Source organism: Hyperolius riggenbachi, chromosome 4, assembly GCF_040937935.1.
Source record: "Hyperolius riggenbachi isolate aHypRig1 chromosome 4, aHypRig1.pri, whole genome shotgun sequence".
NCBI lineage: Eukaryota > Metazoa > Chordata > Amphibia > Anura > Hyperoliidae > Hyperolius > Hyperolius riggenbachi.
The window spans coordinates 75428867-75500955 of NC_090649.1; the positions used below are offsets into that span (position 1 = coordinate 75428867).

The 72089-nt window shown below is 43.3% G+C and overlaps 1 protein-coding gene across 1 annotated transcript; it reads left to right on the forward strand.

The window, feature by feature from the left end:
* Window positions 1–20351: 20351 nt before the first annotated feature.
* On the forward strand, window positions 20352–53843 carry TDRD15 (tudor domain containing 15). Its single transcript, XM_068280219.1, has 4 exons — window positions 20352–20436; window positions 25402–25457; window positions 33541–39244; window positions 52649–53843. Exon 3 carries the CDS (start codon window positions 33546–33548, stop codon window positions 39219–39221), a length of 5676 nt encoding a protein of 1891 aa, XP_068136320.1. The 5' UTR covers window positions 20352–20436; window positions 25402–25457; window positions 33541–33545; the 3' UTR covers window positions 39222–39244; window positions 52649–53843.
* The last annotated feature ends 18246 nt before the right edge of the window (window positions 53844–72089 follow it).

The following is a 72089-nucleotide window of genomic DNA, read 5'->3' on the forward strand; positions in this document are numbered from 1 at the left end:
AACACCAGAAACAAGTATGCAGGAAATCTTTCCAGATCTGACAATAATGTCAGAAACACTGACTCTATGCTTGTTCAGGGTCTATGGTAAATGTATTACAGGCAGAGGATCAGCAGGACAGCCAGGCAACTGGCATTGTTTAAAAGGAAATAAATATGGCAGCCTTCATATCCGTCTCATTACAGTTGCCCTTTAACCTCCCTGGTGTTCTGGGTAATGCGTACATAAGTACGCATTACCCTTTTTGTTAAATATGTTTTTTTCCGCTTGCTGTAGCTAGCGTATTGCTAGCTATAGCAGTACGCCACACCGTCCGCATCCACCCTCCCAATCCCCGCCGGCCATACTTACGCGTCCGAAATCCCGCGAGAAGCGTGACTTCCTATCGTTGCTTCTCTCGTCGCCATGGTGATGATAGGACATGACGTCATCAACGTCATGACATCATGGGGAGCTCTGATCCTTCCCATTGCGCAGCCTGGCGGTGATTCGCCAGGCTGCGCTAGGTGTTTTGGGGGGGACAGCCCCTTTAGCGATGCATCGCGGCAGATTGGCGGGTAGCGGCGGCGATCGGACAGAACATGTAGCTAGCAAAGTGCTAGCTACATGTTCTAAAAAAAAAAAGTAAGTAAAAAGACCCTCCAGGGGCTGAGCAATCCTCCTTGGCATACATGGACGAGCTGAGCTCGTCCATACCGCCAAGGAGGTTAAACACCAAAGCTGTGGTCATGGCTACTTGCGCAGGCTATGCCCGCCTTTGTCGATCACATGCCCATGGATGGGAGCATTCTGTTTCTACACAGATCACAAAGGTTTAAAGAGAACCCGAGGTGGGTTTGAAGAATGTGATCTGCATACAGAGGCTGGATCTGCCTATACAGCCCAGCCTCTGTTGCTATCCCAAACCCCCCTAAGGTCCCCCTGTACTCTGCAACCCCTCATAAATCACAGCCATGCTGCTGACAAACAGCTTGTCAGAGCTGGCTGTGTTTATCTCTATAGTGTCAGTCTGCTGCTCTCCCCGCCTCCTGCAGAACTCCAGTCCCCGCCTGCATCCCTTCCCTCCCTGCTGATTGGAGGGAAGGGACGGGGGCAGGGACCGGAGCTATGCAGGAGGCGGGGGAGCAGCTGAGACTGACACTACAGATGTAAACACAGCCTCACAGCACAGCTGTGATTTATGAGGGATTGCAGAGTGCAGGGGGACCTTAGTGGGGTTTGGGATAGCAACAGAGGCTGGGCTGTATAGGCAGATCCAGCCTCTGTATGCAGATAACATTCTTTAAACACACCTCGGGTTCTCTTTAAACTGCCCAAGTAAAATGTGCCACTGTCACGAAGATACCTCATACATAGGCAATGTGCTGCTTCAGGCTACAAAATGGCCGCTGTAACGCCAAGCTAATGCACCGTCTCCAAAGAAAACTGCAGCAGAAAACAATTTATTCCCGTTTGTGGTTTTAGGCCGACGTCAGATTTATGATATTCTATCCAGGTCACAAATGCGCAGGAGCAGAGTTTGCAAATTTATGCTGAAACCTTTACATTGTGACACCGCAATTACTCACTGACTCTTTCCACCAAAGCAGGTGCCAAATTATTTATTGTTATTCAACAATAAATAGAAAAGCTCTCACAGAATTTGCTTTTCTAGAATAATTCCCCAAAACGTCAAGCCATTTACTGCGGACGGTAAATTATGTGCACTTCGCATCCGCAGTGAAGGTGGCTGTTGTTTGTATAAATGCCACATATATGCTTCTCTCACAGCATGAGTAAATAGATCCGGTTATATCCCTGATACGCACATTTACATATCTGACAGACATGTTTCCTCAAGGCTGTATTTAGTGTTGCCCAAAATGCATGTGAGCATGGTTATTTCTCCCATAGGGCAAGAGAAAAATACTGCTTCATGATGAGAGAACATTCAGTGGCCAGCAATTATGAGGCTTTCAACCCCTAGCACAAAATATTCAAATATTTAGCTCCATAAAGTGTACCTGTAGGAAAAAAAGTGCCTCTCAAGCAGGAGGAGCCTCTGGGTCCTGAAGAGGCTTCCCTCGTCCTCCCCTGGCCCATTCCAAAGCTGACACGCCCAAAGAATTGGTTGTCAATAGCTTATACATGAGCAGTAGCACAGACCCACTCTGGCTCCAGCAGAATAAGCCAAGCCTGATCTAGACCGTGCCGTTACGCAGGTGTAATGCGGCTGCGCTTCGTGGGTCTCATCGCTGGATTGGCCTGGCTGAGGAGAATGGGGGAAGCCATTCCAGGATCCAGAGACTTTGCCCTCCCGAGATAATTATCCAAAATAGCCCACAATACAAACACCAGCTAACAGGTCACTTTCAGTATTGAGCGCCCATGGGCGTAGCAATCACCCCTGCAACCCCTGCCATTGCAGGGGGACCCATAGGCTTTTGGCCCCTCCTCCCTCTCTCCAACCGCAAGTGCAACTAATTAGCTAAAAAAACATCCCCGTTTTCTCACTAAACCCTTGTGCAGAACCGTGTGTCATATTTTACTGCTCCCAGGCACTGCTTCACAGTAGATCACTCTCTGCTGGCATTTGCCGGCTCCCGATCACATGACCAGCATGGGGACCAAGGGGGCCTCATGCTATCATTTTTTAAGGGGAGCCCTGTTAAGTCTAGTTACTCCCCTGTGAGCATCTCTGATAGTACTTTTTCATATTTTTGGATAGGATGAGTGGGAGAGAGGAAAATAAGTAATGTTTACAGGCAATCATTTCCTCCACTTAATCCCATCTCTGCCATGCTCTACGTTGCAAATAGTGCAATTTTACTATTGTGCACAGTCATCCGTCTCATACCTCCCAATTTTTTGAGATGAGAAAGAGGAACACTTAAGCCACACCCCTCCCACATCCCCGCCACGCCCCTAGTCACGCCTACCATAAAGATTTCATAAGAAAAACATGTTGTTTTATAATTCAAACCACATTGGTCCTTTCTATCCTGGTTAATTTTCCTTCATGTTAACATTTTAAAATTAGTAATATATCAATTTAAAGGATGGGAATGAACTTTGGAGTAAATCAAACACATTTTTCAGTAGAGAAATATATATATTTACATAGAACGAGGGACGAAGTCCTGAAAGAGGGACAAATGAGGAGGAAAGAGGGAAAGAGGTACAGGGCTCCCAAAGAGGGACTGTCCCTCCAAAAGAGGGACAGTTGGGAGCTATGCCGTCTCTGTTTCATGGGGGCTGCCATCTTGCTTTTGGAAAATTCTGGAAATCAACTTACCTGCAGAACGAATACTTCTGAGTTTAGTCTGGGAACAGCACCAGGAGCAAAAGAGTAATCTCTCAGGCCAAAGTTTGTTTACACAAGAGAATGAGCTCAAGATGTCCTGTAAGCTCTTCACAGACAATCACAGATGGCCTGGACAGCCAAAGAGGGCAATATCTTCTGGAAAGCAATTTAGAAGTGCAAACAAGAGGTATGGGTGGACCGTCTTTATGAGGGTCACTCACGCGTAACTTTTGTTTGCGAATGAGTTCTCGAGTGAATTCAGGTATAAGTTAAATGACTCTGATGTGGTTATATATCATGTTGGTATCTGTGTCTCATATCATATCCCTCAGCAGGCCCAATGTCCACATTTTGAAGGACAATGAACTGAACGTGACCTGTTACCTGGTGTTTGTATTGTGCTGGATACTGAGAAATGGCCAGAGAACCTTTGCTGGTCTCTTGCTTTGTTTATAAACACAGACATCTTGTTAAAAATTGATGAGCTACTCCAAATGATTAACTTTTTTTCTCTTAGAATTTCAACAGTTCAAAGATCAGAAATGCGAATAAGTGCTACCGAGATTCTAAACAGCTCAGGATTTGGTGAATTTCAAATGACATTTTTCAATCACTGACTGCCTATCAAAATATTAAAGCACCTAGAAATAAATATCAATAAAGCCTTTACAGTCAGACGGGGCCGACTCTTCTACGGTATGAGGCTTATACAGGCTTTGCGATACTTGGTAATACAGAGCACTATAAAGTTTCACAATGGAACAACATTAAAGTGGATCCGAGCTGAACTTTTACTCATTGCATAATTGTGTTCCTTTCCTATTGTTTATAGGGCATTCCTCAAGCCAAATACTTTTTTTTTGTTTTTGTTTTAATACTCTAATTCCATATAAACGAAATAAGCCAAGCCCACAGGTTTTCAGAGAGCCTTGGCAGTAGTAAGGGCTCATGGGAGCTCAGTCTGGGCAGGAGAAGGAGGAGTTACTAGCCATTGATTTCAGAGGCAGAGGGAAGGAGTGAGGAAGAGGGGGGATTAGTTTTCTTTGCTCAAGATACAGATAAGCTTACCTGTGTGTAATGTTTACAAACAACATGGCTGCTGTCATTGTATCACAGGAAGACATAATCATATTCTATTAAAGCTGTTTGCAGCTAGATTTTCTGTGTAAACTATCTAAACTTTAGATAAGATATATAGACAAGTTACTTGTTATAGTTAGTTTTTCATCTCGGATCCGCTGCACTTCCAGTCGAGTCTTTCAAAATAAGGCTAAAGGTGGCCACTAATGGTCCAATTTCTAGCAAAAAAAATCGTTCAAGCAATCGGAAATTCTGATCAGAAGAAAAATTGTTCACAACACCATCAATAAACTAATCTTTGCTTCCTATCTATCACAACCAATCAAGAAAATCCAAATATTGGTTTGACAAAAAAACAGTCGGACATTTTTTTTTTATAATCATTCATAAATCGATTGTGCCCATCAAATGAGATTATTTCCAACCAATCCGATCAGAATTTCTGATCGCTCTAACGATTTTTCGCTAGAAATTGGACCGTTAGTGGCCACCTTAATTCTTTCTGTTGTGCATTCAGTTGAGCTTAAATCAAAGCTGAAGTGAAAATAAACTTATTTATTATTTATTTATTTATTGTATTTATAAAGCGCCAACATATTACGCAGCGCTGAAAATTAATTTAGGTTACAGACAATATTTAGGGGTGACATACAGCAATATGACAATACAGGAATACAAGAAAACCAGATCACACCCCATAGTATGAGTACCAGGTAATGCTTAGTCATTGGATTGAGCATTGTAGATTAGGCAAGTTAGGTTCACTCAGATGCATAGCATGGGTTCACAGTAATGGAGGTGCATGATCAGGTAGGACACAAAAGGAGGAGGACCCTGCCCAAAGGCTTACAATCTAGAGGGAGAGGTAAGGACACGAACGGTAGGGGACCAGAGTTCAGCTGTAGGTTTAGAGCACTTGTGAGGGGTAGTAGGCCAGAGTGAAAAGGTGAGTTTTGAGGGCTTTCTTGAAGATGTTGAAGGAGGGGGCTGCCCTAATGGGTGGAGGTAGGGAGTTCCATAGTGTTGGAGCAGCTCTTGAGAAGTCCTGGAGGCATGCAACTTATGATATAATGAATTGTATGTGTAGTACGGATAATGAATTTAACATTGGTAGCAAAGAAAAGAGTCTCATATTTTTATATTCAGTTATATAGCCTTCATTTATAACATTGCATCCCACTGCTCTCCCTACTGCTCCTGTGCAGAACACTCCAGCCCACATGCAAGTGATTGATAGAGGCGCTCACGCAGGCGCAGTAGAGGACAACCTTGCGAGGTCGGCCTCTGCCGGGCCCCTAGCCCGACAGCTGGGAGCAGAGCTGCGACTAAGGACAGGACATGTCTGCTGCAAGGGGCTGCAGGAAGCCCCGAGTAAGTAGATCTGGGGGTTGCATAGATTGTCCGACGCTTCCTTTAAACTATAACACAGCAGAAATAATGACCCTTTGAACTTTCCTGCAGTAAAACCTTATCTAAAGCTGTCTCTCAGTTTTTTGGCTGTTAAAATGTTTCAGAAACCAGGACTGTATTTGACCCAGTGGGTCAGAGAGCTCAGAGAAGCTCTTTTGCATAGATAACAACTGAAGTTTAACTCTTCCTGTACTGAAAAACAACATGAGACTCTTTTTTTTTTGCTACTAATGTTCTATTTCTTAGCTGTACTTCAGTGCAATTCAGTATCTCATAAGTTTATTTTCACTTCAGGTTTGCTTTAAATGGATATTCTAATTCTAATAGTGTTCCTTTAAAAAAATAATAATATGCAGACAAAAAATCCTGTTGGTTTGTTAAGCGCTAATACATTCTTATTCTATTTTGACAGTGGAAGAATGGTCAGAAGAAAAAACTGACAAACTTTTGTTTCAGCTCTCTTCATGTTTGCTTAAAGGAAAACTTAAGTGTCCTAAAAAAAATGACTTGTACTCACCCTGGGCTCTCCTCAGCCCCCTGCAGCTGAACGGTGCCCTCGCTGTGTCTCTCCGATGCAGCTGGACTCGCCGGCGGCCACTTCCGGTTTGGCCGTCACCGGCCGACAGGCTGGGAACGCGGCTGATTAGCCGCGTTCCCGGCCGCAATAGCATTAAAGAAGGCGCTATTGCTATTAGCCGCGTTCCCAGCCTGTCGGCCGGTGACGGCGAAACCGGATGTGCCTGCCGGCGAGTCCAGCTGCATCGGAGAGACACGGCGAGGGCACCGTTCAGCTGCAGGGGGCTGAGGGGAGCCCCGGGTGAGTACAAGTCATTTTTTTTAGGACACTTAAGTATTCCTTTAAAGTGAACCTTAACCAAGTAAATGTATTTAAAATAAACACATGATGTACCTGCAAATGAGTATTACATACTGACTTACTTACTCGCCCTCAGTTTCTCTCAGAAGCTCGCCCTTTTCTTCTTACAACGATTCCTTCCAGTTCTGACAAGATTTTGTCAGAACTGAAATATATACGTTGCTGTCAGTTATATATCAGTTGCTGTCAGTTATAACTGAAAGGACAACTGATGAGCAAGTTAATGTCTATGCTCACCTATGACTCAAGTGGGCAATATTACAGGTTAATAGTGTGCTGACCAGGAAGCTGTTACGGGGTCATCACCATTTTCAAAATGGAGGACAAAGAATTGATTAGTAGACTACATGGGAGGTAAGTATGACCTGTGTACAGGGGCGTAGCAATAGGGGGTGCAGAGGTAGCAACCGCATCGGGGTCCTCCTTCAACTACAGTATTAGCTCTCAATTGGTTGTGTGCTCATAACAATAACTTCTATAGATACTTTGAATAGTGGTAATCATTAACAAACTGTTTCCCATCCCTTCCTTGCACCTCTGACACTGTAGTTGCCATTGGCAGATTTTGGTGCGCTGTGTCAGTTGTTATGTAAAGAGAGTGCTTGGGGGGTCCCATTATAAAACTTGCATCGGGGCCCACAGTTCCTTAGCTACGCCACTGCCTGTGTATGTTTATTTTGACTTTTAATGTTCAGTTCAGGTTAAGTATCTGCATGGAATATGTATACCTTTGAATATTCTAACAGTCCAGCGTGTCATCATCCTGGCTCTACAGTTTGTGTGCGCCCCATTCAATTCAGCTTTGAGTAACTTCCTCTTACTAAGCAAGAAGTTTTAAATCAGGATGATACCATTTATGATACCAATAAATGGTATCATCCTTTAAAACGTCTTGCTTTTACTGATGGCTAACACGGTACAATACCCTACTGCTTCCTCTCACTAAGGTTCACTAGTTTTCACCATTCGCCCGAGTGTCTGTCAGTCACAGAAGTATCCTATTGGGATGGCTGTCAATTACTAGTAACAGGAAGCTACTCATAGCTGAAACAGGAAGTTACTCATAGCTGAAAACATGGGCCAAAGAGCAAGAAGAGTACAGCAAGAATGGTGTGTATTACCGTACTAACTCCTACATTTAGTAATATTGTAGCTGCCAGGTTCTCTTTAAGACATATTGCAGCGACACATGAGAGAAGTTCTCGATTTTTTTATTTGCTTTCCCGCTTCCAGTAACCTCGTTACTATTAAATAATTGATACTAGAACTATTTTTAACATCAAATAAGTCTTCCTTAGTCACAGCACCAGGGAAATTCTCCGGAGAGGCAAGCGAAGGCAGCCTGGCTCGTTGTGATATGCTTCAAACCAGCAGACCTGTGATGCCTGTATTAAAATGACAGCGGCCATCGAGGGGAACCGCAATTCCGAGCTAACAGCTGCCAGGGAATCAAAGCTGTAACTTACTACATAACAGCTGCTAATAAAATTCACCACCATGATTTAAAAAAAAAAATCTGAATTTTGTTGGAAAAGAACACATTTAAAGTACAGGGATAAAAAAGTTTTCAGATGAGATAGAATAGTGAGTACATACAAGTCCAGATTAACATTAGGCCACTCTAGCATTTTTGCGCGCAATTGCAAATTTTCTCACTCAATCATGTATTTTGGAGCGCAATCACGGGTGAAAATTTGCGTTTGCGCATGAAAATTTGCGATGAGACGTGAAAACGTTGGCGCAGCCATGCTATGAGTTATCACGGTTTAGTGAATCAAGCCCCAGATATGGTGTAGAGAAACCGAGAGCCCAATATAGTGTAGTATGTTAAGCATAAATGAAATAAAGGTTATCGTGAGAAAATTATACTCACAAACATGGGTTACCACAAAGGCAACCACTGTATAGGCAGGTGAGGAGATTAGACCTGTCCTCACTCAGGGATAAGAAGTCGCTCTCTGTAGATGCGAAAGGGGGTAGATCACCCCTCCACCAGGGGTGGACACGGTATAGCTGTAGGAGAACAGAGGCGCCAGCAGGATAAAAGCAGATAAAAACTTTAAAATTTGCTGGGAGTGAGTGGTGGACTTACCTCCAAAAAGCAGACACGAAAGACTGTCTGAATAGTAGCAATCACATTTATTAAATAGTACCCCAAAAAAGTGCAACGCGTTTCGCAGGCCCAGCCCGCTTCATCAGGCAATAAACGTGGGGACAAAACAGAATTTCGGCATTAGCAGGTGTAGCGCCTCAGAGGCGCTACACCTGCTAATGCCGAAATTCTGTTTTGTCCCCACGTTTATTGCCTGATGAAGCGGGCTGGGCCTGCGAAACGCGTTGCACTTTTTTGGGGTACTATTTAATAAATGTGATTGCTACTATTCAGACAGTCTTTCGTGTCTGCTTTTTGGAGGTAAGTCCACCACTTCCTCCCAGCAAATTTTAAAGTTTTTATCTGCTTTTACCAAGCCCCAGATATGGTTCTGAGCAGAAGAAACTAATGGCTTATTAGATTTTACAACCAACCACTGGTTACACTAGAGATGCCCATAAATGATACAATCTTGATTGTACAATTTTACCTATTCTATGTAGAAGAAAGGTAAACTGTGTGAAAATACTTTGGATACTTCCATGAGTACAACCACAGTTTTTTTTTCTTTTTTCTGTTAAATACAGGTAATAATATTGTAATGCTGGGGAGGCATACTTTGAGTCAGCGTGTGTGCTCCAGACTATGTAGCTGGGTAATGGAAGAGGCTACACAGATGGACACAGGAGTCATGAACAAGGGAGCAAGATTGCCCAGAGCAACTGCAGCTCTGGGCTTCCGATATCACCTATCAGGCTAGATGCTATGTGATACAATACACAACAGACGTAGTCGGTAACAGGCTTGGGTCATACACGATAGATCAGATGGCAGTAATACAGAAGGGCTAGGCAAATTCGTAGTCAAGAGGCAGGCAAAGGTCAGAACACAAAACAATATACAATAATACAAAACTGACTGACTATATATATATATATATATATATATATATATATATATATATATATATATATATCGTGCTGATGCACAATATATGAAATCTAGCTCTCAAATAATTTCCTAGCTAAAGCAAAAGTAATGACAATTAACAAGACAGACAACAGACAGACAGACGGAATGCTCAGCCAATCTAGTCGCTGTTACAGCGACGGCAACATTGACACTGAGATAGACAAAACAGGTAGGAGCATAACTAATGGCAACCGCTGCTATAGTTCGTCCTCAAGAACAAGGCAAGAACAAGTCTAGAAGGAATACTACCAGTCACCAACGTGGTGCTGGCAGAATCCAAACTATCAGGATCAGAAGGACTTTACTGACCCCAGAATTATTCATTTTTACAAAAACAACTTTCACAGCATAGACCCAACGACAACTCAGAGAGCTGAACGCTATGACGGGCACGGCCTGAAATGAGAGGCAGACTTTTATGTCAGCATCAGCCAATGGATGCAGGCATGCTAATTCCCACACAACTGAATGGTAATTACGCAATCCTGAGCCAGCTTGATCAGAAGCTGCCAGCTGAAAGACTCTCATAACAAATACATGCAATACTATGCAACGACATGCATGCAGGAAATCCAGGGATATCTGGCTGCAGATCAACTGCAGCAAACAAATGGAAGAGTTATGACAGCATCCTGAGCTGCTCTGAACTGCAGAGTGACTGCAAATGACAATGAGACTCACTGCCAATGCGCAACTGAATGCAAGCAGATAAGTCAGATTTGCCCGGTTGCAGAACATGCTACAGGAGAGATCGTGACAAATATTATGCCAGTGGTGGGCCAAAATTTTGCATCAAAATTCGCATTTATGCAACGTAATCGTAACACAAAATTTCAGTGAAAATCGTAATTAATTTCATATGTAGTAGTACTATTTCATAATTTTGCGTAATTTGTGCGCAATTACGCAAAATTTTGTGCCGAGTTTAGCGGTTAATAGCAAAGCCAGCATGCATACTATAGCTACCAAAATTGCAATGTATGTTAAGGAGAATATTTGGTACAAGTCCAAAAAAAGAATTTTTCAAAAAGACATTGTAGTTTTTGAGAAAATCGATTTTAAATATGCAAAGAAAAATGTCAAGTTTCCTGTCAAGTGACAGGCAGCCTATTGGGCCAATCAAAGTGCGGGGATAATGCCCTTTAAAGTGATTGGACCCGCAGGGGCTCAGGGCAGGACGAGTGGAGCTTTCGTCATTGCCAATTAGTAGGCATAAGTTCTTAGTGCTCGCTATGCTACTCTGATAAGGTGCGTTAACTTGGATAAGGCGTGCTAACTCTGATAAGGCATATCAACTCTGATAAGGCATGCTATTTGTCTTAGTGAATGAAGCCCTTGGTATTTTACACTTTTTTCTAAGTTCACTGAGATTTCCTGCATGCGGTAGAAGTTCGGTAATTTACAGAACAAACATACTTCAATTCAGTAAGCCCTGCTCGGTAAGTGTTAATTTCCAGCTGTGGAGCAGGCCAGCAGTGAGGCATGAAGCTGTGTGTCTGATGGTTTTCTGTCCAGTGCATCCCCAGCATCCTTTTATATGTGCTGCAGCCAGCAGAGGGAGCTCTTCTGTATACCAGTATACAGATATTCACTTCCAAAAGGATACAGAAAAGCCTTATAAAATGTCTCTTTCCCCTGTTCTGCAGTCCTAAAGTCTCACCCTCCAGAGTATTGGATCAAATGAGGTGAGAAGCAGGGCTGTTTAGCTCTTCCTATTGGCTTCCTGTATCTCCCTTTAAATGTCTCCTTCCCCTGTTCCTACAGTCCTGAAATTCCACCCTCCAGAGCATCAGACCAAATGAGGTGAGAAGCACCTCCCTATTGGCTGCCTGGCTCTCCCTACTGGCTGTCTACTACATCTGTCAATGTTACCACATGGAGAGTAGGAGTTATCGGCTGGTCAGAGCTGGAGGTAAATACTGAATACTTGTACGTAATTTACCTCACTAGTCGGTAATTTTACTTTTTCAGTGTGGTAATAGGTTTAGTGAATTTCCATTTGGCAAGATGATTGGTAAAATCAGCTGTTTTCTGCAATGCGGTAATGCTCAGTGAAATGTAGCTGCATTCTTGTTTCTGGTGTACTTCAGACATTACTGCAGCCAAATATATCAGCAGGGCTGCAAGGCAACTGGTATTGTGTGAAAGGAAATAAATATGGCAGCCTACATATATCTCTCACCTCGGGCGGGTTCTCTTAAAAATGACACACAGTCAGTAAAAATGGCCATAGCGACAGCCCACTGTTTCAAGCTTGACACCCTTCTTCAAGCCATAAGCCATATGCATTAAACCTGGGGGACAATTCCATAGACATCAAAAAGGTCAACTAACCAGTCGGTTCAAACGACAGTATGTCTGACAAATGATAGTGCCAGAAAGTAGAGCGAGCCAGATGTGGAACTAGTAACACATAACCATTATAATATAACTCACTGCTGTATGCACAATGACAACAATGCAGTCTCCTTCGGCATTCGGCAAAACACCGCCCAACTACGGAAACCAAGTTCTGCATTGAAGAGCATAGGCTGCCAGTCATATCATTAAAGGTGGCCACACACCATACAATGTTTTAAATATCTGTTCAATTTAAGAATTGCAATCAATTTTTCTGACTAATTGTAACATTTCAAAAATATGACCAATGTGCCACACACCTAAGTTAAATTTTTCCCCAATTATGATAAAAATGATTGGAAACGTTGAGAAAATTGCTTGGGCGTGTGTATTAATAAATTGACAATCTAACACACACCATACAATCTTTAGAGAAATTGAAGAAAAACATCTGGCATTCCAGGTAGATAAAAATAAAAAAATAAAAAAAACGGGAAATCCGATCAGATTTTTCAGTCGAATAAAAAAAAGCTTTCGATTTTTTTCGGGAGATCGTTTTTATCGAATTGCCATAAAATCGGATCATTTTATTGTATCGTGTGTGGCCACCTTAAGGCAGGGAGCATACTTTGCTGAACCGCATGTGTTTTGCACATAGGGGAAAAATAATCCAAAATCACACATAAGGTTAGTCTGTGGCCGCACAAAAATCGGATGCGTTTTCCAAAACGATTTTATGTGTATTATAACGTGTTTTAGTTCCTGGACGTAGTTTCTACGTTCATGAACCATGCGCGCTCCCGCGGCCGATCGCGCGCGTGCACGCACGCTCCCGACCCGCGGTTCGTTAGCCAGGCAATCAGTGAATCGGGCTATGGTGCCCGATCACTGATTCCTCTCCCCCGCTGAAAAAGCGACAGCTTCTCTCGGAAGCTTCGCTTTTTCTGGCTGTAGCGTCCCCCATCCGTCTCACTAAGCGTATGTTTGACTTAGAGTGACGACATGTAAACAAACTCATGGGCGCCATCTTGTGGCCAAAAAGTAAAACTACAACTAAAAGTAAAAAAAATAAAATTCAAACACACATTTACATTATAAATCTCTTGTTTACATCCCACCCTCCCAAAACTACCCAAATAAAATGTTTAATATAAAAAAAAAACATTACAATGTAAAGATAAAATACTTCTATATTTTTTTTTATTTTAAACTTGTAAATGGTGATAGATGCAAAACGGAAAAAATGCACCTTTATTTCTAAATAAAATATTGTCGCCATACATTGTGATAGGGACATAATTTTAATGGTGTAATAACCGGGACATATGGGTAAATACAATACGTGAGTTTTAATTATGGAGGCATGTATTATTTTAAAACTATAATGGCTGGAAACTGAGAAATAATGAATTGTTTCAGTTTTTTTCTTATTCTTCCTGTTAAAATGCATTTACAGTAAAGTGGCTCTTAGCAAAATGTACCCCCAAAGAAAGCCTAATTGGTGGCGGAAAAAACAAGATATAGATCAGTTCATTGTTATAAGTAGTGATAAAGTTATAGGCTAATGAATGGGAGGTGAACATTTCTCAAGTGAAAACGACGGAACGCGAATGGGTTAAAGAGACTCTGAAGCCAGATTAAAAATGGCTTTTTACCTTATATTTAGCAGGGGCATGTTTGCCCCTGCTAAAACGCCGCTATCCCGCGGCATAACGAGGGGTCGCGATTCCATTCGTAACTTTACTGCACTTCCGTTTGGAAAATTGCAAGCCTTCTCAAAAACCAAATGGAACACAGCCGTTGTGAAAGGTCCCTGAAGCAGATCCAAGTATGTAAATCTACTACTATATTCTGAACAAAAATGTTTTAAGGGCCCTTTCACACGGCTGTGTTCCATTTTTGAAAAGGCTTGCGATTTTTCAAACGCAAGTACAGTAAAGTTACAATGGGAATCAAGGGAATGCATTCATACTGGGAGCTTTTTTGATTTTCTATAAAGGCAATTGTAGTTCTGCTGCCTTTTTTCCTACGTTTTGATTGAGGTCAACATGGAAAAAATTGCAAAACGCATTTGCAATTTGTAGTGTGAAAGATGGTTTTACACACTGCACGAATAACTTGCAGCACCACTTTCCCGCTGCTGCATTCCTCCTGTTATAGGGACCGCATCTCCCACTATGAACGTAGCCTTAGGCCACATTCACAGTTGGACATTGCGTTCCCTATATAACAGGAAGGCAAAGCAATGGAAAAGTCATATTGCATTGACCTGCATAGTACAGTCAAAGGAAAGTATACGTCACTGTACCTATTAACTTGCAAATTTTGTGGTAATGCACTGCATGTACCAACACACCCGCCACACTGTAAACGTTGCTATAGGCCATGCATGTCAAACTCCGGCCCATGGGACAAATCTGGCCCTCTGAGTCATCAAATTTGTCCCTCAAGTGGTTTCCCCACTTTGCATTGTTTGGCCCACACTAGACCACCAGGCAAGCTAAACTGGGGGTAAAGCCCTAGATCGCCAGCGAAACCATATGGGGAGGATAAAGCACTAGACACCAAGGAACTGTTTAGGGGTGTGAGGGGGGACCACTAGACACTGGGGGAACTGTGTGAGGGAGGGAGTGGGGTCACTAGACATTTAGGGAGCTGTATATGTGAGAAAGGAGCGTTAGACACCAGAGAGCATTGGGGGGGGGGGGGGGGGGGGTAGACCCTAGGGAACTGTATAGAAGGAGTGAGTGAGGTTCACATGGCCAGAAACCCACTAGGAGCGATTTTCTGAGCGCTTTGCGATTTGAAAACTCTGGCTAATGTAATGATATAGGAGTGATCCCACTTGAGCGATGTGATTTTATAAAAATCCCCCATCAGCATTGCATTAGCAAGAGCTTTTTAAAATCACTAGCGATTAGAAACCGCTTCTAGTGGGTATCTGGCCTTAGGCCTCTTTTCCACAGACTGTTAAACTGTGTGCTTAGCAAGCAGTTACCAGGCAACAGTGAGCAGTTACCAAGCAGCAGTGAGCAGTTGTGAGAGGCATTTCACTGCTTATCAACAGTCCGTGGATAAGAGGCTTAGGCCCCGTTTACAGTGCCGGAGGCAGAAACACGTGACACCAGAAGTGCATAGAGTGCAGTGTCTGATGTTTACACTGCATGCGTTCCGGACCAGTGCGGTCCGCGAACGCATGCTGTGCGCATTTTTTACCACAACGCGTGGCTGACCCATTCAGTATAGTGAATGGGATCAGCCACGCAACGCATGCAAACGCAGATGACGTGCGTTCGTACGCGTTGCATTCTGATCACACGGCCATCCGCATTTGATAATGTGAACGTGGCATAAGGGAGGGAGGTGGCCTCTAGACGTTGAGGTTGGCCCACGACTTGGTCCCTGTGTTCAATTTTGGCCCACTGGTATTGGAGTTTGACACCCCTGGCTTTGCATTGCCATGCGGTAAACAGCACCGCAACACACTGTGAATGAGGCCTTAGGCTTGAACCACACTATTCCCTCACGTCAGCATACACATTTTTGCTTGTAGATTTTCATTGCACGTTATATACATAGAAATGGGCACATCTGGACACTTTACCTTATCCAATAACACACACACACTGTAATGAGAAGTGTGGAGAGCTGCCACCAAGTGTTCAGAAAATATATTAGATGGGAACAAAATGACTTAAAGGAGAACTGTAGAGAGAGGTATATGGAGGCAGCCATGTTTATTTCCTTTTAAGCAATACCAGTTGCCTGGCAGCCCTGCTAATCTATTTGGCTGAATAAGTGTCTGAATCACAACAGAAACAATCATGCAGCTAATCTTGTCATATCTGTCAAAATTGTCAGAAAAACCTGATCTGCTGCATGCTTGTTCGGGGTCTATGGCTGAAAGTATTAGAGGCAGAGGATCAGCAAGATAGCCAGGTAACTGGTATTGCTTAAATGCAGGGGTCTAGTCCTAGAAAAAGAAGTGAGTGGACTCACCCTAAAAACCTCTGCGGTTAAGCATAGCGTGGGCGTGGTCATGGGTGGGGCCAAATATACATGGCCTTAGCAGTGGTATAAAAGGTCTGCCAGGGGAAGTTTAAGCTCTGTCGTAGTGTATCCCCAAAAAGTATATGTAATCTGCCAGCATTTCACCAAAAATACACATAATCTGGCAGAAGTTCCTCCAAAATACAGATAATATGGCAGTGGTTCCCCCAAACTAGACAATCTGGCAGCAGCAGTTCCTCCAACATACACATAATCTGGAAGCAGTTCCCAGAAATACGTGAAACCTGGTAGTGGATCACCCAAAATACACGTAACACCCAAAATACATGTAATCTGGCAGCAGTGGTCCCCCAACATACACAATCTGGCAGCGGTTCCCCAAAATACACGTAATCTGGCATCAGCAGTTCCCCAAAACTACAGATCTGACAGCAGTTCTCCCAAAATAGGTACCCCCAGTATAGCTAGCCAGGTCTATAGGTGTCCCCAGTATAAGTAGCCATGTGTATAGTTGTCCCCAGAATAGGTGGCCAGATGTATAGATATTCCCAGAATACGTGGCCAAGTGTATACCGTATATACTCGCATACAAGCCGAATTTTTGACCCCCAAAAAGGGGGTCAAAAGTTGGGGGGTCGGCTTGCATGCGAGTCTTCCCTGGTGGTATAGTGGTGGGTGGTGGGTGTTCCGCGCCCCGCTCCCCCCGCGGCCGCCGCTGCTATTACCTGCAGGCAGCGGCCGCTTCCTAATCCGCGTTCCTCTTCTTAAACTTTTCAGCGTGTATCACAGCAGCGCGCCCGGCGCTGCTGCTGTGACAATGCAGGGGCAGGAAAGAGCGGTTCCCTTGGTAACGGCGATACAGATCGCCGTTATAGGGAGCCGCGCTCTTTCCTGCACTCTGCATCGTCACAGCAGCAGCGCCGGGCGCGCTGCTGTGATACACGCTGAAAAGTTTAAGAAGAGGAACGCGGATTAGGAAGCGGCCGCTGCCTGCAGGTAATAGCAGCGGCGGGGAGGGAGCCGGGAGTACTACCTACCTATGCTGGGCACTATACTGGCTAAACTGGGCACTATACTGGCTAAACTGGGCACTATACTGGCTAAACTGGGCACTATATTGGCTAAACTGGGCACTATACTAGCTAAACTGGGCACTATATTGGCTAAACTGGGCACTGTATTGGCTAAACTGGGCACTATACTAGCTAAACTGGGGCACTATACTGGCTAAACTGGGCACTATACTAGCTAAACTGGGCACTATACTAGCTAAACTGGGCACTATACTAGCTAAACTGGGCACTATACTAGCTAAACTGGGGCACTATACTGGCTAAACTGGGCACTATACTAGCTAAACTGGGCACTATACTAGCTAAACTGGGCACTATACTGGCTAAACTGGGCACTATACTGGCTAAACTGGGCACTATACTAGCTAAACTGGGCACTATACTGGCTAAACTGGGCACTATACTGGCTAAACTGGGCACTATACTAGCTAAACTGGGCACTATAATGGCTAAACTGGGCACTATACTGGCTAAACTGGGCACTATACTAGCTAAACTGGGCACTATACTAGCTAAACTGGGCACTAAACTGGGCACTATACTGGCTAAACTGGGCACTATACTAACTAAACTGGGCACTATACTGGCTAAACTGGGCACTTTACTAGCCATACTGGGGCACTATACTAGCTAAACTGGGCACTATACTAGCTAAACTGAGGCACTACCTACCCATACTGGGCGCTATACTGGGCACTATACTGGCTATACTGGGCACTTTACTAGCTATACTGGGCACTATACTAGCTATACTGGACACTACCTACCTATACTGGGCACTATACTAGCTATACTGGGACACACTGGGGGGCTGCACCAATCCAGCATTTCCTACCCCCGGCTTATATGGGGGTCAATCATTTTTCCCAGTTTTTTCAGGGAAAAGTTGGGGGGTCGGCTTATATGCGGGTCGGCTTATATGCGAGTATATACGGTAGATGTCCCCAGAATAGGTTGCCAGGTCTATAGGTGTCCCCAGTATAGCTAGGTGTCCCCAGTATAGCCAGGTGTATAGGTGCCCCCAGTATAGCCAGGTGTATAGGTGTCCCCAGTATATGTAGCCAGGTGTATAGGTGTCCCCAGTATAGCCAGGTGTATAGGTGTCCGCAGTATATGTAGCCAGGTGTATATGTCCCCAGTATATGTAGCCAGGTGTATAGGTGTCCCCAGTATATGTAGCCAGGTGTATATGTGCCCAGTATATGTAGCCAGGTAAATAGTGGCCCCAGTATATGTAGCCAGGTGTATATGTGCCCAGTATATATAGCCAGGGGTATATGTGCCCAGTATATGTAGCCAGGGGTATATGTGCCCAGTATATGTAGCCAGGTGTATATGTGCCCAGTATATGTAGCCAGGGGTATATGTGCCCAGTATATGTAGCCAGGTGTATATGTGCCCAGTATATGTAGCCAGGTGTATATGTGCACAGTATATATAGCCAGGGGTATATGTAGCCAGGGGTTTATGTGCCCAGTATATGTAGCCAGGGGTATATGTGCCCAGTATATGTAGGCAGGTGTATAGTGGCCCCAGTAAATGTAGGCAGGTGTATAGTGGCCCCAGTATATGTAGGCAGGTGTATAGTGGCCCCAGTATATGTAGGCAGGTGTATACTGGCCCCAGTATATGTAGCCAGGTGTCCCCCCAGCTGGAGGGGCGCAGCGCAGCAGAGAAGAGCATTGTGCGCAGCGTAGGGAAGGGCGGACGTTTCCCCCCCCCCCTTCCCTCACCTTGAGGCTCCTCTCCCTGGCTCTCCCCTCCATAAAGATTGCGGCGGTGGTGGCTGGCAGCGGCATCAGTGGGCGGGACTTACCTCCTCCAGTGTTCCGGCATGTGGACGCTGTTCCTGCAGCTAGTCTGGTCTAGTGAAGACCAGAGCAGCGGCACGCACAGCGTCAACCCGGAACACTGGAGGAAGTAAGTCCCGCCCACTGATGCCGCTGCCAGGGGAGAGCCAGGGAGAGGAGCCCCAAGGTGAGGGAAGGGGGGGGGGGGAAACGTCCGCCCTTTCCCACGCTGCGCACAATGCTCCTCTCTGCTGCGCTGCTCCCCTCCAGGGTGCTAGGGGGGACAGCATCCACTGTCCAAAAAAAGTGAGTGGACGCCGTCCCCCCGCGTTCACGCAGGACTCGACCCCTGCTTAAATGGAAATATGGCAGCCTCCATACACCTCTCTCTACAGTTCTCCTAACCTCCCTGGTGGTAAGCCTGACAGTGTCAGGCTAGCCGCCGCAGGGTATCACATCGCCCCGGGAGGATTTTTTAAAAATAAAATTAAGTGCATATTGTTAAGCTAGCGCTAGGCTAGCTATGTGGCCCAAGTCCCTCCGGTGCCTTCCGATTGCCGCCGGTATACATACCCCCCAGGGATCCCTCAATGGTGCAGCCTCCCAATCAGCACACGGCTTTGCTATGGGGAGGATCGGAACTGGGCATGACGTCATGTCCGATCGTGGCCATCGCGACGAGTGAAGCTAATTGGGAAGTTGCGGCTCTCGTGGGATCGCGGACGGGTAAATATAGCCGGCGGCGAATAGGGGGGGGGGGGGTGGTTCACAGAGGTGCCGGGGACACATAGTCAGCTAGCCTAGTGCTAGCTAAAATACTAAAAAAAAAAAACGGTACTTATTCGTTAGCCGGGCGCATCCGGCAGGTGGCGCTAATTACTATTCCCCCTCCAGGCCGACATGGATAGTAGGGAAAGATGTAACTCTGGTGTTTTGTCGCCACCTAGAAGATGCGCCCGGCTAACGGATAAGTACCCAAAAAAACTTTTACATTAAAAAAAAATCCCTCCAGCGGATGCAGCCACTGAATCTGCGTACCGCCAGGGAGGTTAACAGAGGCTCTCAGCTCGAATGCTATCAACTTGGACAAACTGCACTTTAGTGTCCACAGACGTTCATGTACATGTGCACGTCTCTGCTTTGTTGGGGTTTTTACTCCGAAATCTGATTTGAAGAGAAGTTCCATTCAGCCTCGGCTGAATTTATAAAGATATCAGGCTACTGTGCTTGTCTCTACTGCTACTGCTATAGACAGACCCCAGTGAGCGCGGGAGAGAAGACATTCTACAAGCCGCGTGTCTGCCGCACAGAAGTTCGAACTTTCTGCAACTCACGCCCCCCTCCCCCCAACAGTATTGGGCCAGCCGGTCTTTTTCCCTGATGTGCGCAGGCGCCCATGCCTTTCCTCTACTGCGCATGTCATCCGGGAAGCGCGGTGTGGTGGCGCGGAGAGGACACGCCGTGGCTGTGGTGTGCGTGTCGGATGTCACGTGACTATTCTCGTGCCGGTAATGTATTACTTCATCGTGTGGCAATGTAGATGTGACGTGGTGTGTGTGTGTGGGGGGGGGGGGGGGGGGGGGAAGCATGGCTTACATAGCAGGGAAGTCACAGCCATAGTGTACCAGTCACCTGCAGACAACCATATCCTCCAAGTGTACCAGTCACCTGCAGACATCCATGTCCTCCAAGTGTACCAGTCACCTGCAGACAGCCATGTCCTCCAAGTGTACCAATCACCTGCAGACATCCATGTCCTCCAAGTGTACCAATCACCTGCAGACAGCCATGTCCTCCAAGTGTACCAATCACCTGCAGACAGCCATGTCCTCCAAGTGTACCAGTCACCTGCAGACAGACAACCATATCCTCCAAGTGTACCAGTCACCTGCAGACAGCCATATTCTCCAAGTGTACCAGTCACCTGCAGACAGCCATATTCTCCAAGTGTACCAGTCACCTGCAGACAGCCATATCCTCCAAGTGTACCAGTCACCTGCAGACAGCCATATCCTCCAAGTGTACCAGTCACCTGCAGACAGCCATATCCTCCAAGTGTACCAGTCACCTGCAGACAGCCATATCCTCCAAGTGTACCAGTCACCTGCAGACAGCCATGTCCCCAAAGTGTACCAGTCACCTGCAGACAGCCATGTTCCCCAAGTGTACCAGTCACCTGCAGCCAGGTCTGATGGGCCATTCACACTGGGGGCTTTCCTAGTGATTTCCGCAGCGCTTTGAAACGCTGGCATTTTGAAAAGGGACGGTGTGACGTCTAGTATATGGCATTGATCACGCTGCAGCGATCGCCAGCGATTTTTGGAAAAGTGCACACACAGTGCATGCATGGCCTTTTTGCAGTTTTGATGAGTTTCCGGTCCAGTGTTTAAAAAAAAAAAAAAACTGTGAATATTGTTTAGTGAAAAAAAAATTCACTCTGCAAAATGCTAGTAATAGTAATTTCATCAGTGTTTCATGATCCCCAATGCAAGTAGCAGGGCTGTGGAGTCAGTACAAAAATCATCCAACTCTGACTCACCACCGACTCCAGGTACCCAAAATTGCTCCGACTCCACAGCCCTGGTAAGTAGTGCCTGAGATTGATTACGGAAGCTGTTTTGGTGCAGCGCAGTGATTTTTGAGTCTCTATAGGTAAGTATCACTGGTAGGCAGGGCTTGCAAAGGTTGTTTAGCGGAAATCATTGAGGTTAGGTTCACACTAGCACCAAATGACAGGGATGGTCCATGCGTTGCAAATCATTCTCAGTTGATTCTTCAAATTCAGTATGCAAATATATGCAGATTAATGTAAACCTGATATGGAGATTTAAGAACAAAATAATATATATATATATATATATATATATATATATATATATATATATATATACATATATATACATATATATATATATATATATATATATATACATATATATATATATATATATATATATATACATATATATATATATATATATATATATATATATATATATATATATACATACATATATATATACATATATACACATACATATATGGGGATTCCTCCAGGCCTATCGCTCCCTCGCCATCCTCTTCTGCAATTGGCCACTGAAAGTCCTCCAGTCTGGGGCCAACTCGAGCATGATCCCACCACTGGGAGTAAGATCGGGGATCACGCGTGGCCGGACTGTGCCTGTGCCTGTGCCTGTGCCGGTACGGATGAACAAGGAGGCGGAGGAGGACGGCAAGAGATCGATAAGCCTGGAGGAAGCCCCAGGTATGTATAATATTTTCTCAAGTTCCCATCTCTGATACACGTTAAAGGACTTCCGAGGCGAAGGGGGTAAAACAGATTTTACTCACCTGGGGCTTCTCCCAGCCCATTGTAGCCATCTGAGTCCCTCGCCTCAGCCCCGGTCCTCCAGGTTTCTGCTGGCTGCCGGTAAAGATCGCAACCCCGCCGGCGGGTCGAGTCTTCTGCGCCAGATGACGTGAACATGCAGGTATTCGTAGAAGACCCGCCGGCGGGGTCGTGATTTTTACCTGCGGAAACCAGGGCAACATGAAGGGCTGCGGCGAGGGACTCGGATGGCTACTATGGGCTGGGAAAAGTCCCAGCTGAGTAAAATCTGGATTACCTCCTTCACCTTGGAAGTCCTTAAACCGCATGAGGACCATAGGCTTACACCCCCTAGTGACCAGGCGATATTTTTTTTTTTTTTTTTTACAAGTCAGGCCACTGCAGCTTTAAAAGCTCGCTGCAGAGCCAAAACACTGAGCACACAAATGATTCTCTCCCCACTTTTGACCCACCAACAGAGCTCTCTGTTGATGGGCTGTGATTGCTGCTGTGATCATTAGTTGTTTTTTTTTTTTTTTTTATTACTAGTTAACCCCCCCCCCCCCCCTCCTAAATTGTCGCCAGTCTGCGATCGGCAGATGACTTTTCCACCTCTCATAGACATCAGCCTATGAGAGGGATTTCAAAGAAAGCCGCTCGGAGGGACAGCTAATTGTCCCCTGTACAGCACTGCACTAGATTGCAGCGTTGTACAAATGTAAACAAACCATTTTTTTCTGTTTTTTTTTTTTTGTTTTTTTTTTATATTTAACAGCCTGCAAGATCACAGCTTGGCAGGCTGATCACGGAGCTCCGCCACTCAGCGGGGATGCGTGCGCCTCGGCAAACACGATCCCATGTAAATTCCTGCCCCAGGACTTGACGCCTTTCGTCATTAGCTAGACCTGGGACTGCCACCCTTCCAGACGCTTATCGGCGTTAGGCGGTCGGAACGGAGTTAAAGGACACACGGGGTGAGTAAATAACAAACATATTTTACTAACCTGGGGCTAGTTTTGGTCAGCACCCGGCTGTTATCAGCTCACCTCGTCCTATGCTGTAAGCAGAGTTGCACACAGAAGCACCGGCCCTGCATTCTCTTATCTTGCCCCGCCCTGCTACATTTTCATGCCACCCTGCTGGAAAAAAATTCTGTGGAGGACACTGCCCTTGAAAGTCTATGGGCCACATTGTAAATTGCAGCTCTCTGCTATTTGTAATCAACCATTTTGAAATGTGTTGGATCTTCCACTATACTACATGCAATGCTTTCCTATGGGGAAAATGCATGCAGTTGCCATGTTTTTTTTTTTTTTTTTTTTTTTTTTTTAAAGATACTGTTTTTTTTCTCCCATAAGAAAAGGCAGATTATCTACTAAATCATACAAAACCACAAATACACATGTCAGAATGATCCTTGACTTTGGAGGGTCCACGAGCAGCAATGGTGGACAGAGGGATGCTGTGGGAAGCCTCTATAGCAGTGGTCCTCAAACTAAGGCCCACGGGCCGAATGCGGCCCCCTGAGGCTTTTTTTAATGACCGGCCCCCCACACACAAATTGTATCACTTATAGATGCGGTCAGCTACATCTTTAAATATTGGTGGCTGCATATAGAATAGCAGTGCTGGCACCACCCATCCACATGGAAGGCAGAAAGCAGTCATTCGCTGGTTTCCAAACTAAGGCCTGGTGCACACCAAAAACCGCTAGCAGATCCGCAAAATGCTAGCAGATTTTGAAACACTTTTTCTTCTTTTTTCTGTAGCGTTTCAGCTAGCGGTTTGCGGTTTTGTGTAGCGGTTTTGGTGTTGTAGATTTCATATATTGTTACAGTAAAGCTGTTACTGAACAGCTTCTGTAACAAAAACACCGGCAAAACCGTTCTGAACAGGCGTTTTTCAGAGCGGTTTGCGGTTTTCCTATACTTAAGATTGAGGCAGAAACGCATCCGAAATCCAAAAAATGCCTCACCCCGGGACTCTCCTCTTTTTAGGCAAGTACTATATTTTTTTGGAATATAAGACACTTTTTGTTCCCCAAAATCGGAGGGGAGGGGGGGGGGGTGTTCGTCTTATATTCAGAAGCTACGGTATTATGGCCATTGGAATATACTAATCAGATCCTGCCGCTGCACTCCTCTTACCCTCACTCCTGTCCTGCAGCTCCACACGCGATCCTCTTCTCCGGGAGTTTACTGTATATTGCAGCCGCCTGCCCCTATACATCATCACTTCTGTACTTCCTGGTTGGCTCCTACTAACTGATTATTGGTTACTTGCAGGACCCCAGCGGCACAAGTGTACCATAAGGCGTGCGTTACCTTACATGCGTAGCTGGGATCACGCAGGAAACCATTAATCAGGAAGAATGGATGACCAAAAATGTACAGCGGCAGGCGAACGCCGGCGAACAATAATTGAGTTGGTGGTTGATCGGCCTCCAAGTCGCTTGATGTATCGCCACCTTCACAGTGAAAAAGAACACAGGCTAGATGTAGGTAGGATTGGGACAATACATTCACACGTTTTATCTGCTCCTGCCACTTATCACTTCATGGACTTATTCGGGAAGCTGTTATGCTGGGAATACACGTTTCGTTTTTGCCTTCGTTTTAGCCTTCGATTCGTTCAGTAAACGAATCGAGTGTTTTAAACGTATGTGAAAATAGTCATAATCTCATTATAGTTTCGATTAATAGACCCCAAAAACGAACGACTAGTGATCGAACATGTTTGATATTATCTCTCTTTATCCATCTAATCGAGCCATTGGTAGGCTTGATGGCTGTTCAGATCGATTATATATTCGTTTATGTTAGTCCATCCCTGTAAAAAGGGATTTTCGTTTCGTTTCTTTGCAGCCTTCGATCATTGGAAAAACGAAACCATCAGAATCGAAAAAAAAAACGAAACCGTGGGTGGTGATATTAACCGTACGTTCGATTATTTCGGGAACGAAAAGGACAAAAGGCACAATCGAAACGAAGGCTAAAACGAAGGCAAAAACGAAATGTGTATTCCCAGCATTAGTCCCCACAGAGCATTAGGAGATTATTCGTGTCTGGAGTTTGGATTTAAATGAAGGTTTAATTTTCCTACTCAGTGCAGTAATATGGTTCATATATATGTTTTTTCTTTGTAGGTGTAACTAGAATTTAACATCCCGACAGCTCATCTCCTGGTCACAAACTCCAGTAGGTAAGCCTAATTCCTTTCAGGAAGAAAAATATATTGTTCTAAGTTAAATAATGGTCAGCTTCCATATCCCTTTCACGTCTGGCTCCCTTTAAAGGACAATTGTAGTGAGAGTTATATGGAGGCTGCCATATTTATTTCCTTTTAAACAATACCAGTTGCCTGGCAGCCCTGCAGTAGTGTCTGAACCCACACACCAGAAACAAGCATGCAGCTTCTGATCTGAAAATAATGTCAAACACCTGATCTGCTGCATGCTTGTTCAGGGGCTATGGCTGAACGTATGAGAGGCAGAGGATCCGCACAATAGCGAGGCAACTGGTATTGCTGAAAAGGAAATAGATATGGCAGCCTCCACATACCTCTCGCTACAGTTGTCCTTTAAAGTAAAAGGTGGGTCCACCGATATTTGAATTTTTTTTTTGTGTGCGAGTGACTTTTCTATATCTATTGTATGTTTTGTCAGATGTACAGTATGTTTCATTTTATGCTGTATAACACCTCTGTATTGTCCACCCATGTGTTTATCTTTACATTTACCACAGAGGATGACACTATATAAGTCAATAATGGCTGCCAATGTGGTGTGGCAGCAAAAAGCAGACAGAAGGGAAGCGATGTTCTACTATCTTGAAGAAAACTTCACAGGCATTACTTGTTGATCGGTTTTGGTTGTCTAGGTTTTGGCCCTTTTTGCTGCAGACTAGTGACCCCTAGTGGTTGTTAAAGACTGGAGACAGTGTATGTGATAGACATGCCGGAGCAATGTTATCTTTTATGCTCCTGTGCTGATTTGTAAGACAGTGTTTCCACTATACACAAATTGCAGTCGTTTTCCACACACTATTTTGGATGCAAAATTCGATAGGCTGCACCCGCGTCATGGGGGGGGGGGGGGAAAGATTCATGCTGCAGTTTTTTGCAGAATGCATCCACATCCCCATAGCGTGCATGGCTCAGCTATAACAATCCGGGTGCAAATTCTCATCAGCACGGGTGCCAAGTCTGTTTTGCAGGGCTGTGGAGTCGGTACTAAAGTCATCCGACTCCTCAGTTTATGAAACCACTGACTGAGACTCCAGGTACCCAAAATTGCTCCGACAACTCTGACTCCTTAGTCTAATACTTATTAGGGCTGTGGAGTTGAAACAAAAATCATCTGACTCCAGGTACCCAAAATAGCTCCGGCTCCTTAGTCTAATTTTTACAAAGGCTATGGATTTGGTTTAAAAATCATCCGACTCTGACTCCTCAGTTTATTGAAACCACCGACTCCAGGTACCCAAAATTGCTCCGACTCCAGTCTCCACAGCCCTGCTGTATTGGAAACAGCACCCCAGTGGAAATGCAACCTCACTGTGCGAAATCCATAAGATCCCCAGTATGTTCAACCCGTTAGCATCTTCAAACAAAATATTTCAGCCAGCAGAGCTAGTTATTCTGCCTACTGAGGTCATGCAGAGCGGCGCAGGGAGCGATTTTATATTTTACCTGGATCAGCTTCTCCTCTTCATCCACCCGCGGCGCTGCACTCCCGCTGTCCTCTTTATTATGCTATAGGTAGGGTCTCTCCCATTACCCCTCTTCCACCACCAGGTGGTGCTGCACACATGACACTATCCTCTGAGCCCCGATCACATGTAATACCATGTGGTCAGAAGAGGATGCTGGGAGTGCAGCGCCGCAGGTGGATGAAGAGAGGAAGGCCAATCCTGTGTGCGGAACAGGTAACTATAAAAGCTCCCTGCACCACTCTGCATACCCTGCTAGGCTGTGGAAGGCACAGTTCTTTCCCCAGCGGCTGGAGACATTTGGCTCTGCAGCCTAATAGTTTTATTCATTTATTAGTTTTATCATTTTAAAGTTTTATTTTACTTGGTGGCTAATTTGGACTAATTCATGGGGGCATTCTCGGGGTATTTTTTATTTACAAAAGCACTTACTGAATGGCAGTTGCTCAGTCCAGCTGCCAAAATAATGCGCAAATTAGTGGAAAGGCTGGTTGGCATCTTTGTATAGAAGATCCACTCCATGGAATTATTTTGTATCAAATAAAGGAAATATTGAGTATCTCCCAAGAGGAGATGTACTTGTCTTAAACTTGTCAGAGCTGCGAGATTTTTACTACCTACTGTATGTGCATTTTACTCTGGGAGAAATGTACTTAAAAGTATGCATACACATGTATTTTCAATTTTTCGCAATTGTGGTCCATTAAAGCGGACCTGAACTCAGAACTTCCTCTCGGCTCTAAAAGATACGCAACATCATAATAACCTTTACAGAAAAACATTTCTTTGTTACAGCTGATACAAGTCCTGCTTTCACGGAAGCAGACATATTGTTAAAATCCTGTGCTTTCAAATGAGCTTATCTTAGATGAGGGGGAATTAGACAGGCTGAACTCTGTAAATAAATACAAGATGCATTTCTCAATGTTTTCCTTGTATCATGTACAAGAATTCAAGTCCACTTTAACTTGCTTTAAATGCAAATTGCACATCACACTCAGAAAAAAAAATACTGCAGGGCAATTTGAAAAATTGCAAGAAATAAGAAATATTGATTGGACATGCCGGAAAGGTCGAAAGTCCTCATTCTCAGTTGCTTTGGTAACGGCGTTCTATGTTATCTAGCCAAGTGTAAATGTCACCCTAACCCCATCCAAGGGCGTCGTGCTGTTTAAAATCTCACCTGTCCTGCTGCCGCCACTTCTAGCCTCCTCCACCGTCACCCTCTGTGGCACCAGGTGTGCCCGAAGTCAGACACTGGGATGACTGAGGAGGCTGAGAGTCAGTGGGACAGATTAGATTTTACATGGGGAAGGGGGGTTGGGGACGATGATACATTTACATGGGGGGGGGGGGGCAGCCAGGCAGGTGGCGTTGCTAGGCTGGTTCCTAATGGATTTCTTGCTGTTGGTCTGCCCAAACATCACTAAAGGTCATCACCATCCGATTTGATAATTATTACTGAATAGGATAAAAATCAGTACCGCCAAAAGCCTGCCCGATCTCTGATGCAACCAATTTTGGTCTGAAATTAGTTGCATGTATCAAGGGCTGTGGAGTCGGAGTCGGGGCAATTTTGGGCACCCCGAGTCGGAGGTGGAGTCGTTGATTTCATAAACTGAGGAGTCTGAGTCGGATGATTTTTGTACAAAATCCACAGCCCTGTTAAGTATTAGACTAAGGAGTCGGAGTCTGGGCCATTTTGGGTACCCGGAGTTGGAGTTGGAGTCGTGGTTTCATAAACAGAGGAGTCGGAGTTGGAGTCTGAAGATTTTTGTTCCGACTCCACCAGGGCTGTGGAGTTGGAGTCGGGGCAATGTTGGGTGCCTGGAGTCGGAGTTTGGAAAAAATGCACCGACTTCTAATGAATTTAAACTGTAATTAAAATAAAAAATATGATAAAATGTTCTATTTCTCAGATAATAGTCATCACAAATTATTTATACATACAGTAATAGCTGTGCTTAGTCCACAACAATGAAATAAACCTATCAAAATTAGTTACTTGTGCTGCTTCAATAAAGCAGTCCCTATATTTTTAAAGTCAGATATACACATCTGATTGTGACTGTATATATGATGTGTACACAGGAATATCTCAATATATACTAAATAACATCTATGCTGTAAGTATAAAGCCTGATGTGTAGCCGTGTCACTAATAGAGATGGTCAATAACATGGAAATAATTCTGCGTTGATGCTGATTTATGCAAATGTACGCACTCTCTTTGCTCATGAAATCAAATAATTTGATATGTTAAAATTTGGTTTGGTGACTACGAATTAAATGGTACCTGAGAAGGATGAAAATAAAAGTTTTATACATACCTGGGGCTTCTTCCATCCCCCTTCAGACTAATCAGTCCCTCGCTGTCCACCTCCACCACCTGGATCTTCTGCTATGAGTCCTGGTAATTCAGCCAGTCAGCGCAGTCCGGCTGCATCCACAGCCAGGAGCCTTCTGCACCTGCGCAATAGTGCTGCGCAGGTGTAGTACGCTCCCGGTGGCGAAGTGTGTGCATGCGCACTACGCCAGACTGGCTCAAGTACCTGGACTCATAGCAGAAGATCCAGGTGGTGGAGGACGACAGTGAGGGACTGATTAGCCTGAAGGGGGCTGGAGGAAGCCCCAGGTATGTATAAAACTTTAATTTCATCTGTCTCAGGTTTCCTTTGTTACACAGTAGTACTATACTCTACATATGCACTCTCCACAGAGCTGCAGGGAATCCACTGAGAATGTTGTGCACATTGAACACAGAGGTGTTGTCTGTCACCCATAATCCTGGTTCAGATTGTGCATGAAGAATGTGTAATAGAGGAAGAATCGCCTCATTCCCCTGCTGAGTACCTGCACATCACACTTACATGTACCCACAGTTACATTGCTTCGGGCCTGATAGATATTCTTTATTCTGGTCTTTACCTTTTACAAGTACTCTTATTTAGGACTAGTTTTAGTCTGACTAAAGGGAATAAATATGGCAGTCTCTATATCCTTCTCACTTCAGTTGTCCTTTAAAATTCCTAAGCGTTGGCAGTTATGCGACGATTTTCATGTTACATACTTTCAATCAACAAGATTGTAATATGCAAATTAGAGGAGTCGGAGGAATCCTAAACTGAAGAGTCGGTGGATTTTTGTACCAACTCCACAGCCCTGGACTCCACAGCCCTGCATGTATCGATAGGACATGCTGGAAATTCTCAGGCTGACTGGGTTCTCGACGGTAACACTGTGCGGTAATGATGATGAGCGTGACGGAAACCTCTGGCTGCACCCGGCTAAAAGAGCCTGGGGAGAACACTGATGTGTACAGTACACTGATAACCACATGAGAGGTGAACGTAGAAGAGGAATGCAGACACAGCGGTGGACGTTGGACTGGTAAAGCATTAACCCCCTGAGCGGTATGTCCGACGCTCGCTAGCCTCAGGTGTCCCCCAGGAATAGTCTGTTAGATGTAATGGCTGGAAAAGGTTTAGCTAGTATAGGTGGCCAGCACCCCCGATCCCCCCACTTATACATTACCCAGGCTGGCTCCAGCGATCGTCGCAGCCTCTCTGCACAGCTCCGGTCTTCTCTATAGGGAGGATTGTGACTGCGCATGATGTAGGTGATGTCATGATGTCATTTACGATCCCCCCACCCCACCTCCATAGACTTCCATAGACACTATGTCAGGCATACCGCTCAGGAGGTTAAAGAACAAGCGACACCCATGCTAACCTAGAAATAAAAAACACATATATAAGTAGATAAATACTACCTCTACTTACATAACAGATGTATTGTGCTATCCACATAATGATTCCTGTGAATTTTACAAAGGAAAAACAGAAAATCCTTTTCTAAGCAGTGGCCATCTTGCCAAGCTAATGCTGACATCATCTCCTCCCTGACTCTTGTTTCCCCCCTCCCTTCTCTTGCTCATTGTGTATTCATTAGCTGCCCTCCTCCCAGAGTCTTTTTTTTTATTTACACATCCAATCACTGAGTCACCCCAGCCTTGCTTGTAAACACAAGTGATCAGCTAGGCAGGGAAATAAATGGAAGAGGAGGAATATATTATAGATAAAAAGAACTCCCAGCATTCAAAAGAACTCCCAGCATTCAACATTTTGGCACTAGGGCCAGTGCTCCTATAGTATGTAATAACTCCAAACCATAATGGCAGAAAAAAGTTTTGAATGCAGGATTAGCATCCTTATCACTTAATATACTAAAACCAGTTGCTGTTGAAATTAGATTTTTATGGTGACAATACCGCTTTAATACTTTACCAGTCCAGCGTCCGCTGTGTCTGCATTCCGTGGCCGGGGATGTCGAGGTGGCATCACAAGGCCAATTCATGATGAAATCGATCAGGATTCGGCCTTTGGTTTATGAAGACCAACAGATCCCTCTCTGATCATACAGACATCTGTATATTGGTCAGTCGGCCTGCCAGATGCCAGGAGTTGGAGTAAGTTTTGGGTACCTGGAGTCTGAGTCGGTGGTTTCATAAACTGAGGAGTAAGCTGGATGATTTTTGTACCGACTCCACAGCCCTGGATGTATGGATACCATCATAAGTGTGAGCGGACCGTTGTTTACAAAGATTCAATGAGGTGTATCTCTCTGCAGAGATGTAACCTCTGGAATGGACCTCTGCTGGCAGCTCATTACAGGCTTCTTGGTACAATCTGATCTGGAATCTGACCTGTGTTGGCAAACATAGCTGATAGACAGAAGCAGGTTTCATCATTCGTTTGTTTGTATAAAAGTTGGCCTAACTGACAACTGATATCCATGCATGAAGGTTCCTTCTTGCCTTTGCTTTTATGCAGTAGTAAATGAGTCAAAATGTGCACATGGGAACAGCACTATTGCACTTACCATGATTAATGGGAAATTATTGCTTAAGGTGGACCTGAACTCTTGCACAGGACAGAAGGAAAACCTAGAGAAATTCACCCTGTATGTACTAAAGGGAACCTAAACTGAGAAGGATATGGATTTTTCCTTTAAAAAAAATACCAGTTGCCTGGCTATCCTGCTGATCCTGTGTCTCTATTAATTTTAGCCACAGTCCCTCAACAAGCATGCAGATCAGGTGCTCTGACTGAAGTCAGACTGGATTAGCTGCATGTTTGTTTCAGGTGTGTGATTCAGCCACTACTGCAGCCAAAGAGATCAGCAGAACTGCCAGGCAACTTTGATTGTTTAAAATGAAACATCCACATCCCTCTAATTTTAGGAGTTTAGCCTGTCTAATTCCCCTTCATCTGAGACTAATCACAACTGTAATTTGATCCCTCAGCTGTGTCAGCTCAGGAATCTCCTCTGCCATGGCCGAGCAGCTAATCCTGTAATTATAGAATGTTAACAATGTCTGCTTCCATGAAAGCAAGAAGTAGACACACTGCAGATGTATTGCAAGATTTGTATCAGCTGTAACAAAGAAAAGTTTTTCTGTAGAGGTTATTATGCTGTTGCATATTTTTTAGAGCAGAGAGGAAGTTCCGAGTTCAGGTCCACTTTAAAGTGAACCCAATGTGAGTGTGATATGGAGGCTGCCATATGTATTTCCTTTTAAGTAATACCAATTGCTCGGCTATCCTGCTGATCCTCTGTCTCTAATACTTTTACCCATGTAATACTTTTATGCCGGGTGGCATGAGAAAGTAGCCGGGTGAGCGAGATAAGAGAATGCAGGGCCGGCACTTCTCTGCATAACTATGCTTACAACAGAGGAGGGGGTGAGCCGATGACAGCCGGGTGCTCACCAAAACTAGCCGGGTGGAGCAGCCAGCTAAAAGCCTGGGGAGAACACTGCCTCTCTATGCAGAAAGAATATCCGTGCTTGGTCAGATTTTATTCTACTGAGCAATGTGAAAGGATAATGGTGTTACAGACTAATTTGTAAAGCTCCGCACACACTAGATGAAAATCGGTAGAGGTGGCCAATAACCACCCATGCTGAGAATCAGGGCTGTGGAGTCTGTACAAAAAATCCTCCGACTCCTCAGTTTATAAAACCACCGACTCCCACTCCATCTCCAGGTACCCAAAATGGGCTCGAACTCCGACCCCTTAGTCTAATACTTACCAGGGCTGTGGATTTGGTATAAAATTTTCCAACTCCTCAGTTTATGAAACCTCCTACTCCAGGTATCCAAAATTTCTCAGACTCCAACTCCGGCCCCACAGCCCTGCCTAGAATCCAGCGTGTGTATGGCATCCAGCCCTCTCAACCACTTGCCCAGCGTTCCGCCCTGATGGATCACATCGGCCGAGAGAATTGTTCTCTCAATTTACCTTACCTGCCAGGTGAGGTCACTCCCGTTCCCCTCTCCCCACTCAAGCAATGATGGGCCTTCACACCTTTGACCCTACAATGTGGCTGAGGGTTTTGAGTCCTGATGCTGTCAGGCGACATTGGGCATGGTGTGTGTATGGGGATTTAGCGTGCTAGGAGAGGGCTTGCCTGCATAGATATACAGCGATCAGAGGTTGTAATATATGTTTTCTTTTATCTGCTTTCAATATGCATGCCATCTATTGATATCCATCTTTTCTTTTTCTTTCAGATGAAATGGATTACATGTCTTTGTGCCAAAAGCCTGATTTAAGAATAGACTTGATAATCTTAAAGATCAGTTGCTTTCCACAAGAGGTGTTGGTAAAGTTTCAAGGCAGATACATATCTGACTGTGAGTTTGACTACCACGTACTTCAAAACGAAATACAACGTGTTCCAAAAGTTCACGATGACCTTGATATTGGACAGTTTTGCCTGGTGCAGGATAAACCTCTTGGAGTGTGGCACAGAGGGAAACTTTTGGACAAAGTCAGCCAGATATTTGAAGTTGTCCTCATAGACCAAGGGAATACATTAAAAGTCACATCTCAGCAGATTGCCTCCGCCAGCGGTGAGCTGTTTGTTCTGCCACCAAAAGTGGTGAACGGAATCTTTTCAAATTTACTTCCTCTGGATGAGAAATGGTCTCCCAGAGCAATAAACTATTTTTCTTCCTTGATTGGAGACCAAGTCAACGGACTTGTGAAGACCTTCCTACCACATCAAGTCATTCTCTTGGAAGTGCCGAAAGTTATCAGCCATGCCATTGAACTAAATTTGGCAAAATACATGGATGCAGATTCGTTCTGTCTCCTTGTCGAGATCATTCATAAATTCCCAGCAAATTCACACGGTAAACAAATGCCTGACCTGCTTCAGCAGAGAAAACTGTCTGCAGACCTCCCTCCCAACTTCATTGATAACAGTCATCCACATTTTCAGAAGGTTCTGGATCACCTAAGGCCGGAAATTTCTCTTGGGGCTGTCGAAAAAATAAAAATTTCAGCTGCTGTGAGTCCAGATAATTTTTACTGTCATATATTATCTTGGGAAGTAGAGTTGAATAAACTGATGGAGTCCATGAGCTTATGCTACGAGTCCCCAAAAATAAAAGCAAACTCGTCAGTTGGGAGCTACAGTGTACTTTGTGCTGCCAAGAGAAAAGATGGACTGTGGTATAGAGGCATCATCCAAGCACTTATCTCTTGCAGTCATGTAAAGATCTGGTTCATTGACATTGGCAGCAGTGAAACCGTACTCTCTGAGGATGTTCATAATTTGCAACCAGAGTTCCTGTCGTTACCTATGATGGCCATCCCCTGTGCCTTATCTAGGTCAAATGATCACGTGGAAAATGCCAGAAATAGGCAGCTGCTGCTGTTTAAGGAGGCCCTAATGGGGCATATCGTAATAGCTCAGATGGACCAATTTTGCAGTGAAGAACACGTGTTTAGCATTTTGTTATACGAAAAGGAATATGAACTTAATACAAACTGCCACTTGACAAATCAACCAATTCCAATGTTTCCTCCAATTGCCTACTCTGATAATGTAACACCTGAGTGTGAAGAGAAAAATGAAGAGCCAGCTTTGCCTGTAGACTCCAAACCAAATGAGGTGAATCGGGATGAAATAATCTCTTACAAGTCCTTACAGATGGAGCTGGACTCTGTTCACGTGGCCTATGTTGAGTATGTACTGAATCCTTCAAATTTCTGGATAAGAACCGATGTGTGCAACAACGAATACTGTACGATGATGGATGAGATTGCTGAAAAATACAACAAATGTGAGGTTATGGAAATGTTGGTAGAAGATCCTCAGCCTGGAAAGCTTTGCTGTGCTCTGTACACAAAAGATGGTCACTATTATAGGGCGGTGATCACTGAAGTCCTTAATTTAGAAATATCTGTTTATTTTATTGACTTTGGAAATACAGAGACTATCCCTTTCTATAACGTCAAGGTCTTGCTGCCACAGTTCAGCACCCTGCCTGCACTGGCAATGTGCTGCACTTTAGCATACACCTTTCCACTCGAGGACATTTGGGTGAGGAGTGCAAATGATTATTTCAAAAGCATTGTGTCTGGGAATGCTCTTCTATGCCACGTTCTTGCAAAGCAGAATGACAAATATGTGCTTGAAATGCGTCTTTCTGAGAACTCCGAAGGTTCAGACATCGCCTCCCTTTTGGTAGAAGCTGGATATGCTGAGCTTTGGAAGATTGATGTCAATCGTAACTCCTTGAATCCAGAAATACCGTTACAAGCAGACAGCAAAAAATCTAAAAGCAAGCTTGGTAAACCGAAAAATTCCGGTCATGGTGATGCAATAGTATCGCTGCAGGATTTGACAATGCAACGGAAAGCTGAAAAGCAACCGTCTACATTTTATGAACCTTCAGACATCCCAAGTTCAAATGCTTCTCCTATTTGTTATAAACAATATGCGTTTAAGCCTGGAACTGTGATCTTTGTCAAATGTTCCAACATGGAGTCACCAGGAATGTTTTGGTGTCAACTTTCCTTTAACCTTCACTCTCTAGATACCCTTATGGATGAAATACAGGTATTCTATAAATCGTGCAAAAGCAAGTATAAGCATGGACAAGTAGCTTGTATTGCAAAGTCCTCTTGCACCGGCAAGTATTACAGAGCTGCTTTGGTGGGTCAGATTTGTGAAAATAAAGTTGATGTCCTCTTCGTTGACTATGGAATTGTGGAAAATGTGTTGCTTTCAGGACTCAGAGAAATTCATCCACAGTTTCTTCAATGGGAAGGTCAAGCTTTTCGATGTTGCTTAAGCAAGGTGTTCTACAGTACAGATCCTCAACGCAGATGGTCTGCTAATGAATGCCATGACTTAAAGGGTTTTCTTCACTCGGCTACTGATCCCTTGAAATGTACAGTCATTGCTCTCTTTGCTACTGTTGCTGATGTACTGTGTATCACCGTAGATCTGGAAGCTTACAACAATGCTTCAAACTGTTGCCTTTCTAGTGAGGGATATCATCTCTCTCAAGACTTTATTTCATCTGTTCGTCTGCTTACATTTTGCTACTCCACTTTTGACGTTCACGTAGGAAGCAGAGAAGATATTTACGTTACCTTTGTATATAACACAGGCAAATTTTACTGTCAACTTGCAAAAAATGAAGAGACTTTTGACATGTTGATGAAAAAAGTATCTGAGCTCGGTGAGAAGCTTAAACCTGAAATTGGGACAAAGACCAAGCAGTTGTGTATCGTAAAATATATTCAAGATGGCCAGTTCTACCGAGCTTTGGCATGTCCAGTTGATTTGGCTATTTCCTCAGCCTTTTTTATAGACTTTGGAGACAGCCAGATGGTGAAGCAAACTGAAATGTTGCCTATTCCTAATGGAGCCATAGACATTTTATTTGAACCCATGCAGGCAATTCCATGTTATTTGTCTGGATTGAAAGAAGTCGAGTGGACTTCAGAAGCTAAAGACTGGTTTGAAGAACACTGTGTGGGCCAATTGCTTAGTGCCTCTGTTGTGTCCAGAGACAGTATAGGACAGCTCGAACTGGACCTGTGCTGTGGAAATGTTTCAATAAACCATAAAATAAGGGAGATCCTGGGTGCGGATTTGCTGCAAAAGAAGCCAAATGATGTGCCCAGTCTAAGTAACAACATCACTGAAAGGCAGGCTAATGAAAAATGCAGCAGTCTTCAAGATCTGCAAGAAACGTCCAAAACGTATAGCAAGCTTGAAAAGTCTTATGAAGTGAAAAATGACACAATATCTGATTTTAATGTGACATATGATTTAAAGACTACTGTAATACCAGAAGATGCCCTATTGTTATCCAGCAGTTCTCCAAATTCTCCATGTAAGTCGTTACATACAAAGACTCTGCTCAATAGTACGAATCCTGTACAGTCAGAAAGTATTGCTGTGTTTGTAAATTCTTACAATCTACCAAGCTCTAAGCAGCATTTAATGTCTTCTGATCTACCTCAACTTGTTCTTGAAACTAGCTCCAGTCACCTTGCCTATTCATCTCACATAAACAGCCCATCTGAGTTTTATGTACAGCTTGCCGAAAATGAGGAACAGATAATGCAGCTGGCTGAAGAACTTAATGACATGCCATTCCAACCCATAGATGTAAAATACCTTGAGAAAGGTGTTCTAGTTGTGGCACAGTTTCCAGATGATAACGCATTTTACAGAGCAGAGATAAAAGAGCTCAAAGGAAATTATTTTCATGTAGAGTTCATAGATTATGGCAATGCAGCCATAGTGGATCCTACTTGTGTTTTCAAACTTCCTGAAAAATATTCCTGTGTACCCAGGTTAAGTATTCCTGTTTTTCTTACTGGACTTCACAAACGTCAGGGTTGTCATTGGAGCAAAAACCTAGTGGACGGATTTACTGAAAAAGTTAACAATGAATGTTTCAGTTGTACATTTATTGGCCGACGCGATTTCCAGTGGGAGGTCAGCATCGTCTCAAAAGGACAGTCTGTGTCTGACTTTCTTCAGAGCTTTGAAACTACTCTTGAACTTGCTTCTGTGGATACTATGGACAATTTTGTAAAATCAGATATCCCATTGAAGCCAAGCCAGACTGAAAAAATCAAACACGTTGACGTGGATACGATAGACAATTTTGTAAAATTAGATATCGCCTTGAAGCCAAGCCAGATTGAAAAAATCAAAAATGTTTACCTGGCCAGTTGTGGAAAGCTCTTTGTTACTTTAGCCAAATCTTCAGCAGCAGAATCAAAAATAACTGAGCTGATATCAGACACTGTCAAGCAGGTGAATAACTGTCTTTCAGCAAAAGATATCAAAGAAGGAATGGTCTGTCTGGTGAAATCAGAAAAAAGGCAAACTTGGTTGCGTGCATCTGTTGAGAAGGTCTTTCTGAGAACAATGGAGATGTCCGTTTTCTTTGTGGACTATGGTGCTCATGAAATGATAAGCATGCACAATGCAAAGGCCCTCACTCCTACGGCACAATCGATACCGTATCAAGCAGTGGCTTGCAAATGGACTTGGACGGAAAAGATTGGAGAAAGTTTGTTGAGGAAACAATTGCAGTCTCTGTTGCACAATGAGGTGCAAGTCCTGTTTCTCAAATTTCTGGAATTGGAAAACGTATGGAAAGTAGAGATACTAGTGGACGGTGTAATGCTGATGGAACACTTTAATACCGTATTTCATCAAGCCGAGTTAAAAACAAACAATGCAGAGACTTTCTTCCATTTTGAGTCAGAAACGTTACCAACTATACAAAGACCATCGTTTAAATGTTTGGAACTGGTGGCTGGCTTTGTTACTACATTTCATAGCCCTTCTACTTTCAACATACAGGTGCAGAACTCGTTAGATACTATGAACGTGTTATCACAATACATTGAAAATTTGGCCGATGACCTCTTTCCCTTGGAGATTGATTCCTTAAGGGTTGGTTCTGTTTGCCTTGTAAAAAGCTTTAAAGAAAATGAATGGTGCAGAGCAGAGATAGTGAGCATCAACATGATCTCCATTTCGCTGAATCTTCTTGATTATGGAGTGTACAAGTTAATTCCTTTCTCTGATTATAGCAAGCTGAAAGCAATCTCCAAGGAACTTGCTTGTCTGCCAGCACTAACGGCCAGCTGCAAACTGCATGGCGTGAACCCCAAAGATGGACACTATTGGTCCGAAAATACCCACAAGTACTGCATAAACTTTGTGCAGGACAGTGCCTTGCTCGTTCTGCCTTTAGAAACCACTGACATGAACATTACTGAAGTATCTATTTATGGTAAGGGAAATTTGGAGGAAAAATTAGTCTCCAAAGGATTTGCCACAAAATCAAATTGGAACAGAAGTTTTACTAATGTGGCAGAAGGAACTCCTGTATCAACTGTCCCAACGCTTTCAGGAAAGTAGCTATCTTCAACATCTGGAATATGGTGAGAATTATTTCAAAGCAATTTCCCAAAGTAAATATTGTATTTTACCACTTGTGTTCTACCACTGCTCTAGGTCAGTGTTCCCCAACTCTGTCCTCAAGGCCCACCAACAGTGCATGTTTTGTGGAAATTCACACAGGTAGTTAATCGGCTCTTCTGAGACACTGATTACCTCACCTGTGCATGTTTGTGGTTTTCTGCAAAACATGTACTGTTGGTGGGCCTTAAGGACAGGGTTGGGGAGCTTTGCTCTAGGTGTTGCGTAGCGCAGTAGAACCAAATAGTTGCAGCAGGGCATGTGAAAGCATAGCTCTAAAATCGTGAGATGCCATGATAGCCGAGGTCTAGTGTTCTGCTAAGGAGTTGAATCATTTGGTGTTTAGCTTCAGAGCTCTCAGAATGCCAGTATTTTGGTTACATGGAAATGTCTAAACCTCTATTTTGAAAGACAGAACTGATGCTATATTTCTTGCTGATAGTGGTGAGCTAAGTTAACCATTTTCAATCTAAAGTTCATAAGCACAATAGCTTTTGTTGTTTCTTTTTTCATATGCAGGCTTACCTATTTGCATGATACAGGGTACTTGTTAAAGGACAACTGATCAAGAGGGATATGTAGGCTGCCATATTTCCTTTTACACAATGTCTGGCTATCTTGCCTAGCCTCTGCCTCTAATACATTTAGCCATAGACCCCGAACCTAGCATGTGCAGATCAGGTGTTTCTGGCATTGTCAGATCTGACAAGATTAGCTGCATGCTTGTTTCTAGTGTTATTTAGACACTCCTGCAACCAAATAGGTCAGCAGGGCTGGCTGGTATTGTTTAAAGGGAAATAAATATTGCATCCTCCGTATACCTCTCACTTTAGTTGTCCTTTAAGTGAAGAATACCTTAAAGGGAACCTTAACTGAAAATAATTACAAGAGTTTCACTTACCTGGGGCTTTGACCAGCCCACGCAGCCGTCCTGTGCCCATGGCATGCCGAACTGATCCTCAGTTTCCCCCACCGTGGCTTAGTTTCGTTTCTACCGACTGATCCATTGGTGGTCCACTGTGCCTTCACGGCCCTGGCCACGATCATCCTCGTACGTGTTTACGTCAGCGACTGCCTCCTGCGCAGTAAGAGATTACTGCACCTGCGCAGGATGCTCTCGCTGACGTGAATAAGGATGCATGCGGCCAGGGCCGTGCATGCGAAGTTTACCGCCAACTGATCATTAAAAAGAAACAAAACTAAGCCGCGGCTGGAAAGCGGAGGATTGGTCCGACACGCGGGGGGCACAGAGCGGCTGCGGGGGTTGGGGGGGGGGGCTGGTCAAAGCCCCAGGTATGTGAAACTCTTGTAATTATTTTCGTTAAGGTTCCCTTTAAAGTGGACCTGTCAAAAGGAAAACACAGAGAAATGTGCCCTGTATTTATTTAGAGAGTTTAGCTTTTCTAATGCCCCCTAATCTGTGACTAATCACAAGTTGTAATTTGATATCTTCAACTGTGCCAGCTGACTGCCAAGGCAGAAAGCTTATTGGTAAGCACAGGCTGTTAACATGTCTGCTTCCATGAAAGCAGGAAGTATACACACTGCAGATTTATTGCAAGATTTGTAAGGATAATAATAAAGAACATCTTTCTTTAACTATTTGACATTCCTGGACGTGAAACTCGCGTCCAGGAAGCCATGTGCGCTCCTGCGCGTTCCCTCGGCCGATCGCGCGCATGCACGCGTGCTCCCGGTCAGCGGTTTGTTAGCCAGCGAATTAGTGAATTGGGCAACGGTGCCCGATCACTGATTTCTCTCCCCCGCAGAAAAAGCGACAGCTTCTCTCGGAAGCTACGCTTTTTCTGCTTCCTATGTTCCCCTACGTCGTTCTAAGCGTACGTGTTACGCTTAGAGTGACGTCACTGTAAACAAACTCATGGCTGCCATCTTGTGGCCAAAAAGTAAACTACATCTAAATGTTAAATAAAAATACACATATTTACAAAAAAAATACAATTTTAATGACTTTTAATCCCACCCTCCCAAAAATACCCACATAAAATGTTTAAAGGGACTCCGAGCAGTGCAGAAACTATGGAAAGATGCATATCATTTTAAAGCTCTCTTTTTCCTCTTTCCAATGATATACAAACCGCCGGCCTACGCATTTTAGTTTTCGCTATTTTTGCGATTGAAATTGCAGCAGCCGCGATTTCGATCGCTAAATTAGAGACAACTAAAAGGCGTAGGGCGACAATTTAGGTCTCATCAGAAAGATGAGAAAGAGAGCTTTAAAATGATATCCATCTTTCCATAGTTACATTGTATTACACAGGGCGACTTTTTCAGCAGAATGGAGCTGCTGACTTTCAGAAAAAAATCGCCCTGTGTAATGCAATGTAACTATGGAAAGATGGATATCATTTTAAAGCTCTCTTTCTCCTCTTTCTGACGACACCTAAATAGTCACCCTACGCCTTTTAGTTTTCTCTATTTTTGCGATCGAAATCGCGGCCACTGCACTTTCAATCGCAAAAATAGCAAACTAAAAGGCGTAGGGCGGCGGTTTATATATCATTGGAAAGAGGAGAAAGAGAGCTTTAAAATGATATGCATCTTTCCATAGTTTCTGCACTGCTCGGAGTCCCTTTAATAAAAAAAACAAAAAACCATTACAATAAAAAAAAAAACACAAATATTTACCTAAGGGTCTAAACTTTTTAAATATCTATGTAAAGATGAAATATTTCATTTTTTTTATTATTATAAGCTTGTAAATAGTGATGGATGCAAAACGGAAAAAATGCACTTTTATTTCCAAATAAAATATTGTCGCCATACATTATGATAGGGACATAATTTAAACGGTGTAATAACCGGGACAAATGGGCATATACAATACGTGGGTTTTAATTATGGAGGCATGTATTATTTTAAAACTATAATTGCCGAAAAGTGAGAAATAATGATTTTTTTTCAGTTTTTTTCTTATTCTTCCTTTTAAAGTGCATTTACAGTAAAGTGGCTCTTGGTAAAATGTACCCCCCAAAGAAAGCCTAATTGGTGACGTAAAAAACACGTTCATTGTGATAAGTAGTAATAAAGTTATAGGCTAATGAATGGGAGGTGAACATTGCTCGGATGCATAAAGTGAAAAACGACTGAATGCGAACTGGTTAAAGAGATTCCGAAGCAGTGCAGCAGGGGGACAGATGAGACACAGAGGCATGTTCCCTGCCTCATAACATGCCTTCCCCCCCCCATGCCGCTCTCTGGCTCCCATCGTCACGCTATAACCCTACGAAATTGGAGACAATACTGTAATTGTCGCTAATCTTGAGGGTAAAGGAGGAGAGGCATTCCCTGCTCAAAGCTCTCACTGGGGGCGTTCTTGCAGGCTTTCCACAGCTGCCATTGGACAGCTGTCTCTCCCTGGCTGCGTCCCCTGCCGCTCCCGTGCCTCTCTGCACACTGAGAGAGAATCTCTCCTTCCAGTATCATGACCCCAGAGGCTACGAAAGTGAAACTGACTGCATGCGGTTCACAGGAGCTACGAAAATGGCATCTACCTGATCTGCCCAGCCCCCCGGATCAGGTAGCCTAGTTTTGTTTTGTTTTTTTGTTTTTTTTAATTGTATGTGCCTACCTCGGGCTCTCTTTAAAAGGGAACCAGAGATGAACGGCTCGCACAAAATAAACTTATCGGTCGATAGCTTGTAAAGAATAAATGCTCTACCTGATAATGTTGCCACTCTGGTGTGCCTTTATAAGTGTTTTTTATCCATTATTGCTCCAGGAAATATCCAATATGGCCGCAGGCTCATATCCCTTCTGCTTCCGGGTTATAGGCTGTTCTGGATGTGCTGTCTAGCCTCTATGAGACTATAGACAAGCAGGGCTGCTGCAGGCTTTCATCTGTGTGCTTTCAACTTTATTATTCTGGCATGCTGTGTGGCTGTCTGTAGGAAGTGTCTCTCATAGAAATGAAACTGCATACAGTAGATAATGACACTTGTCTGTTTCAGAACTTCTTTCTCAGCAGCAGCAGCTCCTCCCATGTCAACAGCTCTGAGTAGGAAATCTGAGCCAGGAGGGGACAGGCTTGGGCTTGAAAAGACTCCACAGAAGAGTGACTCAGCTATAATGATTACAGGTCAAACCTAGACTGAGCCAGTCAGTGGATTGTTATCACAGCTGATAACAGATAGATTAGACTGAGAAGAATAAAACTAAAAGCATGATGGGTGTTTACTGTCATGTTCCCACTGATAAATGTAATAAAATACATGAGGGTGCTTCATCTCTGGTTCTCTTTAAAGGTTTCTATGCTGTTGAGTGTGTTTTACAGCAGAGAGTAAGGTTTGAGTTCAGGTCCCCTTTAAAGTTAATTGGCTTGTTTAAAATGCTGCACATTTTTTATGCAAACCAGGGCTTTTATTCAATTCACTTTTTTCTCCTAGGAGATAGTTTTTCATCACCTAGGAGAAAAAGTGAATCAAATAAGGGCGTACGAGAGAAATCACCACTGGGAGACTTGGGTGCAGGATACAGGTGATATATGGCTTACACTGCTCCTGCACAAGTCCCGGCGGCGTTAATTACCGTTCCCCCTCCAGGTCCACGTGGATGGTGGGGAATGATATAATTCGGCTTCCAGCTATTGCTTCAATCTTCTGATGGCGCCGGAGTTACTCACTGTGCACCACTAAAGCCGTAATTCCTATTACAGTCTATGGTGGTGCCGGCTGCGCCCAAATCTCCTGCACTGGATTCCTTGTGTTTGAAATAAGGGCCCAGGGGCCATATGCAATGACATTTTTCTCCTAGGTGATATTTGTGAACTTGTCAGTAAAGTGCCCTTTAAACCACCTGCAAGCAGAAAAATACTCTAGTTTTGATAGAATTCTTTTCCTTTACTGATTGTTACTTTTTCCATTGCAAAGTGTTGAAAAGTTATTCTAAATCAAAGATGAAAGATTATGTCCTAGGAGAACATGCAGGAGAAAGTTAATTGCATATTGCCCCAGCACTCTACTCAACATACATACAAGCTTGAGGGCTAGTTAACAGTGCTCACTTGCATTGCAGAATAATTCTGCATGTCCACTCATTGCCCATACAATTCTATGGACCTGTTCACAGTACTGCGTTGTAATTGATCGCATTATTCTAACGCGCTGCATGCAGGCTTTGTATTAAAGAGACACTGAAGTCTAAAAAAAAAAAAAGTATTTTTATTTAACAAATGTGTTTAACAAATTAGCCCTAACTAAACCACTGCATTCCCGCCCCTGTAAACTATCTAAATCCCCCCTAACTTGCCCTCCCTCTCCCCTGCAAAATCCACAATGCCTAGATGTGTGTTAGGCCCTCTCCCCTTTAGCAAAGAACCTCCTTTCCATTTCAGATTATTTAAACTTGGATTATACTCCCGTAACTAAAATTTCAATAACTACTCTCTGCAGTAAAAATAAAGTGTTTTGTGTTTTTTTTTTTTGTTTTTTTTTTTACACAGGGAATGTGTGGGAATGCTTTCACGTCTCCTTTTATGTAAGAGTAGTTACTGAAATTTAGTTTTAGTTTTGGGTGTATAATCCCACTTCAAATAAACTGAAATGGAAAGCAGGTTCAGCATTATTCCAAGATTAAATTCATTTTTTACTTAGAATTCTACTCGCCCCATAATGACAACCTGAAAATGTTAACTTGAGGTTTTGGCAAAATTACCGAAAAATTAAAAAGCTGAGAAATCACATTTACAGAAGTATTCACAGCCTTTGTTCAATACTTTGTTGATGCACCTTTTAGCAGAAATTACAGCCTTTTAGGATCCTAAAGAAAATAAGTTCTACTTACCGGGGGCTTCCTCCAACCCCAAGCTCCCAGCATGTCCTTCGCCGCAGCTCCATCCCGGTCCCCGGTGATGACGCCAGGTCGGCCTGTACTGCGCCTGCACAAGCGGCGCTGTCAATCACTGCAACGTCAGGTCGCCCTGACGTCATCACCGGGGACTGGGACAGAGCTGTTACGAACGGCTGAAGGGAGAGCTGCGGCGAGGGACATGCTGGGAGCTTGGGGCTGGAGGAAGCCCCCGGTAAGTAGCACTTATTTTCTTTAGGATTGCCTGATGACTCCTTTAAGTCTTTTTGAATATGGTGCCACAAGCTTGGCACACCTATCCTAGGCCGGTGTTGCCCATTCCTCTTTGCAGCACCTCTCAGGCTCCATCAGGTTGGATGGGAAGTGTTGGTGCTCAGCCATTTTAAGATCTCTCCAGAGATATTGAATCGGATGCAAGTTTGGACTCTGGCTTGGCCACTCACAGGGAAATTCACTAGGAAATTCACAGTTGTCCTGAAGCCACTGCTTTGATATCTTGGCTATGTGCTTAGGGTCATTGTCCTGCTGAAAGATGAACTGTTGCCCCAGTTGGAGTTTGAGTGCTCTTGATCAGGTTTTCATTCAGGATGTCTCTGAACATTGCAGCAGTCATCTTTCCTTTTATCCTGTCTTCCAAATCCTGCCGCTGAAAAACATCCCTAGAGCATGAGGAGTAGTGTCTGGTTCCCTCCAAACATGACACCTGGCTTTCACACCAAAGTGTTCAATATTTGTCTCCTCAGACTAGATAATTTTGTTTCTTATGGTTTGAGAGTCCTTCAGTTGCCTTTTGGCAAACTCATGACTGGCTGCTATATGGTTTTTTTTTTTTTTTAGTAAGGATTGACTTCCGTCTGTCCACTCTACCATGCAGGCCTGATTGGTGGATTGCTGCAGAGATGGTTGTCCTTCTGGAAGGTTCTCCTCTCTCCACGGAGAACCTCTGGAGCTCTAACAGAGTTACCATCAGGTTCTTAAAGCCAATGGGTACCGGATTCAAAAAGAAAAAGTCAGATACTCACCTAAGGAGAGGGAAGGCTCGGTCCTAATGAGCCTTCCCTCTCCTCTCCCGGTGCCCTCGGTGCTGCGCTGGCTCTCCCGTTCGCGTCCGCCGCCGCAGGGACTTCGGAGGTCTTCGGGAGCACTCGGGCTCCTGAAGACGGGCCGCTCCATACTACGTACTCGCGAGTGCGTCATAGAGGGCGCTCGCGCATGCGTCGTATGGAGCGGCCGCGTCATCAGGAGCCCGAGTGCTCCCGAAGGCTTCCGAAAGCTCCCGAAGGCATGCGGAAGTGGCAGTATTTGACCGAACTGGTCGAATACTGCCATGGGGGATCCTGCGCGGGACCGGGCACCGGGAGAGGAGGGGGAAGGCTCATTAGGACCGAGCCTTCCCTCTCCTTAGGTGAGTATCTGACTTTTTCTTTTTGAATCTGGTAAACATTCACTTTAAGTCACTTCCCTGGCTAAGGCCCTTCTCAGTTTAGATGGCCGGCTAGTTCTAGGAAGAGTCCTGGTGGTTTTTAACTTATTCCACTTATGGATAATGAAGGCCACTGTGCTTATTGGGACCTTCAAAGCAGCAGAGATTTTTCTATAACCTCCCCCAGGTTTGTGCCTCGGGACAATCATGTCTTGGAGGTCTGCTGACAATTCCTTCTTCATACTTAGTTTGTGCATGAAATTGCACATGCAAATTTACCACATGCGGACTCAAATTAAGCTGCAGAAACATTTCAAGCATGATCAGAGGAAACAGGATGCACCTGAGCTCAGTTTTGAGCTTCCTGACAAAGGCTGTGAATACTTATTGACATGTGCTTTCTGAATTTTTTTTTTATAAATTTGCCAAAACCTCAAGTAAACTTTTTTTTTTCATGTTGTCATTATGGGATGTTGTGTGTAGAATTGTGAGGGAAAAAAATGAATTGAATCCATTTGGGAATAAGGCTGTCGCATAACAAAATGTGGATAAAGTGGTGTTCCGTGAATACTTTCCGGATGCACTGTAGTTAGTGGCCACCTTAATGCTGATAATAAGCAGGTTTCTTGCAATCAAGTATGTATATTGAGAAAGCTGTCCAGCGCTGAGCAACAGCCTTGTGTGTGTGTAGTGACCCTGCCATCCTCTGGGAAATACCCTACTTTTTAGACTGATGATCCATAGAGGTGATTACCAGTGCACAATGCAGCCTCGATGCCTGGTTATATTCTAATTTGTTGTGCCGATTGATGATTATACTGTGCACACCTAGAAGCCTGCATCAGGCTGCACAGAAGAAATCCTGGTCTTAGTTACATTATTCCTAGCCTTTGTACTCTAAGGGCCCTTTCACACTGGCACGGTGTTTCGCAGCACCACCGCAGGTCAATGAAAGTCTATGGGTGATTTCATATTACCTGCAGTGCTCCGAAAAAGCTCAATCTGACGCGCTTCCAAAACGACGTTAGCGCGCCTATCTGTGTCACGTAAGTCTGTGGTGACGCAGGGATTTTAAAAATGTTGGCAGCGGTGATGGGCATGCGTGGAAACATATTTTACAATATGCTTCCATATACATGAAACAGGAAGTGACCGCAAGCCTGCAGTATTCCCCTTCTAGCATTCGGCTAAACAAGAAGTAACGCAGGCTTGTGGTCGCTTCCTGTTTCAGGTTTATGGAAGTGCATGGAAACATATTGTAGAAATACGCTTATGCGCATCACCGCCAGGTCTGTTTTTGGGGGCCGCCGCACCGCTGACGCCAATAATCAGTGTGAAGCTAGCCTTAAAGTAAACCCAAGGCAATCCTAAAATGAAAAAAACTAGATACTTACTTAAGAAGAGGCAAGTCTCTGGATCCTCCAGAGGCTCCCCGTGTTGTCCTGGAGACCGCCGCTGCTGCTTGGGACCCTCCTGAAGATTGCAACAGTGCTCCACAGAGTACGGCCATTCCTGCACAGAAGTGCAAAGCCCCTCATGCACGAGTGGTTCCAGTTTACTGGGCAGGCGTGGCCATACTCACGCAGGAGTTTGTGCCTGAAGAGTAGCATGGTTGCCATCAGAAATCCAACCAGGTCTTGTCTGATTTCTTTTGGGAGTCTGTGTGCGACAATGGTTGGGGACAAGGAGGATGTGGTCAGCCTCTGCAGGATTCAGATGCTTCCCTCTTAAGTGGTCTGAAACTCCGACATAACATTCAATAAAAATGTATTTTCCTACTTTTTATTACTCATACAGTTAACACACTTGCTTTTGTGCACAAGTAATATTGTCTGTTTACAAATTACAAGTTTCCAAAGTGTAGTTTATCTTGCCCTTAAAGCTGGCACTGCATTTTATTCAAATTGCTTTTTATTATACATTAACATCCTCTAATGAGCTTTTCTGAGCTGTTTGTGTGCTTGAAGCACAGGGAGCTTCACAGAGAGCTCCTTTTCACTTGTTACACTGTGTTTACACACATGTATCAACATTGGAATGTAAACAAAGATACTGTTATCTCCAGTTTGGATGCGGATTTGAAGCTGTATAGCAGGACAAAGTGCTTTGTTTAACCATTTCAGTGGCGTTCTGCTAATTCTAGGATATTAGCTGTGAGGAATCTTTTAGAGCAACAGTAGAAATGCTGACTTTCAGACCACTTTAGATATCAGCTTTTTTCACTATTTGTGCCTCTGGTACACTTTTAGAGGTAAGTACAGGGTCAAAGAAGCTTGATCTGTGAGGAATATGAAAGGAAAGATGACCAGAGGGATGGCTTTGTTTTCAGAAGTGTCCTATTTATTGCATTGTGGAAAACTCTTTAACCTTCCTGGCGGTTAATTTTTTTTTTCAAATAGTGAAAAAAAAACTTTTTTTTTAATTTTTTTTCTTTTTGTTTCATGTAAAGCTACCAGAGTGGTAGCTACATGAAACACCACTAGAGGGCGCATGTGGCCCTCTAGTCCGATCGCCGCCGGCAACAATAGCAAACAGGGGAACGCGTATATAACGCGTTCCCCTGTTTGGCTTCTCCTGTCGCCATGGCGACGATCGGCATGACGCCATGTCAGGCGCACTCGATCCAGCCCATAGCGCTGCCCGGAACTCATTGGTCCGGGCAGCGCAGGGCTCTGGCGGGGGCCCTCTTCTGCCGCTGCGTGCGGGCGATCGCCGCAGAGCGTCGGCGATCAAGCTGTGCGCGCAGCTAGCAAAGTGCTAGCTGCGCGCACAGCACTTTACATTGTGAAAATCGCCCCACCAGGGGCTGAGATATCTCCCTGTGCGGCATAGCCCGGGCTTACCGCCAGGGAGGTTAAGCTAAAACCGGAGTATGTTTCAGGCCTGTTTTCCTTTTCTCAAGAGTAGCTAACTCACAACTATGCTCCGGAAGCAAGATTGCTGCCAGGGTTTTCAGTCATAGGACTGGTTCACAAACTTAATCGAATAGGAGTCAGTCTCTTTAACAGAAGCCACCTGGCAACATCTTGCTGCTGCCTGGCAACTGCTCACTGAGCGTGCAGTTCAGGCACCTGTGAAAAAGGGCCCTTATGAATATGGAAGTATTTTAGTAATTACACTGGCTGAATGTTAGTGCTAAGTATGTGACTCAGAAGCCATTGAAACAACTAATAGATCAACTTTCATGACAGCAAGGCCAACTGGCTTACACCTGGGCGCTAGTCTACTTTAGGGGACCCACCTCAAATCCCCATAGACACTTTCAGCTGGGCTGCAAAACGGAACAAATGGCTTCCGTTTGCTTGTTGAAACCCCCACAAGCCATATACCCATGGATAGGTAAGCATGCCCTGTAACGAATTGGGAGGTTTTCGGTAACAGAAAGTTTAAATTGGCCGTGTAGGAGCCACCGAACGGCCTAAATCTCGGTTCCGTCGGCCATCTTAATTCTGCTGTGCAGGTCTCTTTCTTCCTCCTCATTGGAGGGTTTGTTAGCTGGCACGCCCCCACCTAACAATCCCTCCAATGAGGAGGAAGAAACGACCTGCAGAGCAAAACCAAGATGGCCGACGGACCCGAAATTGCGGTCGTTCCGAGGCTCCTACACAGTCAGTTCAAACTTTTTTTTTTTACCGAAACCCGCAAAATTCGTTAGAGGACATGCGTAGCTACCCGGGGATATAAGGCTTGTGGGGGTTTCATCAAGCAAACGGAAGACATTTGTTCCGTTTTGCAGCCCAGCTGAAAGTGTCTATGGGGATTTGCGGTGGGTACCCTAAAGTAGACTAGCGCCTACACCTGTAACATAAGGTTTTTTTTTTTTGTTTAATTTCCCCTCCACTCCACCTGCATTACAGAATCCCTCCCGCTAGTGATTGCTCTGTTGTTCCATGCACCGCCCAGACTCTTGGCCATCCACATACCACGTTCTGTCCTTGAACTGCAATCTCCTCTATTGCCAAATCCTGGAATCCGTTACAGTTTGCGGTTACAGTATCGCCTCCTCCCTAAAGGTCCTAACACCTAAGAACCACATCCACCTGCTGCTCTGCCCTGTAGCGCCCCCCCCCCCTCCCCCCGTTCACCACCACCATCCCCATAGGAGAGGATGCTTAAAGATAATCTGTATTGTTAAAATCGCACAAAAGTAAACATTCTAGTGCGTTAGGGGCCATCTCCTATTCTCCTCTGTCACAATTTCGCCGCTCTCTGCTGCATTAAAAGTAGTCAAACACAGTTTGTTTATAAACAAACAAAATAGCCACCAAAACCGGAAGTAGGTTGGTGTACAGTATGTCCACATATAGAAAATACATCCATACACAAGCAGGCTGTATACAGCCTTTCTTTTGAATTTAAAGTGGACCCAAATTAAAAATACAAGATTTCAGAAATAAAATCTATTTTCTAAATTATAATGATAAATAGCAACCTTTTTTCAGCTGCATGATGACAAATATAAAATATTTTACATTTATTGGAGGAACCCCTCCCTTCCTTTCAAATTGCCGGGATTTTTCCGGCAAACTGGTGGAGTAGATGGTGTCCGGCAATGGAGGAATTGCAAATGGCTGCCACCTGTATAACCCTAGCTATGAAAAGAGAAGTGTGAAAAGCATGCACTGAAATGATCATAGGTTTGAAGGAGTGTTTATTTATCTTTTTATGTGTCAGAGTGGTGCAACTAAATATTTTTAATTAAAAAAATGTTTGGTTTGGGTCCGCTTTAAAGAGATCATTTGTGTGTTTCTTTCCCCCTTCAGCTCTCATCCACTGAAGAGTTACAGGCTGATTGTTTCTTCCTGCAGACAGCTCTACGTTGTCTGTAATTCCTCAGGATGTGACAGCTACGCTCCTTTCACAGCCTAACACAGCTCCTTTCACAGCCTAACAGAGGATAATTTATCCAGTTTGTAATGCTCTCTTCTCTCGCTGACAGAGCAGAGAGGCTGCCTAATGTAAATAACACACACGGGAGTGTGCATAGAGGGGGGCTGGAGGGGGGGGGGCATGCATAACAGATCAACAACACTGAAGAGTTGGCAGCCTTCCAGACACAGGGGGACAAATCCGACAGGAGAGAGAAGTTGATTTATTACAGAGACTCTGATAGTAGAAAGTGCGGCAGTAAGCCAGAGCACATAATAGGTTTGGGAACTTGTAGGGTAGTAGAAAAAAAGATGACATTTTTGTTACAGAGTCTCTTTAATGGTAGCCCTGCACCCATGCTGCCCTCTGCTGGTAGGCAATGATGCTTTGTTGCCTTCAGATGCAGCTCCCTGTTTACAGTGTGGGTGAGGTCATGTAAAGGCTGGAGGCAGACAAATGGAAAGCTGGAAACAGATACATGATTCTAGTCTTTGGCTGCTAATTGAGATATTAATTGTAATTTACTCATGTTAAGCAAGTACCGTGCTTGGGGGGGATATTTTTTTTTTTTTTTAAATGTGAGTTCTGAAGACTCCCTGCAATCTCCATATTTCAATAATCTTTACACTACTTTTAACAATAGGCCCTGCAGATGCCTGATTTACTGATCTTTCCCTTTGTATTTACAAGCCTGGGATGGCCCTGCTCCCACTAGTCTCGTACAGCCCATTAAGTCATCAATATCACAAATCTTTATCCATCTATGTAGTGTCGGTGAGTTTATAGAGGAGGATTTAACTACTCAAGGACAGCTTCGGGTTCTTAAAGGGGCACTACAGCGAAAAACTAAATTTTTAAAAAATGTGCAAACATATACAAATAAGTACATTTTTTCCAGAGTAAAATGAGCCATACTTTACTTTTCTCCTATAATGCTGTCACTTACAGTAGGCAGTAGAAATCTGACAGAAGTGGCAGGTTTTGGACTAGTCCATCTCTTCATAGGGGATTCTCAGCCCTTTTTTTTAACAGTAATTGCCTGATAACTCCTTTACCCAAGAGTAACAAATTTAGAGTACTACGATTAAATATATACAGTATGTGCCAAGGGGTACTTATGATAATGTTTACTGTGCTAGGTGGTACTTGGTGAGTACAGGGTTTTAAAAGGGGTACATACCACTAAAATGTTGAGAAACACTGGAATAGATAGAAAGGTCTAACATTTTCACTTAAACTCTTAATTTTGCAGGTGTTTGAAATAAAGCAGCAGAGGATATCACTAAGCGAACTGAATTTGATGCCGAATGTGCTGGAAATTGCTGGGACTACTCTGAATAAGTCCTTATTTGCCTCATGGGAACAGTTGGCTTCAATAATGTGCATATGTACTTTTTTTTGAGGAACAAAATATTCCCAGGACTTCTGACTTCACCCACAGGTGTCGTATTACTGGACTGGTTTTGGTTTAAGAGAACACATCGGCTAAAGGATAATTTCATACTTGCGTGTATCGATACAGCTACCCTTTGCTATTCTTGTCATACGCACATTTTAAGTGTTAACTGGAAGAAAAACTGTAACTGGGAGATAAACCCTGGTAAATATATTTATTTTGTTTGGTAAGTAAACTTGGAAGGATAAAGAAAAAATGTTGTAGGCGCCCTAGGAGTCTTGTAGTAAAATTTCAAAATTGAAGGAGGAGTAGGTTGATCTTACCTCCGTCAAATAACAAACCACATGAGGTAGATGTGTTTATTGATGCACATAAGACAACATGTTTCACGGGTACTGGCCAGCTGCCTCAGGTCTATATAAAGCGCCTAAGTTGCAGCAGTCAAGAGTCTGGGCTCCTCTAGTGGGAGGATAAAAATAGTCTAATTATTCTCACTTCTAAAACTTTGACAAGTCATTTGTCATGTCCATTTACCAAAATTTCCCCAAACTCCCATCAAATATGTTGTCACATTGCATTGAAATATGTTTATAGACTTGAGCTAGGCATACACGTATCAATTGTTTCAGGCCAGTTTGATCATTTTGATTTTACTGGAAATTTATAAAACCCAAAATCTCAGATCAGCTAAGTTGATGTTCATACATATACGTAAACACATACGTATGGGCAGATTTTAGAAAAAAATCATTAACCAATCAGCTTGCAATATCGGACTCCTATTGACTCGTGTATGTCTAGCTTTATGCTGTGATGCACAAAACGTTGCTCATAGCTTTTTGGGGTTTTTGCTTTTTTTTTTCTCTCTCCTCACCTTGGTCCCTTTTTAACATTCCTCCTGAGTTTTCTCAATGGAGATATTTTCCCTTTTATCAATAAAATACTTCTGAGGCCACACGCAAGCAAGAAAAAAAAAAAGATACTGAGAAATAAGGATGGTCAGTGAGTAGCAAATAACTCTTGCGTTTATGTAGACCTATGCAAAAATAAATGCAGCTTGATGGAAGACCAATAAAATGAAAGCAAGGTGGGACTCTATTTCATTGGTTCATTTTAAAACTGCATAAATTTACAGGCAACATTTGCATCATTCTGCATCGCCTTAGACATATTTAAATCCTGTTGACTATCCCAGCTAAAAATATGTTTGAGATTACCCCATGTTCGCCTACTAGTTAGTACTTTTTTCTCAATAGCAGAGAACTTAAGTTATTCTGTAAAGAAAATTAAAAAATCAGAAGAAAAGTTAATGGAATGTGGAGGCCCTTGACTGTGTAATATATTTTCAGTATAAAATAGGTTGTCCTTGATTGACTGAATTTTTTTTTTCTGTCTTTTCTCATCTTGTACAGTAAAACCTCCATTATCTGGCTCCGGGAATGGGCTGATGCTGGATAAGTGTAGTTTATGGTTGCATGAGAGTCAATGTTAACAATAGGCCTAGCTAAAAAGGCAATACCATACCCCACACTGTATACTTATACCATAAACTCTGTATTCATGATGAAATGCAGTCATTGTAACAAAGGTTTATTACTGTAAGCGTAGAAGTAGATTTATGCATCCTGCAAGGCCAGGATATTTTTTGTTTTCTGGTTGCTTGAGACTTCTGGTTAACTAAGTTCTAAATAATGGTGGTTTAACTGTATTCAGTTTTTGTTCACTTTGCAGCAGGTTGTGATTTAGATACTACTCAAGCCAGAAAATTATTAGCATGACAAGTAAACCATGTATGTTATATTTGTAATATTTGTATGTTATATTTTGTTTTAATTCTTTGCCTGACGTGTGTGTATCATAAGCAGTCCTTTTTATGTGGCCACCAACGTACATGAGAGTTCCATGAACCACACAGGCTGCTGCTGCATGGTTCCCAGGTTTGGGCGCCTGGCTTTTTTGCCTGTACGTTGTGTACACCAGAAATACAAATTCACGAGCACACAAGGTTGTTTTTGTTTTGTTTTTGTTTTTTAATTCTGCAGTTAAATATGTAGTGTTGTTTTGGTTTCTACACAGTAAGAATGGAGAGCAGATTACATTTTGGGACCAACATACTGGGGTAATAATTTAAAAAACTGAGTACGATTCTAAGCCGGTCAGTTGTTTGCTACAGTAGTTTGATCATTTAGTAAAAAAAAAAAATTAGTTGAGTATAACATTTTTTTGTTTTCAGAGCTACATTAAAGCATTGTAGACGTGTTTATACCATCTGAGGAATTTTTACTTTCATTAGTGTGGATTTTAATTAAGAAGATTGTTTTGTTAGAATAGTGAATAAAACTATTAAGGTGAAATTGAATGTATATTTTCACAATTAATGTTCAGTTCCAGGACTGGTCACCAGTACTTATGAGAGAGATTCCATTTCCAATGTATAAATACCCGCAGGGTTGTGGAGTCGGTACAAAAATCTTCTGACTCCTCAGTTTCTGAAACTCCGACTCCGACTCCGGGTACCCAAAATGGCTCAGACCCCGACTCCTAGACTCCGACTCATTAGTCGAATACTTAACAGGGCTGTGGATTTTGTACAAAAATCATCCGACTCCTCAGTTTATGAAATCAACGACTCCGACTCTGGGTGCCTAAAATTGCCTCGACTCCACAGCCCTGGATACCTGCCATACATCTCTCTTGCTTTGGTGCTTTAACTTAGAATCACTCAGGGCATGATTTATGCCCAACTCGGGTATGTTGTTTAGCCCCACCCAACTCCCCTTATGTATCATCATCAGAACCCTCTGTCTTTCCTGAATTTGACCACTCCTGTTTTTTGCATTAGTGTTGAAGTACCTCATGGCCTGGTAGACTGAAGAGTTCTCCCTGTGTACCCCTTATGATGATGATGATATATCAACATACTTCAGGGGAAGATGCCAGGCTCTGAGGTATCCACACAGGGGCCCCGGAGGCAGTGAAGTGGATGATTGTGCTCAGCAAGACTTCTGCAGGGTTTGTTTGTTTACCGCAAAACAATGTTTTCGTCACTGGATTCGATCCTTCTTAATACCTGAGTCTTACGGCTTGAACAGTATTTGTACTGTTGCTGAAGGGAGGTTTAAATAGTTTGCTGTATTTATCTCATTACCCGTGTAAAGTATGTATAGTATCCTTACCTAAACCTATACATATCCTGAACATTTTATTACATTAAAGTGTTATATACTTTGCTGATTCCCTTTTTTTTCTCCTTTTGGTATTTAAAGGGAACCTGAAGCGAGAAGTATATGGAGGCTACTATATTTATTTCTTTTCAAACAATGCCAGTTGCTTGGCAGCCCCGCTGAGCTATTTAGATGCAGTAATGTCTGAATCACACCAGAAACAAGCATGCAGCTAATCTTGTCAGATCTGCCAATAATGTCAGAAACACCTGATCTGCTGCATGCTCATTCAGGGTCTATGGCTAAAAGGATTAGAGGCAGAGGAGCAGCGGGACAGCCAGACAACAGTAACTGCTTTAAAGGAAATAAATGTCAGCCTCCACATCACTCTCACTTCATTTGTCCTTTAAGTAACTTTCCTGAATCTAAATTCACCGTAGTGGCAATTAATAAAACTACATCCCAATGAGTAGTTTGCCTTTCTCAGGTGTGGTCTGAAATATATTCTTACCAACATATAATTATCAAAGCAAAATCACAAACTTGGATTACTGAATTCTTATCCTTATTAAAGGGACCCAAAAATGCTGTGATAAACTTACCTGGGGCTTCCTCCAGCCCCCCGTAGCCCGTGAAGTTCCTTGGCATCCTCTGGGCTCCCTCCAATCTTCCGCTGGCAGTTCCATTAGACGTGCAACGTCGCCAGGAGTCCTGCGCATGAGCAGCCCCTCCATACGCCCGTCGCGGTGAGCGTTCAGCGCATGCAAGGCTTACACTTTCGAGAACCGTGTTTGCACAGAACACTCACGGCAATGGTGTACAGAGGCGCAGCGCGTGCATAGTTGCTAATGTTGCCGCCAGCGGAAGAATGGAGCGAGCCCTCAGGACACAGAGGGACCTCACAAAATACGGGGGCTAGAGGAAGCCCCAGGTAAGTTCATTATGGCATTTTTGTGCTATGCGCATTGTCCCTTTAAAGTGGTCTGTAACCGTACAATACCTCAATTATTTCTGTAATTTCCCTGGTTGATTCTTGAAGTCTATTTTTTAAAAAACAAGATTTTGAATTTCTCGACCACCGAAGGGTTCAGGAATGAGAGAAAATCTGCCTCTCTCGTTTTGTAAACGGAGAGCAAGCCAACAAACGTATTGTTTCCTGACCCACCTACGATCCATCCACTATCGCAGAATGTGAAAGCGAACAGCAGCATGCAGTCAATTGTTTAAACGATCATTCAAATTTCCGCAAAAGTCCATTGATTTTAACGAATATCTTATCGCTTGTCAGCCACGGGTAGCACATTGTCTTTAAACATTGTTTAACACATTTTTGTTAAATGATGTTGCGCAAAATAATCTATCAGCGTGAAAAATCGATAGGAAAATCTTCGGATGGGTATGGATCTTCAGATTGTATTTTTTTTTTTCTCCATGAGGAGTACAGATAGCTTTACCTGACTGGAATCGCTGGAATTGTTCAGATGAGGCGAATGTTATCTTTACAGATACTCAGGTCAGTTAATGATAGAAAAGTACACTAATCCCACATCCTTAAAAGCCAGAAATATCACAAAAATTGTGTTTTCGAGTCAAAGATCTGAAAACAGATGCATTTCAAATATCAGAAGATATTATACATAGATAATATTCTCGTCTGATTTGATGTTCTTCCTTCAGAAGTTTGATCACCTTGTCCCCAAAGCCCTTGAGAATCCTGAAATGGTCTCTGTTTACGTTGTAAATATTTGGCCATGGGGATGGCAGATCAATAATGTCTAATGGCTTTAATTCAGTTCAGTAAAGATAGGAAACTTTGAAGAATATAATCTATAGAAGTTTTTAAGAGATAATCGAGTAACCATGGCAATGGAGGCTCATGCAGCTGTCAATTTCAAAGTGATCTTGCCCAATTTTTCACCTATAGTTAATAGTCTTATTAAATATAGAATACATTCTAAAACTATGCAACAGAATTTTTGCCAATGGATTGAAACAAGTGCTACTGAATAGTGTACTGGTTAAGGGCTCTTCCTCTGACACAGGCGACCAGGGATTGAAACTAGCTCTTCCTGCTCAAAAGCCAGCCAGTATCGAGATCTTGGGTAACATTACCTAACACTGCTACTGTTTACTGAGCGCGCCCCCTAGTGGCTGCAGCTCTGACGCTTTGAGTCCGCCAGGAGAAAAGTGTAATATAAATGTTTGGTGTCTTGTCTTTGTTTCAACACAGTGCAAGTTGAGATTGCCTCTTTTTGTTTTTCATGGATGCAGAAAAGGTCTTTGACAGTCAGAAGGATTTGCTTTAGATAGTTTTGCAATTTTCCAACATGCAAGGGATATCTCCTCTGCCCCGTTCGGTGCATTGTGTGTTGGAAAAGCCATTTTTTTTTTTTAATTTACTTTGTTAAATCTGACATAAATGACGTGATACTTGTGCCATTTGCAGGTGTTTTAGATTTATGCACATTAGTTTCTTTTACTGTTTAGATTAAATGATTAAAAAAAAAAGAAAATCTGAAACCTGATAGATGGATCCCACAATTTTCAAAATAGGTTAAGTAGGGATAGATCCAGAGTCCCCCTTTTAGGCTGATTTGAAGTTGCAGAATGTGGCTTACGCCTGAATTAGTTATCAATTTATTTTAATTTTTTATTTTCTTACTTTTTTTCTGGACTTACAAGTGATTGTACTATCCCTAAATAATGTTCTGTTTCTTCTTTAACACCTTTGTTGCAAATTAAAAGGTTAACCGGGCTGTTATATTAAGCTTTTGTACTTCATATATGTTTTGGATGCTTTTTTTTTTTTTTTTTTTTACCATATTGGTCAATTACATTACATTTTGGTGTTTTAATTCTTTTTTTTTTTTTTTGTTGTATACCATCCTGTTCGTTTAAGCCCTGACTTAATTTTTAAGTTTTACTTGTCACATAATGCAATAAACATTTATTTGAAATAAAACTGCTGCAGACAGTATGTAAACTTTTTTTAAATGATTACTTCATTTGCTAAGGAATGGTTCACACGTTGTATTGAACTTGGCTGCATCTTGCTCAACTGGTGGACTTGTTTGTTGCCGCTGGGCTAAGTGCTACTCTGACTTAGAAATCTGGTTAATATTTATATTTTACAAGTGTTTAATGCGTTATTGGGTTGTACAGTGGGATGCAAAAGTTTGGTTAACCTTGTTAATCGTCATGATTTTCCTGTATAAATCGTTGGTTGTTACGATAAAAAATGTCAGTTGTATCATATAGTCACTATATCATATAGGAGACACACAGTGATATTTGAGAAGTGAAATTAAGTTTATTGTATTTACAGAAATTGTGCAATAATTGTTTAAGCAAAATTAGGCAGGTGCATACATTTGGGCACCACAAAAAGAAATGAAATCAATATTTAGTAGATCCTCCTTTTTGCAGGAGTGAGGCTTTTACAGCCTCTAAACACTTCCTGTAGGTTTCAATGAGAGTCTGGATTCTGGTTGAAGGTTTTTGGACCATTCCTCTTTACAAAACATCTCTAGTTCATTCAGGTTTGATGGCTTCTGAGTATGGACAGCTCTCTTTAATTCACACCACAGATTTTCAATTATGTTCAGGTCTGGGGACTGAGATAGTCATTCGAGAACATTGTACTTGCTCCTCTGCATGAATGCCTTAGTGGATTTTGAGCAGTGTTTAGGGTCGTTGCCTTGTTGAAAGATCCATCCCCGGCGGAGCTTTAGCTTTGTCACTGATTCCTGGACATTGGTCTCCAGAATCTGCTGATACTGAGTGGAATCCATGCGTCCCTCAATTTTGACAAATTTCCCAGTCCCTGCACTGGCCACACATCCCCAAAGCATGATGGAACCACCACCATATTGTACTGTAGGTAGCAGGTGTTTTACTTGGAATGCTGTGTTGTTTTTCCTCCATGCATAACGCCCCTTGTTATGCCCAAATAACTCAATTTTAGTTTCATCAGTCCACAGCACCTTATTCCAAAATGAAGCTGGCTTGTCCAAATGTACTTTAGCATACCTCAAGCGGCTCTGTTTGTGCTGTAGGTGGAGAGAAGGCTTCCTCTGCATCACTCTTGCATTCATCTCCTTGTGTAAAGTGTGCCAATTGAACGATGCACAGTGACTCCATCTGCAGCAAGATGATGTTGTAGGTCTTTGGTGCTGGTCTGTGGGTTGACTGACTGTTCTCACCATTCGTCGCTTCTGTTTATCCAAGATTTTTCTTGGTCTGCCACTTCGAGCCTTAGCTTGAACTGAGGCTGTGGTCTTCCATTTACTCAATATGTTCCTAACTATGAAAACAGATGGCTGAAATCTCTGAGACCGCTTTCTGTATCCTTCCCCTAAACAATGATGGTGAACAATATTTTTCTTCTGGTCACTTGAGAGTTGTTTTGAGACCCCCATGTTGCTTTCCTTCAGAGAAAATTAAGAGGGACATTTACAATTGACCCCCTTAAATACTCTTTCTTATAATTGGATTCACCTGTGTATGTAGCTTACCAAGCCAATTTGAGTTCCAATAATTAGTTCTAAAGGTTTTGGAATCAATAAAATGACAAACGTAATTTCACTTCTCAAATATCACTGTGTGTGTCTCCTGTATGATATATGTAACTGACTTTTTTTATCGTAACAACCAACGATTTATACAGGAAAATCATGACAATTAACAAGGTTGCCCAAACTTTCGCATCCCACTGTATTTGCATTACATCTCAAGTGAGGTATGGTACAATGTTAAAGTGGACCTGAACCCCTGCACAGGACACAAGGAAAACAGAGAAATGTGCTGTATTTTGAGAGAGGAGAGCCTGTCTAATTCACCTTTATCTTCAAATAATCACAAGTGTAATTTGATCTTTCAGTTGTGTCAGCACTCAAAAATTGTCAATCTCCACAGACACAGCTAATATGTAACCACAGGATGTTAACCCTTTGTCTTCTGTGAAAGCAGGAAGTAGACAAACTGCAGATTTATTGCAGGAGTTCTATAAGCTGTAAAAGAAAAAAATCTGTAAAGTTTATTATGATGTTGCTTTTTTTTTTAGAGCAGAGAGGAATTTCTGAGTTCAGGTATGCTTATGTGCATCCTATCAAAATAATACCAGTTGCCTGACTCTCCTGCTGATCGTGCATCTCTAATACTTTTAGCCACAGCCCCTCAACAAGCATGCAGATCAGGTGCTCTGACTGAAGTCAGACTGGATTAGCTGCATGCTTGTTTCAGGTGTGTGATTTAGCCACTACTGCAGCCAAACACATAAGCAGGACTGCCAAGCAACTGGAATTGTTTAAAAAGAAACATCCATATCCCTCTCAGATAAGGTGCTCATACACTTATCATGCTTCCCATTTAATTCCCTGCAGATTTGATTGATCTGCAGAGAATAGATTCCCCCAAAATTTCAAATCAATCGACTTTGTGTTTTGTTTTTTACCAAAAATGTATCAAAATTATTGATTGGACAAGAGGGAAGATCTAGGTCGATTGGGGGCAGAGTTGGAGCAGAAGTAGTTCGGGCTATAGCGTTGCACTGCTATTAACAGTGCAACGCTTCAGTTCAATACTTTTTTTTTCAATGTATACCCTGCTAGAATCTACTGAAAATGTTGCCGTTAGTAGTAGAAATTGATTCCTTTTGGAGGGGAATCAATCGTTTTGCCAAATTAATCTGTAAAGGTGCAAATACATTTCTCTATCTTCCTGTAAGATCGACCATTCAATTATTTAATTTTATCAGATCAGAAAACAATTATGTTAAAGGATACCCGAAGTGACGTGTGACATGAGATAAACGTGTATGTACAGTGCCTAGCACACAACTAGGCTGTGTTCCTTTTTTCTCTCTTTGCCTGAAAAAGTTAAATATCAGGTATGTAAGTGGCTGACTCGGTCCTGACTCAGACAGGAAGTGACTACAGTGTGACTCTCACGGATAAGAAATTCCAACTATAAAACACTTTCCTAGCAGAAAATGGCTTCTGAGAGCTGGAAAAAGATACAAAGGGTCAATAGTTAATAGATTTTAGCTCTGGCATACTTCAATGAATGTGTCATTTAGCAAAAACATTAAAACAGTTACTTAAAAAGTAGTTTTAAACATAAAATAAAACTGTGAAATATCTTAAAAGTCATTTTAAGAGAAGGAAGATAGATACAATTGTTTAATTCATTTGTTTATTTTCGCCTCGGGTGTCCTTCAAATTCTGATTGATCTCTGAAAAATGGACCAATTATATCTGGGCAAATCGACCAGTTTACTTGATCGGGCAGGGTGGTAAATATTCGGCGTGAAGGAATTGGCTACTGTTCACATGATTTTGATCAACGCAGAATGGATTTTGGGTTTCAGCGCATGGAGGCGCAACATCGTTCACATCGATTAGCGAAAGAGAATCTCAAAGGACATCTCTCTTCTAGTGAGTGGGTCACTAGTTGATCGACTTTCAAAAGAGAAAAAAAAAAATCAATACTCTTGTAAAACGAAAAGTTTGATACCTTTTATTTCAAGTGGAAAATAATGGCTTTTTTCAGATCCTTGCTAATACTTTGTTGGTGGAATGCACAATTCAGCCCTTTTCCGTTAGCTGGGCGCATCCGCTAGGTGGCGCTAATTACATTAATAGTCACGTAACAAGTGTGTACCTTACATTAAGCCGGCGACAATGTAACAGATGAAGCCGCCGGCTTTGGCTCTCGCTCTCCTCCCCCTTGCTTCTCTCCTATACAATACTGGGCAGCCGGGGGACACGCGTCCCCCCCCCCCCCCCCCCCCCCAGAGTCGTTCGTCACAAAAAACAAGCAGAGCGGGGAGGCTGCAGACATTCTGCAAGCACCGGCTCTGCAAGAACGAATGGCAAGATTTCCTGCCGCGACTAACGACTCTCGGGGACATGCATGTCCCCCGGCTGCCCAGTATTGTATAGGAGAGAGGCAAGGGGGAGGAGAGCCGAAGCCGGTGGCTTCATCTGTTACATTGCCGCTGGCTTAATGTAAGGTACACACTTTTGTTACGTGACTATTCATGTAATTAGCGCCACCTAGCGGATGCGCCCGGCTAACGGAAAAGTACCCAAAACTCTTGTGATCGAAGAAATACTGTTAGGCCCCATTCACACTTGAGCGGGAATTGTGCGATTCCCGCTCAGCGCATAACGCTAACTGTTTTTAAAAACTGCTAGCCCATGTAAGTATGGCAGTGTTCTCACTGCCGCATTTGGGGTTAGCGTTAACGGCAGACGCGTAACATGCAGCGTTTTGCCGGCGATTAGCGATCCCGATTACCATGCATAGTACCACTAATCACGATCGCTCCCAAAACGCTACAGTGTCCAGTGAATTTTCCGCGTTAATCGTGGAAAAAATCACTCCCGCAACATGCCGGCGTTTTGCGCTTTTAGGTGTGAATGGGGCCTCAGGGCTCGTTCTGACTGGAAGAGCTTTTGTAAGCACTTTGTGATGTTAAAAGCTCTTGCCAACGTTATCCTACGTGAGTATTCTCACTGGAGCGATGTGATTTTGTAAAAATCCCCCATAGCATTGCATTAGCCAGAGTTTTTAAAATCTCTTGTGTTTAAAAAGCTCTTGTAGTGTGAATCAGCCCTTAGGCCTTGTTCCCATTATAAATCACCAGCGCTATTGCAAACGATGGAGCAATTTATTGGGCTTTTTTAAAGCACTTTTCCCTGTGCTTTGAGCTTAGAAAAGCACTTTTGCTGAGCGATTGTGTTAGTCAGGAAGGTGAGCTCTTTCAGCCGGGAAATGAATAAGTACAATGTATTTATTCATAGTAGGGCTCGGGAAATCGATATACAAAGCGCTTTTTCAAGCGCTTTGCGATTTTCACTATACCGCCCATTGACCCAAAGCATTCGGAAAATGGTACATGTAGCGCAGAGGCGCTCATTTCTGCATCTAGACCCATTGAGTTATACTCCTGTTTGCCTGATGAAGCAGGACCACACCTGCGAAACGCATTGCACTAAGTGGAGTTCAATAAACATTTTTGTATTGATATATTGTGACTCAATTGAGTTTTATATTTTTGAGGGAGGTAAGTCCACCTGAACATCCCCCTCTTTTAGACGGTTTTTAAACGTTTTTATTCTACTCTGGCGCCTCTGTACACCAAGCCTTGCTGAAATCTTGAGTCCACCCTCGGTGGAGGGGTGCTACCCCGTTTCCTATCTACAGAGAGCGACATCTTAAAAACCTGAGTGGGGTCAGGTTCTAATACTCCCCACCTGCACTTGAAGTGGTTGCCTATGGGTAACCCATGTTTGTGAGTATATCTAAAATATTTTGCTTTTAACCACAACCAACTTAACAATACTACACCATATCGGGCTCTCGATTTCTCTTTGTTTTTCCAGGTACATGTAGCGCGTTTGCGATTTCAATGAAATCGAAAACTCTTACATGTGAACACTCTCATAGGGAATCATTTCACAAGCGCTTTTGGAGCTATTCCAAAAAATCACCAGCGCTTAAAAAAAAACCTGCAAACACTCAGCGTAAACGAGCCCTTACTGCTCCAGTACAGATCCTGAAGCATAAGCATTATGTGATGTGTTGTATTGCATGCTAACCCCATGGTGGCAGCAGAGTTCCACACCTGAGCTGTACACATAATATTTCATGTCACTCCATGTTCCCTTAGCTAAAGAATCACATTTACCATTATTTCATTGTGACAATTTTTCATAAAATTATTTTACTATAAATATTATTAAACATTTAATAGGATGACTGACTATTGGTGTGTACTGCATATATATTTAATTGACAATGCTTGCTGGGGAAAAATGTAATGATTTCTTTTTTTTTATCATTAAATAGAAAATGTAGAAAACAAAGTCTGATTCCAGGTAAATTAGTGATACGGAGGCTGCCATACTTACTTCCTTTTAAATAATACCAGTTGCTTGGCAGCACTGCTGATCTTTGGCTGCAGTAGTGTCTGAATAACATCACAAACAAGCATGCAGGCTGACAATAATGTCAGAAGCACCTGATCTGCTGCCTGCTTGTCTGTGGTGGCTGGATGGTGTACTGGTTAAGGGCTCTGCCTCTGACACAGGGGACCTGGGTTCAAATCTCTGCTCTTCCTGTTCAGTAAGTTGCACCTATTCAGTAAGGAGTTTCTTGGGCAAGTCTCCCTAACTGCTGCTGCCTACTGAGTGCTCTCGTGGCTGCCTCACAAGTCCGACATGAGAAAAGTGCTATACAAATACTGGAGTTATTATTATGGCTGAAAGTATTAGAGGCAGAGGATCAGCAGGACAGCCAGCTAACTAGTATTGCTTAAAGGGAACCTAAACTGAGAAGGATATGGATTTTTCGATTTAAAATAATACCAGTTGCCTGACTCTCCTGCTGATCCTGTGTCTCTAATACTTTTAGCCACAGCCCCTCAACAAGCATGCAGATCAGGTGCTCTGACTGAAGTCAGACTGGATTAGCTGCATGCTTGTTTCAGGCGTGTGACTTCACCACTACTGCAGCCAAAGAGATCAGCAGTACAGCTAGGCAACTGGTATTATTTTAAAAGGAAAACCTCCATATCCCTCTTAGTTAATGGTCCCTTTACAAGGAAATAAATATGTCAGCCTCCATATTCCTCTCGCTTCCGTTGTCCTTTAAGCTCTTCTGTAAAAGCATGGAGGCAAGTAGTGCAAAATCCTCAGAACTAGCAAAGGGGGAATGACGCGGTGCTGTGCTTTCTGCACATCAGTACATTACAGGAAGGCACCAGCAGCTGCAGAACAAGCAAAGGGGAATGATGCTGCACTGTGCACTCATGTGCATTACAGGGCGCTGGTATAATTGAGGGCAGAGCTTTCTAACCCTGTCCTCAAGGCCCAGCAACAGTGCATGTTTTGTAGAAATCCACAGAGGTAGTTAATCAGCGGATCAGTTCATTTCGGTGTGCGGCTCTGAGAACCAAGCGCCCAAGCTGGGCGCCGTCATAGCAGCAATGCTATGGGGCGCGTAGCAGTAATTCAGGGTTCTGGCGGTTGCCAGACCCCGAAATACATCTCCCTCCGAAGTGCCACAACTCGGAGGGGGAATAGTATTTAACGCCGCCTCGGAGTTTAGCGGCAGCGGGGAGAGCCGTCATTCAGCTTTCCCCTAACTGAACTGAGCGGCGCCATCATAATGTGTACCCGTTAATCAGCTCTGCTGAGACTCTAATTACCTCACCTGTGAATGTTTGTGGTTTTCTGCAAAACCTGTACTGTTTGTGGTACTTGAGGACAGGGTTGGGAAGTTCTGCTTTAGGGGGACCCAGCGGGATTCCCTTTAGACCACATTTTCGAAACAAATTGTGACACTCTGCCGCCATTATATCAGCTTGTAGCCAAACCAGAAGAAAACGAGCGCTCCCATGGTGCATTAACCTTATTTACTTATTTCCGCAAAAACAATATTGCACTTTCATTTAAAAAGTAGTTACAGCGCATATTAGAGGCCGCCCACGATCCGTTCTCCTTCCCTCGGAGTACCAGGAGCGTACTGGGCAGGCACAGACAATACTGGTATATAACTATTTAGCAAAGAAAGGTCATAAGGCCACCATAATTATACCAATATGCAAAATCAGTTTATTACAGTAAGATACACTACAATACAAAGCACAATCCCTTGAATAGTCTCAAAAACCCTCCCCACATTTAAAAACAGACCATGCAGAGCCTGTATCATGCATGAGTGGTCCACTGCTTGTGTCTTAAATACAGATCAACAATCATGAGTTTAAGCCTAAAGGCTATATGTTCACCTCACAATCGCCCGTGCATGCATTCACCTTCCAAACTGCCACCATGTCCCAATGTATAACGGGGGCCCCCCTCTTACTCTCTTTTCGCCCGTAATGAGCAGTGGAGAATGTGATTTCCAACTTTCAAATGATAAGTTTCGCTATAAGGAATCAAAGTCTCCGGATATCTTATCACCTCACAACTTTAGGTGTAATACTTTTAGGAAGTATGGATGGGTCTCACCCGTGCACTGTTTCCTTTTCCGTATATTCAGTACCGCTTGTTCCATTCAGTATATTGAGGCCATGTACATGGTAACTCCAGTATCCGCACAGATCACCGGTATAGATGACTCCATTGCGTGTATAATCAACACGCGGACCACGCCAGCCACGCTGGTACTGGATACAGGATGGAGGCGGCCGCCAGAGGTGATGTCACTGGTATGCAACCACTCAGCCAAACGGAGCTCCGTGCTCCGTGCACGGGTGAGACCCATCCATACTTCCTAAAAGTATTACACCTAAAGTTGTGAGGTGATAAGATATCCGGAGACTTTGATTCCTTATAGCGGAACTTATCATTTGAAAGTTGGAAATCACATTCTCCACTGCTCATTACGGGCGAAAAGAGAGTGAGAGGGGGGCCCCCGTTATACATTGGGACATGGTGGCAGTTTGGAAGGTGAATGCATGCACGGGCGATTGTGAGGTGAACATATAGCCTTTAGGCTTAAACTCCTGATTGTTGATCTGTATTTAAGACACAAGCAGTGGACCACTCATGCATGATACAGGCTCTGCATGGTCTGTTTTTAAATGTGGGGAGGGTTTTTGAGACTATTCGAGGGACTATTTAAGGGATTGTGCTTTGTATTGTAGTGTATCTTACTGTAATAAACTGATTTTGCATATTGGTATAATTATGGTGGCCTTATGACCTTTCTTTGCTAAATAGTTATATACCTGTCAATCCTCGGGTTGGCCCCACCCTGTATCATACGGGGACATTAACCAATATACAAGGCACCATCACCTCTCTATTTAATTAATTATGTAACAGACAATACTGGGCCCGCTCGCTCCTGGTGACAGCGGGAGCGAGGACATGGCAACGCAGGCGCAGTGATTTTCAGACTTTAAAGTCTGAAATTCCAGAAGTGAACCGGAGGTGGGGCCAGAGCATCGGTGAGTGGCTGCGCGGGCACAGGATGTCTGTGGGGGGACCATTAGAAGCCCCGGGGTAAGTTCAACTCATTTTCCCCCGACCCCCCCTACAGTATTCCTTTGAGCTGTAACGGGGCCCTAGTCAAGGTGGTCGATTTGGGCTCTCATTGTGGTCCTTTTGGTAAGCTGAAGTGGAGAGAGGTCAGAGAAGGTGGCGGGTGGGCCCCTTGTCACCCACAAGGCCCCAAGCACCTGCCTAGTGAGCCTGGTGGAAGATCCTGCTCTGCCTTTACCGAGGTGAGTGATTTTTTTTTTTTTTCCTTTATATTTACAAGTTTTCTTTAATGCAAAATACTGCAGTGCTTTGATAACTAATACCCTCCCTTTCCAACACCTTTAGAGATGTTTGCTGTATGTCTGTCTGTTTACCTGGCTGCATGTAGTTTGTGAGCGCAAGGGGTTAATATTGATATGAGTTCTCCTAATCTTTCACGCAGACAGCTAGACGGATGGATACATTTCATATGAAATGACTGGGAGTCGTTTTTTCTAACCTCTCATACAGATATTCCAATAGATATTCATGTATGTCAATTTGAACTGTGTAACGTGGCAATTGTCCTAACTGCTATTATTAGAAGCCATGGGTTAAGAAGATAAGGAGAACCAATTACTGAGCCTCCTGTCTGGTGATCGATATGATTGCTATGTATTCCGCACACCAACATTGCCTTCCCTCTCTGCTTCCATTGTTCTCATTCATGTTACATAACACAGACTGACAGCTGCTTCTAAAAGCTACTTTGTGTTGTGAATTCCTCTATGCCTTTTATGAAGCTTTCTTTTCTCCTACTCATTATTCTTCTCTCTGCTGTGCTGATGGATGGTGTGTACTGCAGCACAGAGATGGCCCCTGGTAAATAGTAAATATGGATAGGAAGAGCAGAGGGCAGTCCTTGTAAACCACCTGCCTTACTTACAGGCTCTTCTGAAATTATATATATCTCCTTGTCAGCAATGCTCAGATGCCAAATATAAAAAAAGTATGAAAAAGGGGAGGGAGGTTGCGTATCCCTAAATGCACATCCTTGATTCAGATGCAAATCCCTGATTTGCATCTGATTTGAATGCGAAGTGTGCAGATAGCTTATTAGAGGTGCTGCACATGTGAGCTGTTGGTGATTCCAGATGCAGCCTTTGTGGTATGTTCTGGCCCTCTCCTCGCTGTCCATAAAAAACTAACGACCTGTCATATAGTAGAATGCAGGTGAATTATTCAGGATACCACAGACTCGGATATACCTCACAGGAGCCTATAGGCACAGACGGCCTGGCACCTTAGACTTCACCCTCATGAACCCCCACCAAACTGCACCGCAAGTGTAATGGTTGTCCCAGCCAGAGGTACCCTCAGTACTAAGCTAGAGGTGCCCCTGACTGAAGGAATATTTCATCAGTGGAATGCCAAAAGCAGGGTGAGTAACCTCTCATTTACACTGTCATCAGGACTCTGTATAGGGAAGGAGGCACTCAGGGAGGGAAGTTAGCCACCTTTCCATTATTAAGCGCCTGTAGGCATGTGCCTACAGTGCCTTTTGGTAAATACCACTAGGTATTAGGTTGACAGTCATTAGTTGCAGTACGCATGCATTATAATGAGTGTAAACTGCAATGGAGACTGGACATAGACTTGAAGGGCCTATTTCCACTAGGATATTACACGTTTTTCCTGTATGCAAAATTTTATTTGGAATTTTCTTCCGGTAATCCATATTTTTTCTGCATCGTACCCCATGCGAAAATTCACATTCAATGGGAATGACTAAATTGACATTCATTGGTTACTTTGTCAATACGAAAATTTGTATTGTGAATTCCCATGTACTGGAAACAGGCCCTGATACAAAGCCTGCATGCATCGAGTTAGAATAACGTGATCAGTTACAACGCAGTGCTGTAAACGGCACCATCGAATTGTATGACAACACAACTAAGCACTGTGACATAGCCCTAATGGTATTTTTCCTGGTTTCAGCATCAGAAACTCTTCCTATATCTATGTACAGTATAATCTTGTTATAGTAAACTTTGATATAATAAACATTCTGGTATAGTAAACTCTGGCCTCAATTCACTAAGCTTTATCAAACAACGTTAGATAATTTTCCCTTAATGGGTAAAATCGAATTTTGAATTCACTAAGGTGTTATATATTTATCAAATGTTTTATTGATAAAACGTTCAATAAATCTATAACACTTTAGTGAAATCAAAATTAGATTTTACCCATGAGGTAAATTATCAAACGTTTGATAAAGTGTTTGATAAAGCTTAGTGAATTGAGGTCTATGTGTCTAGCTCCCGGCCAAGCCCCATTATAAGTATATGGGAGTAACTAGTATAGTATAGTCAATCCTGATGTAATAGAACTTATGTTATAGTAAACCTGTTTTTTGCCACCTGCTGTATTCTACGGTATATCCAGCTATAATGTAAATTGGGCGGGCACATATATAGTGTCGGAGACCCATGAGCCATGGTCGGTGGGTGTCTTGGCAGCCACTTGTAGCCTGCACGCTATTTGAAGTTACTTTTTTTGAAAACATCTCTTCTTATTCCATCTCTTTTCTAACACTAAGCCAAGTGCGCCCTACATACGGAAGTTAAATAGCCATGGTTCCCAGATAACAGAATTAGTCTGATGTGAGGTCTGAGTGAAGGGGAGACAGAGGGGCAGGCATGACAGCGCAGCACTAGGGCAGGCATGAGCCCATGGTGCTCTGGCACCCATGGCATGAGCCATGCCTGCACCCCTCTAGATACGCCTCTGCTCACTATCTGCATAATACTCTGGGACTGCGTGGATTACCTAAAAAATACCAGCCTAAGTTTCCTATATATGCTGCTGCCTGATTACTGAGGGAATTGCCTATCATCTGCAATCATCTGCAATGCTACAACACCATTCAAGCTGCACAGAAATGTAGACAGAGGAGCACACTATCAGTACTGTACCTGCACTAACTGGTGAGACCTGTGCAAGCTGTTGCATGATTATTTCATGCAAATCCCTGCATATTGAGCACTGCGCATTTTGATCTGGCTTAAACTCTGTGTACGCTTGCTGAAGCATTGAAAAGGAAAATTGACTCCCAGTTATTGTTAGCCTCTTTGGGATCCATAGTTATTTTGGCTGAAAAAAGACATACGTCCATCGAGTTCAACCAGTACAAAGTACAACTCCAGCCCGTCCCCCACATACCCCTGTTGATCCAGAGGAAGGCGAAAAAAAAACCACCAGGCATGGTCCAATTAGCCCCAAATGGGAAAAATTCCTTCCTGACTCCAGATGGCAATCAGATAAAATCCCTGGATCAACATCATTAGGCATAACCTAGTAATTGTAGCCATGGATGTCTTTCAACGCAAGGAAAGCATCTAAGCCCCCTTTAAATGCAGGTATAGAGTTTGCCATAACGACTTCCTGTGGCAATGCATTCCACATCTTAACCACTCTTACTGTAAAGAACCCTTTCCTAAATAAATGGCTAAAACGTTTTTCCTCCATGCGCAGCTCATGTCCTCTAGTCCTTTGAGAAGGCCTAGGGACAAAAAGCTCATCCGCCAAGCTATTATATTGCCCTCTAATGTATTTATACATGTTAATTAGATCTCCTCTAAGGCGTCTTTTCTCTAGACTAAATAAACCCAGTTTATCTAACCTTTCTTGGTAAGTGAGACCTTCCATCCCACGTATCAATTTTGTAGCTCGTCCAGACACTTTCCCCTCTTGAGGTAAGTAACCCCTAGGGTTACTTTTTTCCCTTCATGTACACTTTAAAGTTCACTAATTTGCACATTTCAGAATTTGTGATATAAGGGCTGGTGCACACCAAGAGCGTTTCTGAGCAGTTTTTAACCACTTCACAACTAAGGGGTTTTACCCCTTGAGCACCAGAGCAATTTTCACCTTTCAACACTCCTTCCATTCATTCGTCTATAACTTTATCATTACTTATCACAATGAAATGAACTATATTTTGTTTTCTTCCCCACCAATTAGGCTTTCGTTGGGTGGGACATTATGCCAAGAATTATTTTATTCTAAATATGTTTTAATGGGAAAATAGGAAAAAGTGTCGGGAAAAAAATATTATTTTTCAGTTTTCGGCCAGTATAGTTTTTAAATAAT

Coding starts and splice junctions, on each gene's coding strand:
- TDRD15 (XM_068280219.1), top strand. CDS start 33,546: ATGGATTACATGTCTTTGTGCCAAAAGCCTGATTTAAGAATAGACTTG.